The sequence below is a fragment of the Chrysemys picta genome, chromosome 2 (assembly GCF_011386835.1).
Source record: "Chrysemys picta bellii isolate R12L10 chromosome 2, ASM1138683v2, whole genome shotgun sequence".
In the NCBI taxonomy this organism is placed as follows: Eukaryota; Metazoa; Chordata; order Testudines; family Emydidae; genus Chrysemys; species Chrysemys picta.
This window is the reverse complement of record NC_088792.1, coordinates 208683986-208748079: the sequence shown is the minus strand read 5'-3', so window position 1 is coordinate 208748079 and position 64094 is coordinate 208683986. Positions and strand designations below refer to the sequence as shown.

General features: G+C 41.9%; 1 long non-coding RNA gene across 1 annotated transcript; it reads left to right on the top strand.

The window, feature by feature from the left end:
- Nucleotides 1-27606: 27606 nt before the first annotated feature.
- On the top strand, nt 27607-43557 carry LOC135981153 (uncharacterized). Its single transcript, XR_010598116.1, has 3 exons — nt 27607-27744; nt 42343-42419; nt 42899-43557. It is a non-coding gene; the product is annotated as an uncharacterized LOC135981153 (long non-coding RNA).
- The last annotated feature ends 20537 nt before the right edge of the window (nt 43558-64094 follow it).

The window sequence follows — 64094 nt, the reverse complement described above, 5'->3', positions numbered from 1 at the left end:
AAGTCTCATTTAGTGTCAAGGAATCTAACTCCACCTCTGAATTTGGCCCTGAGCTCTTGCTTCTGCTAACTACCCAGTGGAATTTGTTGTCACTGTCACATATTATTGTCACATATCTTGAAAAAAAAAATCAGATACTGGTGGAAGGTACTGGGCACACAGCAAACCCCAGATTGCTGCTGCACTTGCTCTCCACTGGTGAGGGGGTATTGACAAAGCTTGAAACTTGCATTCCCTGAGAGAACTGCTGGAAAGCCCAGCTGAGGATTGGGCTACAGGGCAATCATGCCTGTAGCGGGGTGAATGCCCGCTCCAGCCCTGAAGGGGTTGGAAATGCCCTGCAGAGGGCTGGGGCTGTGTAAAGGGGCAAAACCCTGGCTGATTGGGGAAGTGGCTGCAGCTGGGGCCATGCCCCAAACTGAGCCACTCAGCCTTATAAGAAGGCCAGGGTAGCCAGGGCCAAGCAGTCTCCCTCTGACAGGAGAGAGGGGCAGGCAGGCAGGCAGGCAGGCAGGCAGGCAGGCAGGCAGGCAGGCAGGCAGGCAGGCAGGCAGGCAGGCAGGCAGGCAGGCAGGCAGGCAGGCAGGCAGGCAGGCAGGCAGGCAGGCAGCTCGCTCGCTCGTTCATTCGTTTGCTCACTGGGGACCTAGAGTAAGGCAGGGCTGGGGAAAGGCCTTGGAGGGCTGGGAAGCCCTAGGCCAGCAACTCCTCAGGCTGCAGGGCCTGGTCCCAGGTCCATATAGGTATTGGGGTTGCAGAGGGGCAACCTGAGGGTGGGTAAAGGCAGCCAGTCCAAACCCCTTGTTGCTGGTGATGATTGGCTGATAGACTGCAGTCTGCCCAGGGTGCGGGGGCTAGATGGTTACTGACAGTAGCCATAACTGAGGTGACATTGGGATAGGAGGTGGGGGTTCCCTTGGGTGGGGAGACCCTGAGAGAGGGGTACTGCTGGGGGGGGCAGCACCTAAGCCAAGGGCACTGGGGTCTGGGAGGGACACGGGGGGCCAAAGACAGGCGGGACACCTGGCCTGCAGAGGGTGCTCTGGAGGCTGGTGAGCTAATTCCTTGGATGACCAGTAGGAGGCCTCACAGGGGTGAGTCCATGCCTGATTACAATGCCATAGAAGCCTCTTTGTGGAATGATTACTGTATTGTTAAAACTTTGGACACTGGACTTCGAGGAGCACTCTGAGTGATTTGGGAAATGCTACATGCTTTCAGTGAGACCGTGCGGATTGTATAAGCTGGTTTCAGCAAAAGAGCAGATCAAGTCCTTGTTCTGAGCACTTTTGCTTATTAAGGTCTTGGTCTTGAGCCCAGCTGTGTCTGCCATTACTCCCTTGCGTGCATCACGAGACTCTGTGTGGGGGGAGAGCAGCTGCAGTCTAAGCTGCTACTCTCTCTCCTCTGCAGGTGGGTGGGGAGGGGGTGGCATCTTGGCTCTGTCTCCCTCAAAGAGGCAGCCATCGGAGCTGAGCTGGTGCAGAGGAGGAAGTAAGCTGCACCAGAAAAAGGGCTGGCAAACCTTGCTGCCCCCATGGAGTAGAGCGAAAGCAAGGCCCGAACGGCGACTCCTGGGGCACGGCAATATGTGCTGTCCTTTACTTGGGCTGGTCATTTATAATCCGTGGTGAAACGGGGCAGAGTGGAAAAAACTGTATTACCAGCTTATAATGTCACAGATCAGTAAACAGGGAAGCCAGGGCTAGTGCAACAAATGATATGAACAATATAAAAATTGTGAAAATAGTGTTCGTTCATAACCAGCATTACAGAGGCATTCTCTGGAGATTTAGACAGAGTAAATAAGCTCCCTCAAGCAGCTTATGGCATATTCCCAACTGAGCATTTTAAAAAGGCAGCAAAATGTATTTAGCCACATGCATCAATACTCCCTAAACCTAAATATGCCTTGTTCTTTATTATTTTTATTACTCTTTGTATTTCAGTAGAGCTTAGGAATTCCCGTCAAGGGCCAGGAGCCCATCTGCTAGGCACTATACAAACACAGAACAAAAAGATGGTCCCAAAGAGTTTACACTCTGAGTAACAGAAAACCGGTGAATATAGAGGACAGATGGGGGAGCAAAAGAAACAATGAGACAATATTTATCAGCATGATAGGCAGTGATCTTACACCAGCTGCCTAATCATTGTCAAGTTTTTTTGTAGGTATCACAGCAAAGGAGAGTTTTAAGGAAAGATTTGAAGGAGGACAATCAGGGGGGTTTGTGGGTGTTTAGGGGGAGCTTCTCCCATGTGTGAGGAGCAGCCTGGGAGAATGCATAAAGTGCTGGTTTGAAAATGTCACTGGTAGGTGATGAAGGCTGGCATCGTTGACAGACGGGAAGCAGGAGAGATGAGAGATGGGGTACAATCCAGACCGGTGCGGGGCTGTCACCCCTGCCCTGTGACCCAGTGTGCCTTGCAGTGGCTTGTTGCTGTAGCTTCCAACCCAGAGTGCTCACAAATGGCCCCCAGTATGCGGGTCACTTCAACATGTTTTTGTTTAACTGCAGCCTGCCAATCACTCCCTGGCTCTCACCAGCCTTGGTTATACTGCATGGTGACCCCATCGGTGGTGGGTGAATCGCTGGCTTGGGGAGACTAGCCCCCCAACCCCATCCCTTCCGCACCTGCCGAAGCCCAGTCCCCCTCCCCACTGTGGCTGCTGGCCCTTGCCCCAGGATAGCCCCCCCTGAGCGCTGGGAGGCTGGGCAGTGCAGTCACAACCCTCCCACCCCAGCCCCAAAATGCTGGGAGGCCAGGCAGTGCAGCCTCAGCCTCCCCAGCCCCAGAGCACTGGGTGGCTGGGCAGTGTGGCCCTAGTCCCCAAGCGCCAGGAGGGCAGGCAGCATAGCCCTAGCCCAACTGGGGCCATGATGGTACAGGGGAAGAGCCGGAAGCAGGAGGAGGATGACTGGGGGCAGTGTGTGGGTGGGGCCATACCTAGTTGTTTGGGGAGGCTCAGCCTCCCCCAACCTATGATACCCACCACCCAGGGGGACACCAACACACTCCTAGTTCCAGACTTTCTCCCAGAAATGTGTGCTTTGTGCTGCCCAGCCCTCTACAGCGTATTACCTTAAATGGAGTTACCCAGACACTTAATTTAAACACTCTGGATTAGATAAAACAATCTCATTAACTACAAAGAGAGAGGTTTTAAGTGAGTGCAAATAATGAGGCATAAGAGTCAGAAACAGGTACAAGAAAAATAAAGATAAAACACTTTCTAATGCCTAACTTAACAAACTATATTCAATTTGAGTGACATTTCTCACCACATGTTTCCAGCAACATTACTGACCAAACTCTTTGGGTGAGGATGCCTCCCCCAGAATCCAACAGCTGTTTCCTTTGCCTTCTGAGGTGCAGAGAATACAATGGGCAGGGAGAGAGAGAGAGGTGTGCCTTAGGGTGTTAGTCCTTCCTTTTTATAGTTTCAATCCCCCTCTTGAAAAACATTTCCAGCTGAGATCCAGGAGACAGTCTATGTGAAAGGATGTCCCCTGCTGGTTTTTTTCACCTGATTGAGCTTCCTTTGTTTTCCCTTCCTGCATGATAACTCTGTTTACTGCTTAAATGCAAATTAAGGCAAGAACACATTCCTTTGTTTAGGACAGACTTGTTTGACAGCTTTTGTCTGGGCAAGGGATAGCGCTGTGGTTTGAGCATTGGCCTACTAAACCCAGGATTGTAAATTCAGTGTTTGAGGGGGCCATTTAGGGATCTGGGGCAAAAATCTGTCTGGGGATTGGTCCTGCTTTGAGCAGGGGGTTGGACTAGATGATCTCCTGAGGACCCGTCCAACCCTGATATTCTAAGGCAGTGGGGTTTGGAACATGTGTTAATAACATCATACAGAGGAATCTTATAATTTCACATACAGTGTTGCCACACATGTTTTATCAGGGCCATTGTGAGCAGCAAATGATGAGTTTTCAAATGATACCTTACAAGGCATACCTTGTACAAAGATGATTACAACAGTGTGTAGCAGTGTGAATACAGGGGTGTATTCTGTTACATAGGTAGAGTGGGGGTAGGACATGTAGGGCCTTAAAAGTAAAGACAAGTAGCTTATGACTGCTGTGATGGCAAATGGGAGGGATCCAAAGAGAGATATGACATGGTCTAAGTGATGAGCTAGAAAAATGATCCCTGCAGCAATGTTTTGAATGGGTATGAGTGAGCAAGACTGCATTTTACAAGGTCAAAGAAGAGGATGTTGCAGAAATTGAGATGTAAGATGATGAGATCCTAGACAAGAGTTTTAGTTGTGTGTCTGTATAGGAAAGGCCATCTCTTATAGATGTTAGGCAGGAAGACTTAGACACAGCCTGGATGTTAGGATCTAGAATGAGGGTTGTGTTGAAGATGATGTCCAGGTTATGGGCCCAAGTGTCAGGGTAGATGCAGTTGTTGTTGACAGTGGTTGAAAAAGGTGGATGATCTTTGGGGGGAAAGATTAAGAGCTCTCTTTTGGCCATGATGATCTTAAATTGATGGCTGTTCCACATTCATGAGGAACTATTAGATAGACAGGCTGAGATATTAGTTTGGACAGAAGGAAACAGGTCCAAAATAGAAAGGTAGCTTAGTGAGTCATCAGTATAGAGATGATACGTGAATGTATGTTTTGGGAAGAAGATTACCCCGAAATGAGGGCTAGAAGTAGAAGAGAAGGGGACTAAGGACAGAGAACTGTTTGGAACTCCACAGAAAGTTGGAGAGGGGATGAGGAAGGTCCACTGAAGGAGGGGTAGGAGGAGAACTAGGAAATGATTGAGTCCCAGAAGCCAATGGAGGACAAGATTTCAAGAGGCAGAGTGTGGTCAAGAGTGTCAAAGGTGGCTGTTAGGTCGAGCAGGATGAGATTGCAGTATTAGCTCTGGGCTTCAGTCGAGAAGAAGTCATTAGAGACGTTGGTGAGAGTGGAGTGCAATGGGTGGAAGCCAGACTGAAGAGGGTCAAGGATGGAACTAGAGTAGGGGAACACAAGACAGTGTTTAGATAGCAAATTCAGTAAGCTTAGCGATAAAAGGGATAAGGGAGATGAAATGTGGAGAGGCAAATGGAGTCAAGAGTGGCTTTTTTAATGAGCCATTGACGCTTGCTTGTATTGCAAGGGGGAAAGAACCAGAGGAGAATGAGAGGTTGAGGAGAAGGGTAAGATATGGGGCTCAGCAACAGATTTCAGAGTGAGAGCAGTGTTTGGTAAAGACCAAGTCAAATGAATGACCCTTTTGGTTAGTGGGAAAGTTAAACCAGGCTGCAGGTTGAGTGAGGAGCTGAAGGTGAATAGTCTGTTGGATGGACCATCAATGTGGAAGCTGAAGTCACAGAGGATGAGTGACAAGGATTGCAAGGAGAAGAGGAGAAAACGAGGAATCTAAATCTGAGAGAAAAGTTGTCCATAACTGGTAGATACAACGCAAGTGCAATGCTTGTAAATTGGCTGGAATGTTTTCTTAGTAAGGCTGTGACTTGTGATACAGCCGCTGATAATGAGGTGGCTTTTAGAATGTTTAGTATCAGTGAGTCACATTATAATGTTAAATTAATGTTGCCCATTAGTATCATAGATTTCCTTCCAAAATTCAAAATGGTCATACATAATATATTACGATGTTTTTCTATGGGCTCACGTTAATGTCCTTCTCAGAATGCAATCTTCTTAATGCAATGGCTACAATATACTTGTTTATATCTATAAGCACCTTACACTCAAAAATAATGAGGCCACTGAATGATGTACCCACTTAAGTCGTTAGTGTGTGGCTAAGAAATCAAAAGGAAGAGTTTGAGTCAGTAGATACCATGTATTAATATGTATGTCTCTTAACAGAAACCCTTAATATAATTCTTACAAATGCTATTATAACAAGGATAATGTTAAAAAACAAATAGATTTTTTTCTTCTGCCTTCATTTGTTTCTGAACTGGTTTTTATTTTTATTAGTAAAGCAAATGCAAAGGAGTCCAAAACACTCTATAAAGTTAATACATAATGGATAAATTTAGCAAGGGGACACAAATTACATTTACACTCACGTCAAGGCCCCTTCACACTGCCAGTGTTGTGTAAAGTGGCCGGTACATCTACACTGAAACTCCCCCCACACCCGCCTATGGCAGCAAATCTTGTAGCCCTGGTCAACTGACTTGGGCTTGTGGAGCTTGTAATTCGGGGCTAGAAATAGCAGTGTAGATTTTCCCTCTAGGGCTGGAGCCTGGGCTGAGACCCTCCCCCTCACCAGATTTCAGAGCCAAGGCTTCCCTCCGAACTCCCCCAAACCCAAATGTCTATACTGCTATTCCACAAGGCGCTAAATAGCTTTTCATGCTATAGGTCCTCTTTAGTATCTGTACTCCATATGGTCTCTCTTGTGCTGGGCTTAACTCACCAGGAGAAGTGGCAGAAAGTTTTCCAGTCTTACAAAAATTTTCGAGAGTAAAAAAAAATCCTGTTCAATAGCAGGATGAAATTGTAAATTTATGACCCTTTTCTTTCTTTTTTTAAAGAATAAAAAACACCAAAAGGCTGCTAGGAGTCTGGTGGTTAGGTCATTCACCTCTGGAGTGGGAGACTCCAGATCAAATTCTTGCTCTGCCTGAGTTGGAGCACCTGAGTCCCAGGTGAGTGCCCTAACTGCCTGTCTATTTGGGGGAAGGGGGGTCTCTCTCAATCTCTCCTGTTAGAGGTGGTCCACTTTGTATAAACAATTAAATATTAATTGGGCCAGAAAGCCCCAATCATCAGGGTATTGTAGGTGGGTCTGTTTCCATTGTTTAGGCCAGAAATTCCATTCTGGGCCTAATAAACCTTCCCAATGAAAGTTTAATTGAAATTGGTATGTTCCCATGAAAAGTTTCAACAAATTAGCATTCCCCTCCCGCTCATGCCAGCTCACCCAGCCCAAACATTTAGTCAAAAAATTCTCAACCAGAGGTCCAGCCCTACTCATAACTTACGCTGGCAGTTTAGCAGAGCCTGGATTTGGGGAGCTTCTGGACATAACATAAGACTTATTTCTTCATTCACACCTTTGACTGATTATAAATAATTTGAAATACTGAGGTCTGGGAGTAGTGAGGGGTTTCATTTAGTACACTAAGATTGTCTTATTTTAAAATATTTTCAACTGTTAATGCAATCAATAGCTAAATATATACAATAAATAAATGAAACAACCAATAGCTATTATGTACTGCTCAGGTGCCAAGACAATAGGGCAATTATCCATGTCTGGATACAATAGCCTGATTTACCGGCTCAAGATTTTGTGCTGTGAATGGATGAGTGCATCATGATTTGCTCTGAAACATACCAAGTAAATATATTTTGATTTGTAGAATTTGTAGTGGCTGCTTATTACACTCATCATAATTGTTTCACTGTCACCTTGTGCTCCCCCTGTCGATTTGTTGGATCCACTTGTTCGTTTTCATCACATTTAGATTGTAAACTCCTTGGTGTGGGGACCAACTTTTCATTACATGTGTATCTAGTGCCTTGGTCTTTGATTAGATTTTTCCAAGTGCTGCTTCAATACAAATTATTATGACAACGTCTAAACATTGTTGGTTGCATGTCTGCCACACACAGCCAGATTCTGTCACCTTTGTGCTTTATCACTTTATTAGTAGGCGAGCAGTTGCATTGGGTTCAGGGGTACTATCATGACGAACAGGCTCATTCATTCTAAGCTCTTTGGCTCAGGGGCAATCTCTTACTGTAGGCTGGAGTCTACCTGACCCTTACTCAGGGAGGAAGGGGTATAATGAACCTCTGCCCTTTTGTGGGGCCTGCAAAAAAGCCAGGCAAAACTGTAGCACTTGCTTTCAGATGAGCACAGGAGCTGCTCTATTCCTATTCCCCTGGGTTGTGCCATGCCACAAAGGGGGCAGGAAGGGCAGAGAAGGGGTGGCAGAGCCATGGCTCACTAAGCCATGCGCTGGCTAGCACAGCTGATCAGTTTGCAACTCATGCAAAAGTGTATTTTTTAGAGCCAAGCATTTGGTTTGGAGATGAATCATCATCCTTATTTAGATTTTACGGCTAAACCATAGAGTTCTTTTTATATATGCAATTCTGTAATAAAAGATATTAAGTAAAAAGCGTTCTTCACAATATATAGTGATAGATTACTGACATTTTCCATTTACTTTCTACCGGATGCAATTTCTAGGAGAGAAACCATGAGGTATAGTAGAGGTATACTCCTCTATTAGAGATTTACTACGGTAGTTTCTAATGAGTGAAAGTTTCTTTCACCCTTTCCATATGATATTCAGAAGCTTATTCTACCTTTTTGAACAAACCTCCTGGGGATGTTAAGGAATAGGTGAATTGACCAGAATTTTCCTCCAAAACCTAATCTATACCTTTTATTAGATTTGAAAAAAGTTCAATTTATGTTTCATTTTTTCACTTCCGGCATTCAGCGAGAAGGACTTCCTGAAAGATCAGGAGAAGGGCTGCCTTAGCAGCATTCACACAATTATTTCTATTGTTACTTTTTAGTTGTCCTTTGGTAGCCCACAACGTTAGGCACGGTTCACAATACACACAGTCCAAGGGTTTCAGAGCAGAAACAGTTATAGCATGAGAAATCCTGGCCAAGATTTTTCAGAAACATCTAGTGATTTTAGGAGCCTCAGTTCTTGGATTCCCAACAGAAGACTCTTTAAAAGGGCCTGATATTCAAAGTATAAGTGCTCAGCACTTTTTTTTTTTTTTTTTTTAAATCTGGCCCCTTAAAGGTGTGTCAAGATGGGCACTCAACGATCTAATCCCACAAAATCACATCTTGGCTCCTGATTTTTGCAAGCTTTCCAGCCAGATTTCCAGTCTTGCGTCCCTTGTGTCACTTAGATTTTAGCTGCAGTTGCATGGCGTTTTTGATGGTGACTATGAAAGAATGGGCCACACAGATACAGTGGGCCTGAGTGTAAACTCACACGGGTTTTACATCAATCTAATCCAACTCCTGCCTTCCTCCCCCAAACGAAGGTGAGGCGGGGGTGGGGGCACGCAGGATCACATGCTATTCCCGCCCCCCCCCCCCCCGATTTCTGCGGACGCCAAACTGCAGGGATTGCTCTGCTCTGCTTGTGGGTGGGGGAGGGGGCTCTGTCCTTCCCACACGTTGCCTCCCCTGCAGCAGGCCAGAGCAAGCCCTGCAGCTGGGCCGGGGCAGGAGCTCTAGGTTGCTACCTCCGCAGCTGGACGCCACCTCCTGGGTCCTAGTGCCCACCTGTTTCCTGTACAACAGTGAGTGCCCACGGGGGGCAGCCGGGCAGGACAAGGGGGTGGGGAAAGGCGGGGATAGGACAGGGGGAAGAGAAGGGGATATGGAGATGGGGGTGTGGGTGCCCGGCATGTGTGGTGTCCTCTCAGCAGCAGCAACACAGCCCCAGCAGGAAGGCGGCCACAGCAGCACAGGGAGGCACCAGAGCAGCCACATCGCGGGCGGCTACAGCAGCAGCTGGGGCTCCCCCATTAAGCTGACCCCCCCCCAGCACTGGCAGGCCAGGTACCACTCCAGGCTTGGGGAGAGAGCCGGGGAACTGGCTTCGACGTGTGCGAGTGCATGCATGCCCCCCATATTGCAGTCAAACTACACCTATGGTCTAACTCCACTTCCTGCAGTGGAATTACTCCTGCTTTGCATCTTTGTAAATAAGAGGAGAGTGAGGCCCTACAATTGGAAGTGAAGAGAAAACAAGTACAAGTGTTACTGGCTTCTCACAGTGAACACACCTTAGAAGGTGAACAGCTGCATTCTGCACTAGTGGAAGCTTTCAAGGGCTCTTCAGGGGAAGTGATCCAAGCAGAGCACTTTACAGTAGTCTATCCTAGAGGCGAAAAACAAATAGATTTGTGGATTTGGACTGTCTGCTATCCACCCATCACAAATTCATTTATCTAGTAAAACTGGGAAAAGCACATCAGAAATCCTTAAAAAGCAACAGAGGGTCCTGTGGCACCTTTAAGACTAACAGAAGTATTGGAGCATAAGCTTTCGTGGGTAAGAACCTCACTTCTTCAGATGCAACCTCACTTCTTCAGAAATCCTTGTTTGTTTGTGTCCAAGAAGATGAACCCATCGTGAAAGCCTTATCTATGGAAAGGTAAACAAGTTTTCCCCTTTGTGACACATTGTTAAATTTATTCTAGATTCATAGGAGGCTAGGAGGGAAACTCAGTCTCACCCAGACTATACCTATTATTATTTTTTCAAAGGCTGGAGAGGAAAGATTGTCTAGTGGTTAGGTGACTCACCTAGAACATAGAAGTTCTCAGTTCAAGTCCTTGATTTACCCCAAACTTTCTGTATGACTATGGGCAACTCAGTTGGCCTCTCTGTGCTTCAGTTTCTCAGCTATAAAAAGGCAATAATAGTATCTCACAGGGGCGTTGCAAGTATAAATGATTCAAAGAGCATAAGGCCCTCAGACCCCAGGGTAATGGGAACACTGAAAAATGATTTTGGTCTTATATAAACTTCTCACCAAAAGATGCCCAACCAGAGCTCTGGGCATGCTTGACAATTAAACACAAAAACATAGGACATACAAACTAAAAATTGACTAAAGAATCATTACTCTACATGCATCATTTGAGCATCAGTCATGTGACCAATACCACTTTAAAGTCCATGTTACAGTTTCTCACCAGACAAATCCTTCAGCCCTCTTGTCAAAGCCTATTTAGAGTAGTGTAAATGCTCCGATCACTTTACCTGTAATGTTAGACTTCAGTAATTATTGTAGCCTAGAATATAGGTCAGGGGTCTGCAACCTATGGCACGCATGCCAAAGGCGGCACACAAGATGATTTTGAGTGGCACTCACACTGCCCGGGTCTTGTCCGCCAGTCCTGCTCAGTCCGCTGCTGGCCCCAGGTCCCGGCCACCGGTCTGGGGGGCTCTGCTGCCATCCTGGGGTCCCAGCCGCCAACCCAGGGCTCTGCTCCTGGCCTCGGCCCGGGGTTCTGCAGCCGCTCCCCGCTGTGGCCCACTGGCCCCAGCCTGGGGCAGTGAGGGGTGCAGGCAGGGACAAGAGGGGGCGCAGCTCAGCACCCCCACCTTAAAAATTGTTCCAGCGCCACTATACTGGGATATTTTTATGTCCTGATTTGCTGCTTACATCACTGTCACGACCCGTGGAACAGCACACTGCATTTGACGTGCATGCCGTCTGTTGCGATTTTTTTCCACTGTAAGTTGAGGGGTACACTTGACAAAATGTGAGCTCCTAAGAAAGCAAAGTTAGATGTCCATTCATGTCAGCCTTCTTGGACAGACACATCTGGATTTATTCAAAAGAAGGACCGTGCTGTTTGTGCTTTCTGTTGTGAAAGTGTTATTTGTCACACATCAAGTGTTCGACGCCATTTTCAAACGAAGCACGAGAAAACCTTTCTTGATGAAGCAGACAAGACTGAATCGATCAAAAAGGCAGTAGCAGGATATGAGAAGCAAAGCAGTGTTTTTAAATGCTTAAGTGTAAGTAAAAATCAAGCCATAGAAGGAAGTTACAAGATTGCATAATGCATTGCAAAAAACGGAAAGCCGTTTACAGATGGGAAATGTATAAAAAAAGTTTTTCTCAGCAGTTCGGAGGTTTTGTTCAATGATTTGCCAAATAAAGATGCGTATCTACAATAAAAGAACTGCCTTTCTCTGCCAGAACAGTTGAGAGACGCGTAAGCGAAATGGCAGAAAACATTAACGAAAAGCAGACGACTGCATTAAAAGACACAGCAGTGTTTAGCATTGCAGTTGATGAGAGTGTGGATATAAATGACATTCCATGTTTGACAGTTGTTGCAAGATATTGTGCTTCCGATGAAATCCAAGAGGAACGTTGTTGCCTAAAACCCCTGCATGGCACAACAAAGGGGGAAGATATAGCGGAAATTTTGTAAACCATTTTGAAGAACAAGGAGTTGACATCAGAAAAATATTTTGTGTGACAACAGATGGTGCTCCTGCCATGGTCACAAAACAGAAGGGATTTGTAAAGTTACTTGAAGATCAAATTGGCCACCTGACAGTCAAATTTCACTGTATCATCCATCAAGAAAATCTGTGTGCTAAAATTTCTAATTCAGAGCTTAATAATGTGATGAATACAGTGGTGCAAATTGTGAATGTCCTTGTTGCTCGATCTGCTTTGACTCTCAGACAGTTTCAAGCACTGCTAGAAGAGATGGCATTATAATGACATTCCACTTCACAGCAACATTCAGTGGCTAAGTCGTGGCAAGGTTTTGGTGCGCTTTGTAAACTGTTTTGATGCAATCAAGGTCTTTTTGTCGGAAAAAGGACAAAACTACCCCGAACTGGATGATGACAAATGGCTGTGTAAGCTCATGTTTCTAACTGATGTCACCACTCACCTAAACGAACTCAACCTCCATCTCCAGGGTGCAGGGCAAATGGTTCTGAATCCTTATGAAACCTAGAAGGCATTTGTTGTAAAATTAGCAGTTTTTTCTCGGGATATTTGAACTTTGACTTTCTGCTACTTCCAACACATAAAAGAGCTATCGACACGTTGCACTGTTAGTGTCGATGATATCAGAATGTACATGCAAGAACTGGAATCAGAATTTTCTGACAGATTTCAAGATTTCCAGTGATTTGGCCCAATGCTTTCTTTTCTAATTAAACCTGAAAACTTCAATGAAAGCAACTTGGATTTGTCTGTATTTCAGTGGATGGGTGTTGAAGATTTCGAAATGCAGCTCATTTAGTTAAAAAGCTCAGAATTGTGGGCATCAAAGTTTGGAGATCTGCAAAGTGCACTTAAACCTACCGAGAGAGATCATGGGGCCTCTGTTCTGACCTGCTGGATGTCCCTGCCAGTGAAATTTAACTGTTTAAAGAAAATTGCGTTTGCAATGCTTTCAGCATTTGGATCCACATACCTGTGTGAACAGGTATTTTCACACATGAAATCTGTCCTCTGCCCCTCGGAGCTGGTTAACAACTGATTGCTCAGAAGCCGGTGTGCAGCTTAAAGTATCCAAATACGTGCCAGACATTGGAAAACTCAGCAAGGAAAAGCAAGAGCAAGGATCACACTAAACTGATAAGATCTGCATTTTAATTTAATATTAAATGAAGCTTCTTAAACATTTTTTAAACCTTATTTACTTTACATACAATAGTTTAATTATATATTATAGAAAAAGACCTTCTAAAAATGTTAAAATGTATGACTGGCACACGAACCTTAAATTAGAGTGAATAAATGAAGACTTGGCTCAACACTTGCTGACCCCTGATATAGGTTATACTTCAACATCATGCCCACAAATGTTCTTCTGAATGTCCTTTCTTTGAGTGACTTATTATACAATCACAAACATATAGGGCAGGAAGGGACCTCAAGGAAACCATCAATTCCAGCCCCCTGAGCAGTGGCAGGACCAAGAAAACCTACATCATCCCTGACAGGTATTCATCTTGTTCTCAAAAACCTCTAATGATGGGGATTCCACAGTCTCCTTTGGAAGCCTATTCCTGAGCTTAACTACCCTTTTAGTCAAAAGTTTTTCCTGATAACGATCCTCAATCTCTCTTGCTGCAGATTAAGCCCGTTTCTTCCTGTCCTACCTCCCTGAAGGACTTTATGTATTGATTTAACCATTTAGAATTAAATATGATCGGGATATTTAATTAAGTAGAAATTCAAGTTAATAGCTATGGGGACTGGAAATCTTCCAATTTTGTTTAAGGAGTGTTAGTGAAAGCTTTGGCTGAATTTTTTTTTAACCATCTCAGAACATAACGTAAAGATGAAAGCTTTATCCCAAGATCAACGTAGGAGCTTCTTTATCTCTCCTGAATATGTTAATTAATTAATTAGCATTTCTATGGTGCTCATCACCATTGACATGATCACTGAAATCATTAGGGAGTTTTATTTAAAAACTGATGTCGCAATATGTCAGGGCCAGGTCATGGGTGGCCAGTCTAGTAGTTAAAGCCAGAGTCAGATATCAGGAATCAGAGTTGTGGTTTGATCTGGGGTCAGGAACCAGGGGCCAGAGTCAGAAGTCTAGGCTGAGTCACAACCTGGGAGTTGGTGCCAGGAGGTAGGCCAAGGTGAGGAAGCAGAAGTCAGAAGCAGGAGACAAAGCCAAGTCTGAAACCAGGTATCGGAGCCAAGAGGTAAAGCCGAGGTCAGGAATTAGGGATTAAGAGTAGAATGAGGAAGCAGGGTCTGTAGCAGCAGTTACCTGAAGTTCCAACTAGTTGTACAGACAAACTCTCTGTAGCCTCTTCAGGCTTAAATAGTATGTCAGACTCATCAGGACTGTCCTGTCTGTCAGACCCTGTGTGGGCAGCACCTCCTGTGATGTGTGGGCCCCTGAGGCTCATACCTGCCAAGTGTTTCTGCAGCCAGAACTGTTAGGTGCAGTGTGGTTGCTGATCAGGGATTCTCTAGATACAGTTTCTTGATTCACTGCTCCTTACACAATAAGGCCTATACTATCGTTGATCATGCACCAATAGTGCACTGAGACTGTACTCATTTAGGTCTCAATTCAGGTAAGCAAATCATGAAGTCCACACCTTATTCAGGAAAAGCACTTAGGCATGTGTTTAACTTCAAGAATGTGCTTTAGTCCCACTGACTTCAATGGGATGCAAGCACATGCCTATGCACCCATCCTGAATAAGGATTGTGACGTTGTCTAATTAAAACATAATTATGCAAACCATTGTTGCTACCACTACTATATAATTGCAACAAATGTTATACAAAATATAACTCATGGCCAGAAAGGGTTAAACAGCTTGCAGGCTGAATAACCCAAAGCCGATCTTTCAAGACATGTTAGAAATGGTAATTAGGGCCATTCTATGGATAGGTAGGCTAGAACTTTGAAATGCAAACCTATATTATTAGAAGTTAGAAGTGATACTAATTGTGTGTATCTTAGATGCTACCCAGGTAAACAGACAGTTCCTGTCTGTCACTCCTGCTACTAATTCAAAGATCAGAAGGGAATATTAACATTTTGATAAATCTTGGGTGAAATAATGTCATTGTCTATGTGTCTCTTTGAAGTTTGTGATAGGGCAATTTATCTATTAAGCAGTCTATGTTAATTTGTGTAACTAATTACTGCTGGTGTTTAGAAAACAGAAGGTTACATCAAAAGCCTATTGTTTATCCAGGACTGTATGGTCAAGTGAATGCTAGAATACTGTATAAAAGAGCCTTGGGTCCTGATCCTGTTTATCTCAGATCTGCTTAAGCTTCATCAGCGGAAGTTTGAGTCGCCACACTGAGATCCCAGTTATGCTGGTACTCCCTGAAGGTGACATTGGACTATAACCTATTAACTGAATTCTAAAAGAACTCTTTGCAACTACAAAGCTCACCAGCTCTGCTATGTGTCTGAACCTCAATAATTGAACTCGTGTCTGTATGCATATAGATATTTTAACCATACTCTCTCTTCTTTTTAAATAAATTTTAGTTTAGTTAATAAGAATTGGCTGTAAACGTGTATTTGGGTAAGATTTGGAATATTCAATAATCTGGGAGGTAATGTGTCTGATCCTTTGGGATTGGTAGAACCTTTTCTTTTATATGATGAAATAAGATTTTCAGAAATCTTCATCATATTTGACTTGGGTACCTGGATGGAGGCCTGAGGCTGGGTTACTTCCAGGGAACTGTATTGTTGGCTTCTGGGCAACCAGTGAGGTAATAAAGAAGCTGTTTTGTGCTGTCTTGGTAAATCTAAGTATTGAACTATTCACCAGTTTTGAGGATTATCTGCTCCATTTTTTGCAGTTCACCCTAATTGAGTGACCTCAGCTGGCCCCCACTGGGACCCCGGTCACAGGGATACGTTCCTGAATTGGGGGTCTTAAGGCCATTTCCCCTCCCCCACAAAGAATCTCAAGAAATGCCACATTACGTATGTGTACCTGGTTAGTGAAATGTGGTCATGTAGTGTTGTTTTGGAGGCTGTCTTTACACTGTGTCCTTTAAAGTCTAATATTTTTTATTTATATTTGTGTACTTGCAAGAGTTTTCTTTAAACCCCCATATCTTTGCACTGTATTTTGGGAGTCTTTTCTCCTTTAACTAGACTCTATTAAATTCTTTGCTCTGAAATTACCGAGCACTTGCAGTGCTGCTGTTTAAAACAGGGATGTGATTTTTGTGCTTATGTTCATTAAAAGGTGATTTACATTAGTAACTGTAGTTTTCCTTTTTTAACTTGCATCCTAGGTAGAAAACAAACCTCCCATGATGTTCAGAATGGAAAGTGACATAAGGAACAATTTGTCCAGAACTGAAAGGTAATTCATACTGAACACCTCTGGCCAAACCAACTGTAATTAAAATAAAAATCCCCTTCCTTGACTGGAGCCTGATACAGCATGGCCAGAGAGCAGCAGGAGAATGATAGAGGGGAGATATGTAAGCCCCAGGATGATGACAGCTTTATTTTCTGTAGAGGGAAGAGAGGTTGCTATAGATTAATTAGAGCACCTGAAGCCAGTCACCTGATAAAACCCCCCCTGCTTCAATCAGACAGAGAGGAAAAGAGTTGGAGCAGAGTGGTTTGGTGTTGGAGCAGAGAGCAGTTTGGAGAAGTGCTGTGGTGGGCCAGAAGACCAAGACCCTAGGTAAAGGAAAACCCGGGTTGTGCAGAGCAGAGTGACTCCACAGAGACAAGGGGTTGGGAGAAACTTGGCCCAAGCGGAGAGAGGGCAGGAAGCCCCCACAAACTAGAGGGCCGGAGAGGGAAGTGACTCAGGGGAAAGAATCGCTAGTTCAAGTGGTCTGCCGCTATCCCTAGGGTCCCTGGGCTGGGACCCGGAGTAGAGGGCTGGCCCGGGTCCCTCCCTCTCCATTCCCCTTCTCTGGGACACTAGTGGGACAGTTGATACCCCAGATCAGGGGCGAGAAACGGCGCCCTGAAACCTCCCCACAAGAGGAGAAAGCGCAGGACCCATATAATAGTGCCGGCAATTTGCCGCACTTAGCAATATCAGTAAGTAGAGAAAAAAATAACAAACGGGTGAAATCAAAATTTTGAGATTTGGTCCTGGCTATAAACCAATATGCCTACTCTGTTCTTCTATGAATTTCTTATGATATGTTGGACCCAAGGCTCAGTTGGCTTATTTCTGAGTTTTGATGAGAGTAAATACTTCAAGTACTTGCAAAACCTGAGTACAGGCCTCCAGGTTTCTTTGATTCCCCTGCTACAGTTGTTGTCATCACTAAGGAAAGTAGCTCCTGCTCTGCTTCAAGTAGAGAAGCAGCAGAGAAACCTCAGGGGCCAGTATTGTGTTCTTGGCAGGGAAGAGGTTTTCAGTTCATCTTTAAAATTGGGGAAAGTTTGTATGACTGTTACCAATGAATTCAAATAATGGTCCTGGGAAATACCAAGGGTCTGGTTCTACCCTGCTTTGCATCTTGGGTAGTCATATAGGCCCTGATTTATCCAGGTACTCAAGCATTTTTCCAGTTTTAGTCTTGTGAATAGTGACTTCAATGGGGCTCTTCAAGTGTTTAAAGTTAGGCACCTGCTCAAGTATCTAGTTGAATTGGTGCCTTAATCCTGGGCAAAAAGTGAGTGATCAGTGGAGCAGTCAGAATGGTAGCATTTTACACTCCCTTGGCAACTGGGCCCAATTTTTTCTTCTTAATACTGTATCCAGGGCAGAGTAATATTTACGCTTGGACCTCTTGCAATTTCCTAAATATTGGAGATGGATCTAAGCTGCAAAGTATGGATCCAGATCTGGATAAGAACTCTGAGACAAACCAGCTGTTTCAGAAAAGTTTCACAGCATTGGGGTAAAGAGTCCTATTTTGGATCCATAAACATTACAGACACCTTGCTGAATCTAAAGCATCCTCTCATTGTGCTGTTATGGTAATGAAGAGACCCAGTGGAACCCCATCTCCATTCCTAATTAATTCTGGTGGCTGCCATTGCAGGTGACAATCTAGTTTCCTCTTATTTTAGACTTTGCTGCTGGTGGAATTACTGCAACTACTACAGCTGCTGCTGCTGGTTTGTCTATGGCCTCTGAGGTGAATCTAGGATCACAAATACATGCTCCACTGCATGAGGAAAGAAACCTAATTTTGTGCCTCAGGAAACAGAACTGCTGGTGCAGAGTGTCACCAAGTATTACAGCCTCTTTTATGGAGTGGGAGCACTGAAAGGGCAGCTTGAATGTGGAAGAGAAGTTTGACTGCTAACAATTCTCCTGGGTGGCTACTATGAAAGATATGGAAGTATTAAAACACAACAACTTGGGGAAAAAAGTATCAAAGACGACTGGTGGAGGTGGGAGGGAAAGAGAGCACGGCCATCCCTGGCAACTGTGAAAGACAACTGTCGCCACTGCTAGAAGAAATGATTTCCATTCTAGAGTTCCACTAGAAGAAATGATTGTAGGGACACAGACCAGTCAAGTCAGCTATGCTAAAGGAGAGGAGACTTACTCATTGGTTTAGTGTTAAAAAGAATATTTGCAAAAAGGAGGTGTCACCTGACTCAAATAGGCAGTGGGGTATTGATCCTTGCATCCTCAATGCACATACTGTATGTTTTTAGGAATATAGAATATGAACAGCATTATAGTAAGCTAAATATTTAAACAGAACAATAAGGAGAACAAATATTGCATACTGCAATATGACAAAGCTCACATTGCGAGTGCAAACTTAACTGTGCTGCTCTGGGGAGGCTACTTTCAGTTGAATCTCCACAGCAGGGGAAAAGGGTGTGGAAAAAATAAGTCAGCTTGAGCTCTACAGATTCAATGGGGGAATGATGCATGTCGCCCCTCCACTTCTGCCCTGCTGACTTTCCCCTTCATCCACCCATTTTACATGGGAGCAGGGGCAAGAGGTGCAAAGCAGTGGAGAATCGAGTCCTCTTTTTTTCCGATTCATGGGGATAATCTGGATCTACACCTTTCTAATTGCAGCAGGATTTGGCCTATGATTTTTATGATATTTGCCATTTATCTACACTATTGTTCAGCATCTGCTGTCACAGAATTTCAATGAACAATGCATATCATGAATGTTAGAACTGTTTTATTACTACTGCATGCTTATGTAAATTAAAATGTACAACAACCGATAGATGGCTACACAGTGGCAGAACATAACAAACACTTCGCCCAGGAATCTAATGTTTTCTTCTGTGCAAGAGAACTTTAACAGGTGAAAAGCAGACTTTTGGGCTTCATTCTACACATACAGAGTGGGATGAGTATGTCATCCACCATCTTAGTTCGCCTACATAGGCTATTCTGCCTAGAGACCTACATTGTCAGAACTTTAGCTAGTGTAAGTCAGTGTAGCTCTGTTGACTAAAATGGAGGTACATTGATTTACGCCGGCTGAGGATCTTGCTCCCTGTCTCCCTAGATTGCTGATCATTCAGTGCTTGCATTGTCCTTTCCATTAGTGCAGGATTCCATTAGACGTAAGGATCCAGTTAGATGACAACGACTCCTTAAATCATGCACAACCAACATTGACGTTTTAGGAAAATCATGACAATGGCATTCAATAGGTTGAATCAAATCTATACTGAGAGGACTAACGTGTCTGGCTCCATGTACCACTCCATGCTGTAATTCTATACATTCTTGGAGTTGTGTTGCTCTTTGGCTGCATAGATTTTGGTGGCAGGAAGAACAATACATTCCACAGCTGTTATGCAACTTTGATTGGTATAGTCAATGGAGCCTTGTAGACTATACAAGTATTCAATATAGAGTCATAGAATAGAATCATAGAAGTGTAGGACTGGAAGGAACCATGAGAGATCATCTAGTCCAGTCCCCTGCACTCAGGGCAGGACTATGTAATAACTAGACCATTCCTGACAGGTGTTTGTCTAACTTGTTCTTAAAAGCCTCCAATGATGGAGATGCTACAAACTCCCTAGGCAGTTTGTTCCAGTGCTTAACTACCCTGACAGGAAGTTTTTCCTAATGTCCAACCTGTCAATATCTTCAAATGGACAATCTGATGGTAAGAAATTTTAACTCCCTTCACTCTAAACTAATATTTTTGATTGGGAAGAATCTGGAAAGAAAAAACCGGATTACCCAATACACCCTGGAAAAGGATAGCAGTAGGCTTGGGTGAAGAAAAGGGACCTACATATCTAGTAACTAGGGCTGCCTGGAGATGCGGCTGGGGCAGTTTGCATGTGGGAGAGGGCTCAGGGCTTGGGGCAGGGGGTTGGGGTGCAGGGCGGTGCTTACCTGGGGGGATGGGCTCACCGGAAGCAGCTGCCATATCCCTACAGCTCCTAGGTAGAGGGGCCCAGTGGCTCCGCGCACTGCCTATGCTTGCAGGTGCTGCCCCTGTGGCAGTTCCCAGTCAATGGGAACTGCAGAGCCAGAGCTCGTGGCGAGGGCAGTGCAGGGAGCCCCCTAGGTCTTTCTTCCCCCTAGGAGCTGCAGGGACATGCAGAGCCGGGTAGGGAGCCTCCCAGCCCCACCAACCTCCCCCCCAGCAACAGCAGGGGTCCTGGGCTGTGCACCGTCACCCCCCCCCCCCCGCACCAGCAAGGGTCCCAGGCCACACCCCCAGCATCCGTGGCACCCCCAGACTGCCCCCCCAGAGCATCCGTGGCACCCCCGGCCCAAGTTTTAGTCAGGGGTATATAGTACAATTCATGGGCCGTAAATTTTTGTTTACTGCCCGTGACCTGTCCATGACTTTTACTAAAAATACCCGTGACTAATACTAAAACGTAGCCTTACTAATAACCATTTATTTTTTTCTGAATTTGCAGAAATTTGACTTCTCACTAGACCCACAAGCCAACAGGCCATAGAAAAGTTAAGACATCTCTTCTTTTTGCAATATGTAAGAAATAAGTCCCTCTCCATAGGCCACAGTTTGCCAACTATAAATTCCAAGATTTTGGGATACAGAGTGACTTCAAGCAGGAATTGGCTTCAAGGCAAGTATCTGGTAGAGAAAGCACTACAGATTATAACAACAAAAATATTAGCTCTGCTGAGCTATTTAAACCAGTAGCCACATCTGCCATCAGAGTTAGCCCAACTCAGCTGATTATGGGTTGACAGATCAGAAAATGCAGTTGAATGTAAAGGTAAGTCTTTTCCCTAAGTATTCGGTTTAAAGGATGTGAGATTGAGAGATGCCAAATCTAAGAGGGATTAGGCTTTCTCCTTCAACCATTGCAATGTAGTTTAACCAAATTTAATTCAGGAGATCCAGAGATGAAAAAATGGAATGAGGAAAAATATTGGACTGCCACAACTATTATCACTAGATGTAGCTAATTGCACTAGGAGATCCTACATGGTTGCGGCTCATCAAAACACTCAATGTAGATGACAAAAGTGGCATCTTCAGCTGTTTCAGAACTCAGCTGGATAGTAGTGTGGCACTAGTAGCTCTCACCCAGCCTTTGTGAAGGGAGAAAATCCTGTTGGGAAGATCCCTACACTTACTGAGCAGGAGTCTACCCCTTTGGGATTTGACAATGCAAATGAATCAACAGGTTAAAATCCTCCTCATGGCCAGAAGAGGACCAGATTTGGACTAGTGCTGAAAATGGTGACTTGTCTGGATCTATAATTTGGTTTTAAACATGAATTCTTGGTGAAGATTGTTCACGCAACAAATAAGGGGAGGAAAGATGTTACAGGCTGTGTTTCTCTGAATCTGTAGCAGGAAGCAAGGCAGCAGGTCTGGGGAAGATTCTAGGTAGAAGCTCTGCAGCTGAGACAGAGAGAGAGGGACTTCAACGATTAAAACTATTTTCCTTATTCTAATAAAGGTTCTTGTTCATTGCTGGAAGACAGTGATTCTTTACTATTGTCACATGACATAAGGGACAACAGATCTCACAATTAAGGTCTAAACTGATTGCCACAGAATTTATAAGGAAATTTCCCCCCCATGTACAGCATTACAAAATTGACTAGGGGTCTGATCTAATGCCCATTGAAACCAATGTGAGTTTTCCATTGACTTCAGGGGGCATTGGATCAATCCATTATGATGGTACTGGTGTTTTTGCCTTCTGACAAGTCCTATGTTCCTAAAAAGCTAATCTGTTGCAGTGTGCTAACCCCCCTCACTGTAAATCCTATGTTTATCAAAAGGACAAAGGATACCCCACATATAGCAAAATGTGCAATGAACTATGCAAAATATGTAAGGATGGCTTAATCTGTGGCTGAAATTGCTCAGAACCAAATCCATCTTTAAATAGGAATGAACTTGATATACTTTTCAGAAAATGAAACAACTACAGTACAGCTATTCAAAGCAAACATCTGTTCAAACATAATTTTCCTGTTTATTGAGGTTTCTACTATATTGAAGAGAAAGTCTCAAGGAGGCTGAACAAGTCAATCATTGTATACCTTGTTAGTGTGACAGTCCCCTGTGTATTGTTTAACTGGAAACAAAACACAAATACACAAAACCCCTGCAGTGTCTGCTTCATGGTGCATAAATCTACCATGTGTCATGTCACTTGGAATATGATGGCAATGTACCAAATGGCAGAAGAAAATACACACTCAGGGCTAAATTTTCAAAAAAATACAGTTGAAGGTTGTACAAGTGTTCAAAAATATATAAACAGGAGTATTTTTACTAAAGCTATTTTAATAGTACAACTGGAATTGGGGGATTTTTGTGAGCAAAAATGTTGTGCTCAGCTGAGCATTCTAATTACACAAGCATATCACTAGATTTTCAAAATATTATTTTTTAACTTTGCAACTGCAGGCTAAGCAGTACAACGTACCCTTTCTCACTACCACACCTGCCCCAACGTTCTTTATCCATGTTATGTTATGCATACCTAGGAATGGGGCCAGTGGAAGTCATGAATCCTGGATTCTGCTAGAAAGTCTGCCACTGACTTGCTGTATGATTTTCACATAGAAATATTTTCTGACTTGAGAGCCTAATGTCAGGCATCTAAATCCATATTTAAACACCTAAATAACCGGATCTTAGCTCCCAAAGATAATAAGAAAAATGGAAGCCAACAAGAAGCTTGAATGCTATTAATTGTTATTTATTAATGTTGCTGTGGTGCCTAGGGATATGTCTACACAGCAAAGAAAAACCCACAGCTGGCCCGTGCCAGGTGACTCGAGCTTACGGGGCTTGGGCTGCGGGGCTGTTTCATTGCTATGTAGACTTCTGGGCTTGAGCTGGAGCCCAACCTCTGGAATCCTACCACCCCACAGAATCTAGAGCTGGGGAATCAGCCCAAGCCCAGAAGTCTACATTGCAATGAAACAACCCCATGAGCCCAAGTCAGTTGGCACGGGCCAACCGTGGGTTTCTCTTTGCTGTGTAGACATACCCTAGGAGACTCAGTCATGGATAGGGACCCCCATTGTGTCAGATGCTGGACAAACAGAACAAAAAGACCCTGATCCTCAGAGCTTCACAATCTAAATTGATGGAGGTTTATGTGCTGGGCTAGGCAAAGTGGCAAATTAAAAAAAAATTTTTTTTTTTTTTGCCTGAATGATAACATAGATAGCATTGAGAGTACATTATTAGCCAGGACCAGATCCTGATCTCATCCAGAGTAAAGCTGGATTTACTCTGATTTATACTGTTATATCTGAAATCAGAATATGACCTTCTCCCTGTGCAAGTATAAGTAATTTGATTGAAAGATTACCTACTTAAAATTTAACATATACGAATGCTTTGCTTTTAAGATTGGCATCTAACTATATATGTTTGTTTGTCATTCCGGTCTTTTGGAAATAAAAAAATAAATACATGGAAAAATGACATTAGATTATGGTATTTAGTCTACTTGAGTGGTCATTAATGGTGCATTGCTTATGAACTGTAATCTAAAGCACAGATTAGAACAGACAAAGATGATGTTCTTGGTAATAGGAATATTAGAAACTTTCAGATCAGACTGGATCTTGTCAGATCTGGTAACATTATTCCCTGTCCTTCTATTGTCACATGCCTTCCGAGATTTCAGACATCTGTTCATGTTATTTCATTGAGCCCCTGAGGCTCACATAACTGAAATCATGCCTAACTTTGTACAGTTGCTTTTAAAAGTGAGTTCTCTGTAACTTTAGTACAGAATAAAGCGGGATGGAGAAGAGAAGGAAAAAGAAACAAACTAAATAATGTTGTTATATTTCACCATACCAATGCCATTTTCATTAAGTTCCTAAAAGTAGACAGGGACCACACAACTACAGAAACAAAAGAAATTTAAATGCTCAAAATCTGTATTAAGCCACTAGAGAATATTATGAGATGCTATGGGTTCAAATGCCAGCAATATGGTAGTGGCACATATGATGTGTCTATGTGTAGGCTATGATTTTAAAGGTGCCTGTTGGAGTTAGGTGCTCACATCCCATTGACAGTAAATGGCAGTTGGGTGCTTTCCCCCCTAAAATGCCTTTGAAAATGCACAGCCATAACTGTTGCCTGAATCAGACAATATAGTTGGCTAGTTTACCCCATGTTTGGAAAAAATAAGAATGTGGATGAACGACTTGCTCAAACTCAACCTTGGCAGACAAGAGGTGAAGCTGGTGAGAAGACAGAAGCATTTCTGAGACCTACCAGAATCCATGACTGTGCCTCAGTTGAGGAAACCTGCCCCTTAATCACCAGGAAAGAGGCCAGGAGTCAGACTCAACAGCATTCTGCAGGCAGCGGCGGCTCCAGGCACCAGCGCTCCAAGCGCGTGCCTGGAGCGATAAGTTGTGGGGGGCACCCTGCCGGTCCCTGCGAGGGCGGCAGTCACGCAGCCTTCGGCGGCATGCCTGTGGGAGGTCCGCCGGTCCCGCGGATTCGGTGGTAATTCGGCGGCGGGTACGCCAAATCCGCGGGACCGGGGACCTTCTTGCCGTGCTTGGGACAGCAAAAAAGCTAGAGCCGCCCCTGTCTGCAGGTGAACATGCAGGTGATAAGAGTGATCAAAACACTTTTTTCCCAAATGGAAACTGCATTTGCTTCTCATGAATGAAAACTTGGTCCCAGTGGCCCATGTATGTGTGACTTCAGATATAGCATTGTAACAGTCTATCTACCTATCTCTGACAAAGGAAGCTACACAGAAGCTACAGCTGGTCCATAATAGAGCAGCACACGTCCTAAATGGAATAAGTAAAGTGATCACATTATAGATATGTTCCACTGGGTTCCTACACTGGTTCCTTACTGGGTGTTGGGTTCCATTCAAAATCCTGGTCCTCATTTTCAAAAGATTCCGTGGGTTAGGACCAGACTATCTAAAGGACCTCTCTCCCTTCTCACTAGTGCCTCTCTCTGCAATACCATGATCAACAGGCAGGGTTCAGCTCTTCATCAGAACTGGTGATGAGACTTTCCTGAAGGGTTTGTGGCTGTGGAACTCGAGATCAACCTGAGCTCATGTTTTACCTGCTTCAAAGAAGAATCATCTGACATGTCAAGTCTTACCTCATTAGGTACAAGTCCTCCTTCTCTCAAATAGATCTCCCTGGGAAGAAGGGTTAAAAGAAAAGCTACTTGCAGATCACCTTGGTACATAACCTGTTGGAGGGTTGAGCAGAGAATATTGTCTGACTAAGATGATACTAGTATCAAAAGTCTGGTAGTTCAGCGCATAAATACCACGGATACTGGCCCAATTTAAATACATACATAGGACAAGGAGTAGATAAATAATGGTTTGTACATGAATGTTCTGATCACTAACCTAGTATGGAAAAAAATTGAAAGATTACCGCTTGCTATTCAACTCATTAATATTAATCTGGGGTAGGTAAAAGCAAGTTTCCTTATTATACTAAAATGTAAGTTTGCAGTTATCATTAGTAAGTTAATATTTCTCTTTTATTAATGCTCCCCACTGAGACTGCAGTTTCAGCAAAAACCTGTGATTCTGCCTTAGATTCAGATAATTTAGATTTTGGAGGCTTGATCAAATTGGACATTTGTTCTTTTTTATTTAGCCCTCAATCGCATTTATTTTAATATTGACATCTATACAATATTTAACTCGGGGACTGACATTTTTCATCTCTAAGGAGTCTGTGCTACATTAGGATATTTTGTGGAAGAGAGACTTTTTGGGGAGAAAGATGGCAATGGAGAGTTGATGTATATGAATATTATAATACCATTAGGCCTGTGTGGAATGGAACTGACACTTATAATAGCTATTCATTCCACTTGAAAGTTAAATTAACAGGAAAAAATCCTGAAGGGAGGAAAAAAACCCTTCCTTCATACAGAAGCCTCCATAGCTTTTCACACATTTCAAGCTTTCCACTTTATATCACATTGGAGTAGTGGTGGGATTTTTTTTTTCTAGAAGCATTAAATATAAATGGACACAGTAGGGAGTCTTGCTAACTCCTCTTTCTAGTCAGATGATAAATGATCTCGACTGCAGTTTGTAGTTTTTCTTAGTTTAATCCATGATCATTCTCTGAATACTTATTGTTAATAAACTTCCTCTAGTGAACATCTCTTCTTGTGCCACATACTTGTGCCACACTTCATACATCTGCCAACCATGTGAAGGCAAAGGAGCGTATCCAAGTGCGGTGTAAACCAGCATAGTTCTGTTGACTTCAGGGGAGCTTTAATGATTTACACCAGCTGATCTGGCTCATGACTACAATTTGTGATGGGCAAACCTCGAAAGGTTAGAAGTTTGATTTGGAGAAAGTCATCAAACTGTTGATACTTGTTCAGTACTTCAGATGTTTCCTTTTCCCCTTCTCCTCTCCCTTTTTTCTCCACCCGCACCCCTATCATTCCCAACAAGTGTCCCAAGAACATCAATTCCTTTCTTCACTGACCCAAAACAAGCCCTCTCCTTTTCCCCTCACCATCAGCTACTGCTTTCTGGCCCTTTGCTAGTGATATCACATGAGTGGCAACAGAGTGAGGCCTCAGGATTGTCTGCTGGACTCTGGCTCTGGCATCTTTTTTAGATTTCACCTCTTTGGAGCTTGTTCCAGTCAGACGTGCCCCAGAATTCATTGCCTGCCTCCCCCTTCTGACCATGGAACTATGAGGTTTAAGAAGAGTTAAATAGCCTGCTCTGAATTGTCTGGGCCTGTTATCAAACAAAATTGCTTCCAGTGTGAAAGTATATGAAATGTTTTGCATGGGCTTTTTCAGCCAAATTATCCTCTTGTTGAGAAAAGCTGCAAGAAAGTGTCACCTCAGGGGGCTGAAGATGGATTAAATGAAATTGAGGATAGTGTCATGAAAAAAGTCACCAAAAGTTTTGTGCAGTTTCACACAGATACAGTAGGACACTGTTCAGGTTTGGTTTGATTAGGGATTTTGGAGCTAAAATGTGGGCTAGTTCTTTTTATTTTATTCCCCCCCCGTGATACAGGAGGGCCAGAGAGCAGTAGGAAGTGGTAGAAGGGAAGTATATAAACCCTAGGTTAATTAAGGCGTGTTTCTCTGTAGACTCGGGAGGGTTGCTACAGGTTAATTGGAGCACCTGTAATCAATTAAGGCCCTGTTAGAAACCTAATAAAACCCCCTGCTTCAGGCAGTCAGGGAGAAGGAGAGAGGTTTAGAGGTGTGCTGTAAGACTTGGAGGAACAGAAAACTGGAATAAGGGAGACCCTGCCCCAGCAGGGGAGGGACAGTCCCTCCCCCAGTATTTAAGGACTGAAGGTACCCCACCCAAGGGGGAAGAGGGTAAGAACCTGCAGGGGTTGAGAGGGGCTGGGACTCAGTGAGGAGCAAACCCAGACCCCTCCCCTGCTTTCCTCCTTTACCACCTTCCTGGGCCACTAGTGGGGCTCTTGGTGCCCCAAGAGCAGGGGTAAGGGGTGGTATTTTAGCCCCCCTGCCAAGAAAAGTTCAGGACCCACCATACTATATTGACCATCTTGTCACACCCCCTAAATCATTTCATTTTAAGAAGAGAAATCTAAATGTAAAGGAGGCAAAACTGGCATATCTCTGTAAAACAACACAGCAAAATCTTACCAGACAGTTCTCCTGAAATAAGGTCCAAATTAGGTGAATGTTTTGGATTATTAGGTAGGGACTACCACTAGAAAATGATGAACTGTTTTGTATTAAATAAAAATTAGCTCAAACTTTCATTCCAAAAATCTTTAATGAAGAACATGAAAGTTTCTAAAAGATTTTCTCTATTTTTCCAGTACCTCCACACTTCCTTATTTCAGCTGGAAGTTGAAATATTTTGAGAAGGGTGTCTTTTGACTGTATTGATTCATCCTGTCTTTTCAGAAGGTGCTGGTTTATGAGAACTACATGAGGAGCATCGGTGTTGCTGATGTAGTATCCCAGTGGAAAAAATTTGAGCTTTCAGCTATTTAGTCTTGCCTCATCCTCCCTCCCCTCATTTGTGTGTTTTTTCTCCTTGTACAGTTCACAAGCAAATGAATGGGCTGAAGTCTATTTTTTGTTGTCATATACAAAATTGATGCATTTGCTCAGGTTTTATTTTAAGAAGAGATGCTACAAAGAAGTCTATTATGAACATGCATATTCTTAAAGAAAAGGTGAAAGAGATCAATATGACAGCTCTGGGAACTGAAGTCCTCTGTTTATCAAGCAGAACAAGTATGGTCTGGATGGTAGCTGTGCAAGCTTCCCTCAGATTACCCCATCAAGGTGTACCAGCCCTGTAGTCAGGGCCGATGGGCGGGGGGGAAAGCCGGTACAAATTACTGGGGCCTGGCAGTCTGGAAGGGGGGCCCTGTTTAGCTGGTCTGCCCTTGCGGGGTGGGGGGGTCCCACATTTTTTTTTCACCGGGGCCCGAACCCGCTCTCAGAGGCCCTGCCTGTAGTGGAGCAATCTCCTCCAGGATTGTCTATTTTTGCCAATTCAGTGGTTGGCCCCTCTACTGAGAATGCCAATAGAAATGATTTTGTGATCTGGAAACTTGTCCTGTAGGATATAGTCTGAGATTGCCAAGGATCAGACAACAACACAAAAAAAAAACAACAAAAAAACTTCTGGGTCAATACATAATGAACTATTTGAACTACTCACTTAGACACTGTAGGCTTTATATTTCAATGTATATCCTTGAGTCATCTTCATCAAACTCCTATAGGCCTCTCCTCCCCTTACACTGTGTGCAGGTACTCAAGCTTGATACATGGAGGACTAAGCCTTTAAAGGAATGTCTACACTGCAGCTGGGCGCAGGCCTCTCAGCCTGGAATGAGAGACTTGTGCTTGATTTGTTTGAGCTAGTGCACTAAAAATAGCAGTGTGGACTTTGTGGCAAGGGCAGCAGCTTGGGCTAGCTGCCTGAGCTCAGACCTAGGTGGTTGGGTGGCCTTGGACGTGGATGGCTAGCCTGAGCTGCTGCCTGGGCCACAACATCCTCACTGTTTTTAGCATCCTAGCTCAGGCAGAGCTGCTAAGGGCTGGTCTCCACTACAGGGAGATTGACACTGCTGTAATCAATGCAGCAGGGATCAATTTAGCAGTTGAAGACCCGCTAAATTGATGGCAGAACACTTTCCGGTCAACCCTGGTACTCCAGCTCCCCGAGAAGAGTAAGGGAAGTCGACCGGAGAGCGTCTCCCGTCAACTCAGCGCAGTGAAGACACTGGGGTAAGTTGACCTAAGCTACATCGATTATTCATGTAGCTGGAGTAGCGTAACTTAGGTCGACTTATCCCCGTAGTGAAGACCATCCTGAGTCCATCTACCCAGGCTGGGAGGCATGATCCCAGCTGCAGTTTAGAGACATACCCTCAGCGTCCCAAAGGATCAGCATTGCAGTTCATTCAGTGTGTATCATTTAAAGGATTATCAATCCATGTTATGGGACAAAGTTTGCCCAGGTACAAATCCATTGCTTTATTGGGGCAGCATAGAACAGAGAAGAATTCGACTCCATATAGTTTTGACATGCCATTTTGTTACTGTTTACAAAAACAAAATCTTTGAAATATTTAAGCAGCACAGCCCACTTCTGTTTTCTGTATATGAAATATATTATTGACTTCATTCCATGCTAATGGAAGGAAGCAAGCCATCAACACCTCTCTTCTCAAAGTAATCAGTGATAATTTGCAGTCCAGGGGAGTAATCAATACACAGGAGCTGCCTTTGTTTTGATTCAGCTAAAATCTTTGATCAGTAATGCTGTCATAGCTACTACCTTCTTGGCCTAAACTTGTCTACAGTTTCCTGCAGTAAATGGGTTGTTAAGCATGATTACCTTTATTTAGGTAAGAATAGTAATAATTAGGTGGTAAATGTGGAAACATGTCAGTTAATTGTAAAGTCCTTTACTTTTCCCCTAATCATTCATTATTCACCTACCTGAACAATGTACATATAAACTACCTCTATTATATTGTATGCTACAGATGGTACACAATACACTCAAGATAAACAATGATTCTGGAAGCTTTTACTGCATGTATTATAGGTGAAGCTGGGAGCACGCTGTATAATACAGGTCTCCTGACAGTTGCCATTATAAAACCCTGGTTTCAGTTCTGTAGAACTTTGCCAAACTTCAAGTGTTCGAGCTGAAATTTTCCATGCTGAGTGTGCTTCAGGCTGAATTTTTAAAAAAACAGTTCAGCCATTTCCAAAAACTAGATTAGGGAAAAAATACAACTGCTTAGTTGAGAAGCTCTAATAATGTCTCCATGCTTTGAAACAAGGGCTTGAAATTGGCAGGGTGCTTGCCCAGGTGTCAGGAATGTGCTGTTTGCTGTCCTCATGAAAATTTGCCCAAATCTTGCCAAGTCATAAGCCTCTGAATAACTGCAGTTTTGCACATGCTCAGTAGAGACTTCTTAAAGTTTGGCATCTAAATTTGCCAAAGATTCACATGCAGTGAGCAATCTCCAGTCCAGGGATGCAGGGACAGAGCAGGACTTTCCCTGTAATTGCTCCTCCTGACAGTCATGGGCCATGGTGGTGCCAGGCACTGGAACTGAGAGTAGGGAGACTATTTATTGATGAAATAAAGTGCAAACATGAGTAGAAAGATTTTAAAATGATAGGATGTTGGAAGACACCTCATGGAATGCAATTCTATGGCACAATCGTGGTTCCAGTCAGTGTGAGTTTTGCCATTTACTTTAGGATCTCCAAAATAAATGAATATTTCCCTTTTAAAATAGAGACTTAATGGAAGACTGAGCCCTGTCTACTGCTCTTTGCTATGTTTCACATTTTGTTAGCTGTGTACATATCACTAACTTCCTTTTCTTATAAATTTTGTTAAAGAAAAGCCAGACACCTGTGCTTTCCAGTTACACTAATGACCCAGCAAGTGAGGCCAAACTGTCAGAAATGAAAAAATAATAAACGAGTGATATAAGGTACAAGCATCTTTAGACTGGCCAGCAAACTCCTTGAGCACTCTGATGTTTGATGACTGGATTTTTCGGGACAGTCATGCTGCAGAAATTGGTATGTAAAGACTTCGCAAAAATTGATACTATCCTACATAAAATTGAATTCCAGATCTGTAAATATAAAAAGCAGAACAAAAGAAGGAAATGTTGTTCTGATGTCTGCTTTCATATCAGTGAGTAGCCAATTTGCATTTTGTCTTTTTTCTGGTGGAGAAAAGCAGATTGGGAGATTGGATGTGCAATATATGAGTAATTTCCACCATCTAGGAAAGGCTCAGGACCATAACATTTTCTAAGTAGGGATATCTTCCAATAAACAAGTATGTAAATCCCAGTGCATCTTGAGTTACACCCAAAGCAATCCCCATTGTAGACTGGAGAACATTTCATTAATTGTTTTTCTACAATGGGACAGGAACCCCTTAAAACCCTTGATCAGAGAACACTTTATAAATCCTGGTAAGATCTGAACAGAACAGGATAAAATCCTGAAGCAGGCTCTAGTATAGAGTTCTCAGAGAAACTGTAGGACAAAGTAAATTATTCTTCACTTAGTCCTCTAAATAGTACTGCCTCACACTTCTCGCAGCCTCAGATCTTCATGGCTGTTCAGCTACAGGCAGCTGGCTGTTGGTCCCACTTTGATCAGTGATAGCACAGGTGGCATTGCCCCTTATAGCTGTGGAACTTTCCAGAAATCAAGAGAGTGGATCCCAACAGCCATCTGGGAAGGCTCTGTGTATAGCCTGTGATCTTTAGGGAAAAATTAGTGACAAGCTTTTCAACCCTAGTGATCAGTTTTGCATCAATTTACATTTCCATGCAGGTCCTTTGCAATGAAAAGGGCTGAAATTTAATTTAAGAAAGCTGAGATTCCCCTTTACATTTCCATGTTCTCCCTATTATAGCAGCCTGCAACTACAAGGTTTGTAAGTTAACAAACGTGGGGACTATGAGGAACCTGCTGAAGCACTGCACTATTAGTAATCATTATGATTATAATAATGACTGTCGCTCATATGAGTATGACTACAACTGGAAATCCGTTTCCACATGTAGGGTTCAGAAGATGTGCCAGGGCAAGTTGGTGTCTGTTCCCTCCTACGATTGGCACAAGGTGGCACGACAATATTCTGTTGCTCATTCTGCTTCCTTCATAGTGGACATAGGCCAAGCTCGCCTGTCTTGGGCATATCCTCCCAGGTCATTAAATCCAGCCTGGCAGACTGTACGTGCTGCTTGAGGCAATCCTTGTAGCAGAGTTTGGGATGGCCAACCTTCCTACTCCCTTTTTCAGGTTCACAGTATAGAACTCTTAGGCAGTCGATTGTTATCCATATGTATAATGTTTGCCTCCTCTCTATTACTATTTGCATGACAATAGTGCTAGTGGTTCTAAGCAGGATTGGGAACCCATTGTTTTGGGTGCTATGCAAACATACAATAAGACATACTCTGCCCAGAGGAGCTTATAAACAAAATAAAGATATAACAAATGTGTGGGGGTGTGACAATGGCATTGGTAATAAGAACACATGGCTACATAGAGTAGTACAAGTTATTGGGAATGATGCAGAAATTGCTGAATGAAATTTTATGGCCTTATGCAGGAAGTCAGACGAGATAATCTTGATGGTCCCATCTGGCCTTAAAATGTTGTGACAAAGTCAGGCCTGACAACGATAAGGGAGTGGAAGGCAGGTATATCATCCCGAGAATTGTGAAGGCCCTTTTCGCTGTGTACCAAAAAACGGTTACCTCAGGTTACCTGAGTCCAATTAAGGGTTGCTGGTGACCTTTAAAACCCCCTCTTTTGGTAAGAGCGAGAGGCAGGAGGGATGAGAAACAAGCTGAAGCAAGGTTAGGGGGAGCAGGGAGAAAAGGCTTTTCCTAAGTAGAAGGCTGCTCTTTCTCCCTGTAGGAGACAATGAAGTTTACTTCTGTTTAAGGCACTATTGGCAACTAGAAGTTAGAGTAATAAGACAATGCCTTGGGAAAGGGGTAAGGAAATGTACTACTTTTATGTTGTGAGTTTGTTTTTTCCTGTGTACCAGAACTACTTGGGCCTACCCAGATTTACTGCAGGCCCCCACCATCAGAGGGAGAAATGCTGAGGTAAAGGAGGTGGCTTGCCACAATGTATAGTCTATGAACAGACTAATCATATACTGTGAGCCAAGAGCCCCTTAAGACTAACTGGCAAGGGTAACAAGAATGTCCTGATTCTGGTATGTACGTGCTGGGTCACCAAAGAAGGGCCTATGAGGTCCCAAATGAAAACCATCACAATGGCCATGAATATTGTTGTGAAATGTGCATACAGATACTATATAAGGAGTTATATTATATACCCTGAAAATGTTATTAGCATCTGTATCACAGCAGAGGTGAAGAAATAGGTTTTCTGTCAGACAACAGATGTTTATTCACCTATTTCTCTGTTGGGGTGTAAATTAAGCATTGTAAGCTAACGTGGTGGATACCCACTTCTATATGTTGTCAATGGAGAGATGTGAAGTCAGCTGAGATGCAGCATTCAGGAAAACGAAGCCTTGGGGAGTTATCCTGTCTTTGAGTATGGACAATGAACTTTGGGGATATAATTGGAAGTCAGAGATAACCCCCTTATTCTGAACATAGGAAGTAAATGGGCAGCACGTCTACATTCATGAAGACAGGATCCCAGCCAGCCTTGGTTGCAAAGCTGCAGAAGACAGTGGGCAAGAGAACCTCCTGTCTAAAGGAGTTTTAACCTGTTTAAATTTAATCTATAGAAAGCATTATAATTTGGTTTAATATGTAACCAATTATTTCCAATAGTCTTACTTGCTATTGCTTGAATCTTTGATGATAAAACATTTTATTGTCTTCACTGTAAATATATCTTAGTGCTGTGGTATTAAGCAATGTGCTGAGTTGAATCATATACACTGGCGTGTATACTGTCCCTTTGGGGACAGAAGATTTGTTATTTGTCAGTGTTCAGTGGATTGGGGGGGGCCTGAATACTACAGGGGAGTGCTTCAAAGGGGCTCAAGGACCGGGGTGCACTTACTACTTTGCCTTGCAGGTTAATAAGGGCTGGCATAGCCCAGAGGAGAGTGCTTGGGTGGCTAACAGGCTGGTGGTGGTAAGCAGCTAACACCCAACCAAGCATAAGCAAGACTCTCTCACACTGGAAGCAGGGGGATAACAAAGTGACTCACAGTCCTGGGTATCCTGGGAACAATTACATCTACAAAGCTTGTGGATTTCAAAACAAACTGATTAATGTTCATTTATTTAAAAAAAAATCTTTACAAGGTCACCTGCCAAGCTATGGTCACTAAGCAGTTTCCTCTGAGCATCCCAGTAGACTTGGTTCTAGAAAAACAATTTGAAGGAAGACAATAGTGTATTTTTTTTTTTAATTGACTTAGGAAGGGCGTATCATGTGGGGGCACCACAGAAGAAGTGCTAAGGCAGCTATTGGAGAATCAGACAAGCAGGTAATGGAGGCTGGCATCACTGATGGGGCAGACTGACACTATACGATGCACGAGTGGATAAAGACAACTAAGCTTCCCCCAGTAACACTAATATGCTAACTCAGACAGCGAATACAGTTAGGCCCCTCTGCCAGTGTGGAAGCCATCTAGAGCAGGGGTTCTCTACATGCTATAAAAACTCCACAGCCCACCTGTGCCCCAACAACTGTCTTTCTGCATATTCAGTAGATTAAAAGCCAGGGCTGGCGTTAGGGGGTAGCAAGCAGGGCAATTGTCCACAGCCCCACGCCACAGAGGGCCCCACAAAGCTAAGTTGCTCAGGCTTTGGCTTCAGCCCCATGCACTGGGGCTTGGGCTTTGGCTTTCTTCCCTCAGCCCCTGTGACTCTAACGCCAACCCTGGTCTTTGGTTTATTTTGGCAGACCCCCTGAAACCTGCTTATGGCCCTGCAGGGGACCTCAGACACCTGGTTGAGAGCCACTGTTCGAGAGCATTATACTTAACCACACAATCTTTCTATTTTTTCTTTTTCTTTTCCTCAAGTTGCACTGTTGTCTTAAGGGAATTTACTTCTGCCACAATGCTTAATAGGGAGGCAGGACACGTTACACTGGTTCAATAATGATATTTTATTTCAGTGCATGAATCAGAGGAGTTTACATACACTCAGGCATTCCTGAATTTTGTATCCTTTCACCTACATAGTTTCCTGTTAACTTCTAGCTGGCTCTCAGTCTTAATGAGACAATTTTTTATTATGATAACAGTATTTTAAAGCAATAGAACAGTTTCCCGACAAGCCATACTGCTAAAATCATCTTTTGGTGACTCCTAGAAATTGACTGTAGCTTTTAAGGTCTCCTGGTTTTAGCAGTGGTCCAGTGCTCCTTGGATCTCCGGAGATGTTTCATCTGGTGGTTGTACTGCAGAAGTCTCAAATCCTGGAAAATCATCTTATGTGGCTTTATGTAGGCTTTTGTGTCATGCTAGTCAAAATCTTTGTTGAGTCAGGGCCTCTGATGTAACAATAACCGTGAGATATTCTGTGAACTTTCTGGTTTAATAGGGACTTTGATTAATATTGGGCATAACATGAAAAGCATGATATAAAAGCTGTGTGAGATCAGTTAGTATTCTAATGTATTTGTACCAGAAAGTCAGGGCTTTAGGCTAAATCAATGGTGCTGTTTGTTTAGTGTAAAGCAGGGGTAGGCAACGTATGGCACGTGTGCCAAAGGTGGCACACAAGCTGATTTTTTCAGTGGCATTCACACTGCCTGGGTCCTGGCCATCAGCCCGGGGGGCTCTGTATTTTAATTTAATTTTAAATGAAGCTTCTTAAACATTTTAAAAACCTTATTTACTTTACATACAACAATAGTTTAGTTATATATTATAGACTTATAGAAAGAGACCGTATAAAAACATTAAAATGTATTACTGGCACGCGAAACCTTAAATTAGAGTGAATGAATGAAGACTCGGCACACCACTTCTGAAAGATTGCTGACCCCTGGTGTAAAGTTTGATTCTTTATAAGTCAGAGCAATTTGAAACTCCTTCCTCCTCTATTTTAGACATGCTAAGTTGCTTTTTCTCTGAATTTTTTGCACTTCTTTTCTACATTTGCTTCTCCTGCTGTGAGTATTCTGTATGAAGGAGAATGATTGATTGAAAAAGTAGATTCCTTGCTTCCTGTTCTGAATGAAAAATGTTCGTCTGGATTCTTCTATTTTACAAATGTTTTTTATCCTCAAATTGTTATCTATAACAAAATGTCATGCACACAAGCAGATAGTTTTGCCTAGTGAAAATTTTGAATCTACACTGTGAACAATGGAAATGCTATGGTCTCATCTATGAAATTTAAATACTTAGGTATCATTAAGCAAAATATAACTTGCACGCACTCTGAAAACGACGTTACTTTGTTTCAAAAGGTGCAACTATGCATGGGAAATGTTACACTGCAAGGATTCAGTCTTGAATTCAGAGAAAAGATGTCTCTGACTCTTTGTATTATTTTCAACATACCAGGAAAACAATACATCTTCTGTTATGGGACACTTGTAGCCATTAGTTTTATCTAAAACCATATTGCGTAATTCTTCCTGCACTATTTCCAGCAGTTTGGTAAGGGCTCAATTTGCCCTACAGTATTCTTGCATATCTATGCAAAACTCAGGAGCCTGGCAGATTTTTCTTGGAATTGGTCTGTAAGAAGTTGCTGCAGATTTTAAAGTTATCACTGGTGCAACATTAAGTATAACTATTGTCAATTATTAGTTGTCACCTGATCCTATTACTACTAAAATCAATGAGAACTGCTTTTAATGGGGAAAAAGAGCAAACCCCTAATCTGGACAAAATCAGGAGTTGAAAGGTGGAGAGAAAACATTAAAAAGTCTTGTGTTCATTCCTGGAAAGGAGACTCTCCAGGACTTTTCTATGCTCAGAGATTTCCTTTTCTGTTTAGGCAGAGGTACACTTTCCTGCAAGTTTACTATAGTAAAAATAAAAAGTGTCAAAGAGATTACCTCATTTATAATATACTGGGCCAAATTCATCCCTGGTGTAAGTCAATCTTTAATGGACTGGAGCTTTCTTTTCTCACATAATTCTTTAAAGTTTAAGAATATTCCAGGGTTTGTAAATTGATGTTGTCTGCCTGTGTGCAAGGAGACCATATTTATTTGACTCTCAGAGTTGGTACAGAGGAAACATGAGCTGTACTTTCTTATGAATGCTTTATTTTGCTTCTCCTTGTTTTCCTTAATCAAAAATAAAAGTCAACCAGACTAAGTGTTTCATTGCTTTTTCTGTGAGGAAGAACCAAAGTTTCCCAACTGAGTAAGAACTTGCAGCAGTTACAATGAGAAGGCCTTTTTGTTGCACTGAGAATTCCCGTTATGGTATCCCCCACTTTCCAACTACTTAGAATGATGCATCAACTTCCATGGAAAGCCTGTTATGCTTAACTTTCTTGCTGATATATGGGGTGGAATGTATCCAGAAGTCTGATATGGAGTCATTTAAAAAAAAAGTTTGGCCCTCCTGTGTAGCTTTAAACAACATTTTCTTTTTAGGATTCAGTTGCATGGGAACCATTTTCCTGTGTTTTCCAAAAATACCATGTCTGTCTTAGGTCCTGGACATAGCACCAGGAAACTACAAATCATCTATTGCAGTCTTTTGTCAACACGTGTGTATCAGCCACTGGTCGCTTTCACACTAAAGAGTTTCCTGGCTTCTTTTCAGCCTGCTGTGGATTCTGTTTGTCAAATGGCTCATTAATGGCAAGATGTTGACATTGTCATTTTTCATAAAGTTATAAGTGAGACAAAAGCAGATAAAATACAAATTAACTTGGTGGTGATGATCAGATTCAAGAAAACAAACTATGCAACATATAATACTTCTGCCTTTAGAAATAACTTCCTTTCTGTGCACCGACATAGACAGGATTTAATCAGTGTGTTCAGAAAGTACTAATTTACTACTCAAGTTACTTGACATATCAGTTTCAAGTGTGGTTTCATAACATGCCTATAATGTTGTGTTTTAAGATGAATGCTTGTCATCTGAAATCTCAACTTTGCATAAATAATAGTTTAGCATGTTCGCTTAATGCTTGTCTATTGTATTGATCAATTTCAGTGCAGTAGGAGTAGCGTGGGCTTTCTCAATCTGCCAGCTAGAGGGGTTCTCAACCTTGCCAAGAAAACTGCTGTTGCTTGCACTTAGGTTGCAGTCTTGCAAGCTGTTCCATGCGGGTGGATCTGGGTGCGTGCACAGAGCCCTGTTTTGATTGTCTGCAGCAAAATGGAGAATGCACTGGCAAAAGGCTGGAATCTGTGACTTGGAAAAATACCAAATTCTGTGGCGATGGAGTCCAAGGGGCCTTGATTAAGATGAATGGGACAGTCCACACCTCTCAAAACTATTGTTTCAGCCTGTCTGCATACTAAGGCAGGCATCATTACATTCAATACACTTGGTTCACGCTTTCAAGGTCATCTCTGCAAAAATCTAATTTAAAAAAAATGAAAGATGAGATTCAGAAGCACAATTCCATGATAGAGGATGGATTTCGTGGCAAATTGTGCAGCCCTGCAATTGTGGAATACATGGGTCCTGCTCATGTGAGGAGAGCTTGGTTTGCAAGCAGAGCTGGAGGAGTACAACTACTTTTCCCTATCAAGTTCCTGATCATAATATATGATTAATACTATTTATTTTCGGTGTTGCTATAGTGCCTAGAAGATCCTGTCATGGACCAGGACCTCATTGTGCTGCTAGACGCTGAACAAACACCTAAATACAAATTAATAAAAGACTCCTTCGCAGTTGGCTGGCTAACCTTAAAAGCATAATTTGTACCCTCATTTATACCCATGCAACACCACTGAAGGTCTGAATGGCCAGCTGTAATTGAAAGGATAATGTAGCTCAAAATAGTCTGAATATTAAGTTTTTTATCATCAGCTTGTTAATGGACTATGTCCACAAGCTATATCTTTTACACCTCTAATTGTATTTCAAGGTCAAGAACTATGAACAACAAACAAAAAAAGCTTGCAATGTATCTTGCTTCAGTTGGATTTCTTTCAGTTCTAAAATAAATTCCACAATTACATTTTGTATTTATTTATTTAGGGGGGAGGGATAGGTCAGTGGTTTGAGCATTGGCCTGCTAAACCCAAGGTTGTGAGTTCAATCCTTGAGGGGGCCCTTGGGGATCTGGGGCAAAATCAGTACTTGGTCCTCTAGTGAAGGCAGGGGGCTGGAATCAATGACCTTTCAAGGTCCCTTCCAGTTCTAGGAGATAGGATATTTCCATTAATTATTATTATTATTATTATTACTACTAGCCTGGGAATTGCATTGGTGTACTGCATAAACAGCAAAAGGAAAGTGAACAGTCCAATTGGGTCCTAAATTGATATTTTCTAAAGATAAGATTTAAGAAAATGTAGGAATAGAAATATTTCCTTGATTTAAAAAAATAATGGAAAGCAATTCTTTCGAAACCAAATATTCCTCTGCAATATTTGCCACCCAACCATTACAAGTGAAAAAGTAAAAGTAAATTCAGTAGACATGTACTATAAATAGTGAAACTGACCAGTTTTTTTTTCTCAATCATAATCTGAAAAATTTGAATTAAAATATTGGTTGTCTGCTTATGATAGCTCTAAAACAAACAATTCACTTCAATTTGTTTTATATCCTGATAATTTCCCATTTGTATTAATCACATTTAATAATTTAGAACTAGTTTTAAGTTCTATTAATATGAATCTACTGTCTTTTACACCGTAAATTAAATCTTTATTTTACATTTTTATATGCCTTCTTTCCTAGTTTAATGCCAAGGATTTCTCTCTTGTCTAATGGCCATAACCAAAGCTTTTTTTATTGCTAAATTAAAATAAAAGGAGATAATGGGCACATTGTGCCTCGTTCCAGTTGAAATGAAAATTATGTGCATCAATTTGCAATGACCATTGCTCTGGGACCTTTGTAGATGTTTTACCATAGCCGGAGCACAATATAACACCTATAGTTAAGTGTGCCTAATGCCTAATACTTCCCATTGTAAACCTGCTTTCAATTGCTTATTACTTTGCCACACTTTAACCATTCAGGTGGAAATTTTTCCCTACTGGTTGTTTGCTTCAGGTTGATTTTCTTTTTCTTTAAAGTTTCAGCAAAAAGGTTCAAAACAGGTAGTTTTGAATGTTAAAAATGTCTTCCAACTGCTTGTTTGGGCAGCTTCTTTCGTACATTGGACCAGGAACTTGACATTTGTCAGGAGAATAATCCTATGGTAGGAGAGTTGCCTTTTTCTGTTCCCGTACAAATCCATTGAGATGTGGCCAATTTATAATCCCTGAAACGTCATAACGCATACACATAAGAGGGTTGAATTAGGGCTTCATATTTCAAGGTAAAATTGTTTTGCAGGGGCAGTCTTAATTTCCTAGGAGTTGAGTTCTTAACTTAGCAAACTTTATGTTCTTTCAATGTCGCTCTTTTGTAACTAAATACACTTTACAAATTTTTACAGTAATTTGAAATAAATAGAGGAGCATATGCTGCTATCTTGCCATTGGCTTCAGTGGGGACTGGATTGGGCCCATCAATTCTGAACAAATTTTTGAAGGGCAATCAAAATGTGCCCACCAATCTGACAGGAATACCTGTTTGCCATGTTAAATCTTGCACTTGTACAATGATGTGCATTACTGTAAGCACAATATGCAGAAGTACCTAATTTGTAATGCAGAAATACCTGTGGGCATGCAGAAACATGGGGTTTTGTGTGCATGTATAGGGGTGTCCACAAATACTTTAGATGTACTTTCAAAAGCCTTTGAAAATTGGGCACGGAATGTTTGAAGCCCTGAAGATTTGGATATTTCATGGTAAAATTAACAAGGAGTCTGGTGGCACCTTACAGACTAACAGATTTATTTGGGCATAAGCTTTCGTGAGTAAAAACCTCACTACTTCGGATGCACCCAAAAACCAAGTGAGGTTTTTACTCACGAAAGCTTATGCCCAAATAAATCTGTTAGTCTTTAAGGTGCCACCAGACTCCTTGTTGTTTTTGTAGATACAGACTAACACGGCTATCCCCTGATACTTGACATGGTAAAATTGTTTTCTGATGGAATAGGCATGGAAGCCCCTTCAGGCTATGCATTTAATTCAGACACCTACTATGAACTCTTATACAATCGGGGGTGCCCAATGTCATGCATTTTGAGTGATACTCGCAATTCCATATCTCAGTTTGATTCTCATGCATTTGGCCACTGCCTCTCTCCTTGCTGGATTGGGGACAGCAATGAGCCACTGGGAGGCAGTGGTAACTGCAGGAGACAGAGATTGAGGCAACAGCTCAAGGTGAGGAACCCAAAACTGGTTCCAGGATCCCTCTCACCCTGCAGCTGGTTGTGCCAAGCTCCCCTTCCAACATAAACTCCAACACCAGAAGACCCAGCAGCCATGTATTTCTACTTCAGCGCCAGCACCTCCTACTTCCCCTGCAGCTCCAGCTTCCTCTACCTCCCAGGAGCCACCTGCTCAGCTATCCACCTTCCATGCCCTTGAGTACCCACCTTTCCCAGCCAGAGCAGCCAAGTTTGTACAGCTCAATGTCCTGCCCTTGCCCTTGCTTGGGACAGGCTGTATTGGCCAGAAGCTTCAATTTATGATTATATACAAATTATTTGCAAATACACAAATAATCTCATTAAGTAATTCATACAAATGTGGGCAATTATCCTTGTACATTAGAGTTCGTTATGGAGTAGAACTTTAGAATCTCTAGAACAATGGGAAAGCAATATTGATGGGTTGTGGCTGAATTTATGGGGATAGATAAAACTTCATGTAAACTTGTAATCTGCTGTTATTTTTTTCATCTTTAGGCAGATGTGATTAAATCTTACAATGAATTTCTGCTCATCTGCACAGATGTTTATTAACGTCACTGGCTACAGCCTAGGTAAAAAGAGATTCTGGTTCAACCATCTAAATAAAATGATCGATTCAGTAAATAACACCTCTGAGATGATACTGAGTTCACCAAGGCAGCTATATGATTTATTAATTTCAAATAATTTATCTGACCAATTTGGCATTTTTCTTTGACTAAATTAAACATGAATAATTTAGTCATTATTCGACCAGCTGAGTAGTGGGCTGAATAGTGAATAATGTATTAGACAGTTGTATATCCATCAATCGACTAATAAATTATTCACAAACATTTTTGCATTATTCAGCCAGGTCTATTAGCAAACAAGTTGAGGACTGGTGGAGTCACAGGACAAAGCGGTTTAAATGATGATAATTTGCTTACTTTGCCATATTGAGGTGGTTTTATATTTTTGGGGGAAAACATGTCCTTAGACACTTTGCATTGCATTTATTTTATTATACTTTCCATTCTTGATTTATCTGATTTATTCTTCTGCTTTGCAGTTCATGTGAAAGCAGAAGCACTTGGCACCAGTTAAAAAAGGGTGAAACAATCAATGATGTTTTCAAGATGTGCTTTACATTTCCTTTTCTCAGTTGCAAGACAAGGCTCCTTGGGTTTTCACACTGGAAGGAAATCAACTGTTAATTAAAACCTGAAATGAGATGACTCTACCATCAAGCAAATTAAATCTGCTAAATGCCTAGGGATGGCCCTCTGACTTATCCTGGATATTGGATTTGCTTGTGACTATCGTTGTGAAGCGATAGGTTAGAGGAAGAAAGTGACAGCTAAGTCAGCATTAGGATAAGATTGCACTGTTCTTCTGTGACAATTTGAGCTATAGAGTTGGAGTTGGGAAAAATTCAGTTTATGTGCAGAAGGCAAGACTGAGATTTCACATTTTGCCTGTAAAACTGGGAGCTAGCAGCTGTTTCAGGAGTGGCCTGGCAAGAGTCACAATTAGAGCTGGGTGAAATTTTTCATCAGCATTTTTCCTTGGGGGGGAAAAAAGTCAGATTTGGTGACACTGAAACATTTTGCAACTTTGTGTTAGATTTGACAAATTGTTTTGTATTGGAAACAAAAAAAAACCATTGCCCCCGAGTTGAAATGTTTTGTTTTTTCATTTTTTTAAAAATGAAACATTCAGATTTTTCTATTCAGAATGACTTTTGTTTTGAAATTTTATTTTATTTTTAAATTAAAGACTTGAAAAAAGCCCCTTGAAATCTAAATTCATTTTTTTGGGGGTTGTAACAACCGCCTTTGGTGGGACACTACTCAGAGTATCAATTCAGGACAAATTGCCTAGAGCAGGGCAGTCACAGCCCAAAGCTAGGGGTGGGTCCTTTACTACTAAGACACGCCAAACAGAGAGGACTTTGGTTTCACTCCACTGGCTAACCAGAAGTCAGACAAGCAATTCCCTCAGACACTCCAGTATTCCAGTATCACCACCAGCACCACTCCTTATGGGGATGAATGGTTATGAAAACCAATGCCCCAGTAAAAGAAAAACGGTTCTCCCAATCCCAAAGGACCAAGCCCCAGACCCAGGTTAATATACCAGTTAGATCTTACCCATAAATCATGCTGTTGCCAATCCTTTAGAATCTAAAATATAAAGATTTATTCATTAAAAAGAGAGAAATATAGATGACAGTTAAAATTGGTTAAATGGAAATAATTACATACAGTAATGGTAAAGTTCTTGGTTCAGGCTTGTAGCAGTGATGGAATAAACTGCTGGCTTAAGTTAAGTCTCTGGAGTATATCCACAGCTTGGATGGGTCATTCAGTCCATTGTTCAGAGCTTCAGTTTGTATCAAAGTTCCTCCAGAGGTAAGAAACAGGATTGAAGACAAAATGGAGGTGTTTCCAGGGCCTTTTATACTCTTACCATGTTTCAAACACAAGCTGCCCAGCACATGGCTTGGAAGCCTTAGAGTTCTCTCCATAGGCATGTCCCTGCATGCCTTGCTGAGTCATAAGGTGTATCTGTATTCTCTCAATGAGTCAATTGTATAGTTGATGGGCCATCAAGCAGGCTAGGCAGTGCTGATGCCAAACTGTCTGGGGTGTCACCCAGAAGCATAGCACAAGTTTTGAAATATAGACATACATTCATATCTATAACTCATAATATAAAGGTGATACAAACATATAAGCAAGATTATCATATGTGGAAAATTATAACATCTTTGCAGATATCTTACATGGCATATCTGGCTGATTACTTTGTGGTTGTTACCCCAGGAGCCAACATTTGAAACAGGTATAGAGCCAATAATTATAACTTTAAATACAAAAATGATACATGCATACAGATAGCATAATCATAACCAGCAAATCATAACCTTTTCATAGACACCTTACTTGACCTCCTTCATACAAGATTTGGTGCAACTATAGGACCTTGGTTGCAACAATGATCTATACGGTCACAGTTCATGTCAATAACATCAAAGGGGTCAAATGAAGTGTTTTGTTTAACTTGAAACAACGTGTTTATTTTTGTTTGTTTTTTTACATTTTGGTATCCCAGCCCAGGTAGGTGTGGGTGCATAGGGCAAATTACAATCTTGCTCTATATTTGTGGGCATATATCGCTTATCTGATGGTGAAATCCATGTGTCCATCTCCATGAGAAGAACTCTGGCATGGTGCGGTATACTTCTATGTATCAAAGAAAATATACTCATCACACTCACATAGAGAAATAGTTTGTTTATTGCTGGGCCTGCAAACACCACAGTATTCAATGTTTTCTTAACTTTGATACCCTGGGTAGGCTTCTCAGGCAAGTCAGATAATTAAAATTGATGATTTTTGACAAGATTAAAGGCAAATTTGTAATTTATCCTCTGTGCCTGTACAGCAAAGTAAGGGGATGAAATGCCCCACCAATATTGCCCTGTGCAGCTTAAGTGGATTGTTGCTCTGTCCATTGGGTGGTGGTGAAGGAACAAGTTAGTTCTGCAGGATCACAACTTCCCCACCTATAGCAGAAAAGATGTAGAAGAACGGGGACTTGAGAACCCTGGTTCAGTCTTCCCCAACATGATGTGGAGTGCAACTGAGTGCCAGAGTGGGAAAGAGGGGAGTAATCTGCATGTGGTAAAGGTTTGGTGAAGATTATTTCTCCACCGGAACAAGGCAAGAAGCAGGGAAGGAATCATGAATAAGTAAATTCATTCCTGAAAATCTCTGGGGGCAGCAAAACTATACATTACCCCTCATGCAGGATCAAACATAACATTTCCATCTCTTTCTAATACAGTACAATATGTTGGTTTTTCACACCCCCTAATGGAAATGTTCAGTAAAATTTAATATAAAATGCTAACTTTTCTATAGGCTTTTTTTTTTTACTGCAATATACATTTTAATAGAAAATTCTATCCCTGCTGTAGAAGTCTTTATGTTGGTTTAAATTTGTATAGAGGGATTACTGTTCTCTATTCATTTCTATTGGACTCTTCCATAAGACATTAAATAAATATTAACTTCAGTCATTATTCAAGATACAGCTCAAAACAAAGGGTTTGAAAAAAGGTGGTAAACTTAAAAATAATCCACATGCCTCCACAGTTCCTAGCTGAAGCTGGAAACATTAAGAAAAGCTATTCTCAAGGTTGAAAATTAGATGGGCCTCTTGATGAGGCCTGTTTTCACAAGCTTTCCAGACCCAAGTGTTTAGATAAATTTCAGATGACCATCTGATTTGAACATCTTCAGGTGTTCCCATAATTACCCATCTGCTTGTAGTGGGGTTATGGCTTTGTTTTGAGTAACTGTTAAGTAGGCTAGCAAATGGCATTCACTCAAGTTTACAATTAACTCTAGTTGTCTCTGCCAATGTAAGAGCTCAATCCTCAAATGTAATATCTTTTCAAGCTGCTCTAAATAGGAACTCAAACTGGGCCAACACTGCTGTGTGGGACTTCTATTCTCCAAATCTGCTGCCATCTTGTGGAATTGTTTGCTATCTCACAGCTATATAAGTAAGATGACATGAGGGCTTTTTGACTGCTCATGAACCTTTTGGCCCTTTCTCAGTTAGAAATAGTGACTTTAATTTTGCAAGGAAAACTGAATAGGAGCAGTATAATTTTCTTTACTCAAATGATGTTGACAATGACCAAGTAGTAAATAACTTGGTCACTACTTCTGGCACATGTTTTGGGATTTCAGACACTGCATTCCAGTTGGCCAGTTTATTTACAAAGGTTATTAAAATCAATGCCATTCCACACTGGGCTATAATGCTATCAAATATCCCAGGCTCAGGATGCATTGGTGCTTGGATTGTCCTCTTATTAGCCACAGTAGGTATGGATAAATTGAATAATTGGCACCTGAAAGGCTTCTGTTAGCTCCATTAGGGATGGAAAAATGGAATAATAGGCCTCCTCTGTACCCCAAATATCAGTGAGACACACGAGAAAAAGCAGAAGATCCTAGGCCAGGGATCGGCAACCTTTGGCACGTGGCCCATCAGACCAGGCCAAGCAGGCTAGGATGGTTTGTTTACCTGCAGCGTCAGCAGGTTCAGCCAATCGCAGCTTCCAATGGCCACGGTTCACCGTTCCAGGCCAATGGGGGCTGCGGGAAGCGGCGCGGGACGAGGGATGTGCTGGTTGCCACTTCCTGCAGCCCCCATTGGCCCAGAACAGCAAACTGCAGCCAGTGGGAGCTGTGATCGGCCGAACCTCTGGACACTGCAAGTAAACAAACCGCCCCAGCCTGTCAGTGGATTTCCCTGACAGGCCGCATGCCAAAGGTTGCCAATCCCTGCCCTAGGCTGTCAGGCATATCTGGAGTGCTGTGTGATACTACGCCCCATATTCTTCATAGAGATATTGTTATGATATGAATATGGCATAACTAAGATGTGTTATATGCAAGATGGGTCATGTTAGATATCATTGGAAAGGTGAAAATCATTATCCTTTTTGTATGCATGTATTATTTTTGTATCTGAAGTTAGGAATATTGACTATGTATCAATTTCAAAAGTATTTGCACCTACGGAACACCCACCAGACAGAATGTAATCAGCCTTGATGGGCCAGTAGGGAGAACAATAGGACTTTGAAGATGCTGATCTCCCACCTCCCTGGGAAGCTTTCTGGGATGCTTCAAATGGCCTTTTACTCATGGCTGTTTTGACACTGCAGGGTCATGTGATCATGTCACCTGGTACTGGATTCCATCTTGGACTACTAGTATTTTTCCACTGAGGGTGAGGGGGCGGGGGAGGAGGGGGCGGGATCACACTGAGAGACAAAGGATTCCCGCAATATGTAAATCCTATTTAAGGCAGGGAAGTGAGGTAATCAGAGTTCATTCTTCACTGAATCCCTGCCCAGGATGACTGCAAAAAAACAAGGACTGAGGCAGGGGAGAAGAGCTGAGCCCGGGCTGGAAAAGGTGTCTGGCCTGTGAAAGAAATGCCTAAAACAACATTTAGTGTGCGAAATTACTACTTGTAATCAGTTTCTTTAATGTATTGAGCTTAGTTTGTGTTTTTGTTTTATTTGCTCAGTAATCTGCTTTGATCTTTTTGCTAACCCTTTTAATCACTTAAATCTATCCTTTGTAGTTAATAAAAACTTATTTTGTTTTCCTTTAAACCAGTTAGTGCAGTTCATAACTGGGGAGGCAAAAAGCAGCAGTTCTGCAGAAAAGGACCTGGGGATTACAGTGGACGAGAAACTGGATATGAGTCAACAGTGTGCCCTTGTTGCCAAGAAGGCTAACAGCATATTGGGCTGCATTAGTAGGAGCATTGCCAGCAGATCGATGGAAGTGATTATTCCCCTCTATTTGGCACTGGTGAGGCCACATGTGGAGTATTGCAACCAATTTTAGGCCTCCCAGTACAGAAAGGATGTGGACAAATTGGAGCGAGTCCAGCGGAGGGCAACGAATGATGAGGGGGCTGGGGCACATGACTTACGAGGAGAGGCTGAGGGAACTGGGGTTATTTAGTCTGCAGAAGAGAAGAGTGAGGGGGGATTTGATAGCAGCCTTCAACTACCTGAAGGGGGGTTCCAAAGAGGATGGAGCTCGGCTGTTCTCAGTGGTGGTTGATGACGGAACAAGGAGCAATGGTCTCAAGTTGCAGTGCGGGAGGTCTAGGTTGGATATTAGGAAAAACTATTTCACTAGAAGGGTGGTGAAGCACTGGAATGGGTTACCAGGTGGGAGGTGGTGGAATCTCCATCCTTAGAGGTTTTTAAAGCCCAGCTTGACAAAGCCCTGGCTGGGATGATTTATTGGGGATTGGTCCTGCTTTGAGCAGGAGCTTGGACTAGATGACCTCCTGAGGTCTCTTCCAACCCTAATCTTCTATGATTCTATCTACACATTGAGGGAGGGGCAATTTTCATGAGCTTATGCTATACAGATTTCTGTGCAGCAGAAGACAATACAATTTGGGCTTACACTGCAGAGGGGGTGTGCACTTGGGTGCTGGGCAATTCCCAAGCTGAGTCTTCCCACGCAGAGCTGATCTCAGTGTCCGTATCTTTCTGCAGCTGGGTGTGGCCCTATTGGCGTGTGTGCTGGAGGAGGCGTGAGGGCCTGGTTCAGCAGGGCAGTGTAAAGGAACCCAGACTGGTGGAACCAGCGGGCTCAGTAGTACCTGAATATATCAGGTGACACTCTGGAAAGAGGGGGCAACCCATCACATGCAGAGCAGTTCCTCTCTCTCTATCATAGTAATTTATATGGCCCCCCATTACCATAGTACCTGAGCACCTCATGATGTTGTTCACGCATTTATTCTCACAGCACCCTGATGCAGGGAAGTACTATTATCCCCATTGAACAGATGGAGAACTGAGGCAGAGGGACACTTAAGAGTCTTGCTTAAGGTCAGTCAGGAAGTCTGTGGCAAAGAACTAATCCCAAGTCTCCCAAATCCCAGGCTTTTCACCCTAACCCTAGATCACCCTCTTTCCTCATTGTTGCTGTTCCTGTTGGCAGTTCTAAAAGACATCTCTCCCTCCCCCGACCTCCAACCTTGTGAGGCATGGTAGAAAGAAAACAAAGCACCCACACTTTCCTCTCTACTGGTTCAGTGGGGCGGAAAAATGAAGATTCAATGGACAGTAGGCAAGTGAGATGGAAGAAGATAGCAATCCCCATAGCCTGCGACAGACATCCTGAGGCCAGAGGTGTGGGAGAGGGGAAAGAGGAGCACCAGGAGAAGTATATTTAGATTCAGGGAGGGTGCTTGACCAGATCAATTAGTAGTAAAATAACTGGATTTTGTGGAGTCCAATATTGGGCTAATTTCCCATACACTTGGCCTCTCACACATTCCTAACCCCCACTATTCCTGGGCAAACTCCCATCTGGGTGTTACATTGTGTCTTCCTAAATTCCTTTTTGTGTAGGAGGATACAGTAGTCAAATAGCTTAAACTCACCCAGGAAGCCCTGAATTCTAATTCCTACTTTGCTACTGATTCACTGCATGGCTTTGGTTAAGTCACCATCTCTTTTCCAGCTATACAGTGGAGATCGTAATGCTTTCTTACTGCCCAAGGAGATGATGAGAATTAGTTGATATTTGTACAGAACTCTGAACGTGCTAAATGTTAAGAATGATTTTTAATTGGATAGGCTTCCTGTCATATTGTGTTGCCATGCACTGTTAAGTGGCAGTTGGAGTCTATCCCAGGGGTGGCTAAGTGGCGCACTTCACTGTTGGGCAAAGTAATTACTGTATATGAAGGAACAAATCCTGACCCACTGGCACAAGGGAGCAAGCGGCACATTAGTCCATTATTTCTATATATGCCAGCTCTGCACTGGCCTGTTTGATTCTGAGGATGGTAAACTGGTGCAAACAGAGGGTGGAGCTTATGGAAATGGTCTGACTGTTCCCAGCCCCCACCATCTGCCACATATGTTGGTCTTTCTCCCTCTATATGCTTGACTGGTGAGAGTTTAGTGATGCTCTGGAGCTGCTGTAATCTACATAAAGCTGCAAAGAAGAGGTGATAATAAGGACCTTTGGGGGTAGACGTGACTGGAGGAGGGATTTTTACTCGGTCTGTCCCAGCCTGAAAGGTCTGATTTGACCAGCTCGGCACTAGAAAAGCTCATTGGTGTAAGGATTAGTCCCAGAGATCTGGAATACTTGAGGATGAATTTGATAGCTAAATGTAAGGCACTGTTCTTGGAAAACAGAGATAAGAATTTAAGGGGAGGAATAATTATTTATTAATAACATTATTGTGTATAATTTTGGGTGAAGCTACAAGCTGTGATGGCAACTCCACGGAAAGCTCCTTTCTGATTTTATTGCTGACCACATTAGACAGGTAATGCTACGATTCATATATGTAAGGCCGTGTATACCTGTTTGTAAGATGCAGTTCAGCACTTAAACTGATGAAAGGGTTAATAGAGCTCAATTTTAAAATATTTTAAAAATAAAATTCACTTAATTTTCCTTAGGATGACATAATTACTTTGTGCTCAGACTGGATACTAATTGAGTTACGTATTTAAATGGCGAAATGGCTTCTTAATAACTCCTCTTTAATTATTTAGCTGTTCAACAGAGCTAGCTCTTCTAATCATGAAGATACTGACAGTGAAACTGTTAGCCTGAGAAGCTTAATGTCAACTAGGTCCTGACTGTGAGGGGATGTTCACTCCACACTAGCTTAGAAGGGGTTAATGAGCCTGAGATGGTCCCAATTAACCAGCTATGTCACAGCTGAGGGGAATTAGGTGGCCTATGTAACTCCTGAATAATGATGGAGCCCAGCTGAGAAGGAACAGGCAGGATTTGTGTAAAGCCAGGCAGCTGGCAGTATAAGAGGACTGCAGTCAGGGAAGCTGGAACTATTCTGTGAGCATTAGAGAAGGAAGGAGAAAACCCAGGGGAGAGTAGAAACTGAGGAGATCCAGGCCATCATGGAAGGGTTTACCCATAAGGGTGATGAGAGGCAGAGGAAGGGTGAGAGAGGCAGAGTAGGAAAAGGCTCAGAGAAATGGTAGTAAGTTTATAGACCTTGTTGACCTGAATTTGATGGGTTAGTTTTTATGACTAGCCACTGATTGCATCCGACCAGATTTATAGGTTCTTGTCCAATTCAGAATACAGAGTTCAAGAACTCAGAGAGTTCTATATCAGGAGAGGACTCTCGGGGTGCTTGGCAAGAACGTGTACACTGAGGACAATGCCAAATTGATAAAATCTTTATTGACATTAATATAAAAATAAGAAATGCAATGAAACTTATAACTGCAAAACAGTAAAAGAATTCCAAAACTCCTGGTGGTAACATTTCTATTATAAGTACCTTAACCTAACATACTCACACCCTTCCTTGAGGACCCCGTAATAGGAGATGAAGGACCAGCCTCACTCCCGGCATGCCTGATTACACGATGGTGCTGGCTTCCCCAGTGGTTAGAAATGTTGAGTAGTTATACTATACTGCACAAGATGAGCTGATAGCATGATAGAGGATAGAATAGATAGATAGATGAAAAGATCTAAGAAGTAGAACTTAGTTTGAGAGCTTTAAGAGCTTTAGACCCTAAGAAGTTAAGAAGAAGAAACCTAAGAAGCTCCCCAAAGAACTCTCTTACAAGGTATTTTATAGGATCCTGACCTATGTAATTCAGGCCCAACCTACTATACCAAATCTTATTTCCGTACCCTAAGACATTTATGGGTACCCTTCTCCTATAAATTAGTGGATTATGACACTTACTTTCTAAATATATTAATAAGGATTATCTCTCTCCAAAACTGCCAACTTAGGCTCTCTTGATGACCTCAAGTTGTGGTGTACCCTGCGGTTACTAACCAGTTGTAGAAGCCAGATAAACCTGTGATGTGATGTGGATAGTTCCTTCCTTTGGTTCCCCAAAGTTCAGGGATCATTCTTATCTGTGCCAAAGGTTGCCAGTTTTTATTCTGACATATTTATAACTAATTCTACTTTTTGCTATATAGCAGATCTTACTGGATCTTACAGGCCTGTAGGCTTCTTGCATTTCAGCAAAATTTATTATTAGGAAACACATGCCTCAACACATCCTAAATTCCAAGGAATTAATACTAATAAAATATAAGAATAAAATGGATTAATTTCAGAAAAAGAAATATATTAATTAATACTACTGGCTGGATTAGTAGGATATAATAGCTAGCAAAATAATCCTATGGGCTACAACCTTGGCTACTGATTAGGGGGTCTCTGAGCTGGAACCCAGAGTAGAGAGTGGGTCTGGGTTCCCCTACCAGCCATGGGGGAAGGACATCATCTGGGCATTGAGGGAGAAGACTGCCATTTTTGGATGGAGAGACCTGGATAACCCCCCAGAAGGGGAAAACATAGGGACCTGGTGGGAGGGACCCTGGTGGGAAGAGACCCTGAGCTGCAGAGAGAGACAGAGAGGTGACACAAGTTACAGAGTTGGTAGTGGACCTGAAAAAAGCTAATCCCCAGACCAGCAAGGAGGAGGAACCCTTGCAATGAATAGACCCTGTGACACTGATATTATTTCTTGTTAAGGCTCATGGGGGAGGGGGATCCACAAAGGTACTTAGGTGTTGGAATGCAGAGCATCACGATGCCTAACTTTTAGGCGCTTAGAAAAATCACAGGGATAACTTTAAATCTACAAAGCCTGTGTTAGGTGCCAAGGCTCCCTTACAATGAATAGGGACAGAGGGGCACCTAAGCAAACGATCCACAAAAGCCAGCATGCTAGGTGGGGAGCTCCCTATCCTAGTCGATGGGAGATGCTGCCCAGAGAGGTGTGTCCTAAGCTCCTCCCCCCTCTGAGTTAGACACCTAAGTCTGGGCTGCAGGGAGGCACCTATCTCTACTAGAGATCCACAAGTAGGAACCCAGTGCCTCCAGTCAGGTGGTTTAGGCACTCAAGGTGTTTTTTTTTGATGAAATGATTTTGGCACCTGCCTCACTCCATGCAAAAACAACTGAAGAAGGAAGTGGTGCCCACATAACTTTTAGCCCAGTGGTTAGAACTGTCACATAGGAGACCCAAGTTCAATTCTCCCTTCTGTTTGAGGGAGAGAAAGGACTGGAACAGGGGCCTCTTACTTCTCAGGTATATGCCTTAACTCCTGAGCTATGGGATAGCCTGACGTGGGATTTCCTCAACTTCTCCTGTTGAATCAGTTCCATTGTGGCTAAATAATGACAGAGTGATTGGAGTAAGGGGGACTGGACCTGGTGTCTCCTATCTCCCACATGGATTCCCTAAACACTGGACTACTCTCTCTGTATTTATCCACAATGGAACTGCTTCAACAGGAGAGAGTGAGGAAATCCCACCTCAAACTATCCCATAGCTCAGGGGTTAGGGCACTCTCCTGACAGGAGGGTGTCATTTCTCCCCCTCAGGGGGAGTGAGGGGGGCGTGAACCTGAGTCTCGCACATCCCAGGTGAGTGCTCTAACCACTGGGTTAAAAGTTATAAGGTGGGCATCTCCACCTTGTCCTCCTTGGGAATGGATTTTGAAAGTGACCAGAGCAGCGTGGCATTGTCAGAGGCCACTTACTGGATTGAGCCTGGCCTGTGATTTAGGAGGAAAAAAGCCTATCTTCCCCCAGTTCATGAATGGCTCTGCAGCTTGGGTGCCTGGGCAGCTAGAGAGAGCCAGCAATGTACATGCCCCACTGTCTAAAATTTAGGCTCCTAGGGATATTTCACAGGGGAAAGTTGGGTGCTGAGTCAGTTCAGATGCCTACAGAGTAAGGCAGCAACCAAGCAGGAGTTTCATGGATCACAGTGGTGCTGTGCTTAGGGTTTTAGGTGCCTAACTCTGGGGTTTAGGCACCTAAATTGCTTTGTGGATCACACCCATAATCCAGAAATGTCCAGCCATTTGAGTTCACATATTTAACTGCTCTCCTTTCCATTTGTTATCTCAGTTCCACACTCAGTGACCACACCTTTAACCACATCAGTGCTGATTTGACCAGATCTCATTAATTCTGCATTGGGCAAATCTGGCACCAGCACTACATAGATTAATGGCTTCTGACTAAATTGCATTTTGTTTGCCCTCAAAGGGAAGCATCCTTTTGTATGAGCTACTATAACGTTGTCACTTTTATTATAGATCATTAATGGATGAGCATGGGGTTAGTTGAGCTTTAAATGTTACCCTTGTGATTATGTATTCATTTATAAATTATCAGTAGCATACAATTAGACTCTGTTAGGATCTAACTAAACAAGCTCCAGGCCGCACTGAAATCCCCCAGCTGAATTTACATTGGTGTAACATGGAAGAATTTGAACTTACAACTCATAATTTCTTCCTGATTGTTATTGGGGTTAAGTGACCAGAAATGTGTTAATTTGGAAATGTCAAAAGAGTGTGTTTGGAATTCTGAATTATTTACTAGGACTTATTTTTGTTAAAGAGTAAATTTATAATAGAAATATATTTAAATACCTGAGCTCTTGGAAATTGCTTTGAAGCCTAAAACGAGGAGCTATCAGGGCTTTCAAATGAGTCAAACGCACTTAGAGATGCTTTTGCTACTGGGAAATGCAAGAAAAATGCAGAGATTATCTGAGCACCTGCTACAACCAAGAAAAATGTTTATTGTCTCAAGTGAAAAGAGGGAGCAAGGGTGAAACTGTAGGAGGAAAAAAACTATACCTGCCTGAAATGGCTTCATATTTTAAGATATATTCACAAATAAATGACCCAGATAGGAAATAATGATTAGAGGACAGCTCTGTATTGCTGCTATTGTAAAGAGTGACTCATGCTGCCCATTATAAACACCAGTTCCTAGAAATGTATATATTTCTGTCATATGTTTTCTCTGGGCTGACTCTTGGCAAAGTTTGCAGCTCAGGAGGAAAGTTTGTAGTAAAGTATGTCATTTTTTAAATAAAAGGTAAGTTTGGAGGAGCAATTAAATGTATTTCTACAACTTAACTATATTGGAGCTAATCTTCTGACTGTCCGGCCTGTTACTCACTTGGGCAGTAGGCCGGAAGGAGCCATTCTCCAGGGTTCAGATTAACAGTTCCATAGCTGTAACACATTCATCTGCAAATAGTAGATACAATTCTAGAGAGTTTTCTCTCTTGCACACAACCAGAACAGATCCTTCAGCTACAAAACCACAGACCTTTACCACTTGACCTAAAAGAAGTGTTAGCTGCTACTACACCTCATTCTCTATGGGCTAACTCCAGAGCACTAGCACACATTACTTAACTTCTGTGGCAGTTCTGCCACCCCTTTTCTATGGGAGAGGCAGTGGGAGGGGAATTGATGGATCTGCAAATTGTCAGTCCTCATCCAAAGCTACTCTCAGACCCTCACTGCACAAGCAGCTCTCATGGAACTGGGCTCTGATGTGTAAGGAATAAAAACCCTGTGTCCCCCCCTTAGTATTAGAACTGCATCATGTCCACAGCAAGGACACACTGCAGCTATTAAGGTGGAAGATAAGGATTTAATTCACACTGTATATTTTATTTGAAATAAATACTGTAAAACAAAACATTTCACACTCCCAAAATGTGTCTGTACCAGTAGCCACACACTAGGAGCACCACTCATACTTAACTTTTTGCGAACTGTCTTCTTCCATGTAAGTCAATATCAAAATGTCCCATTAATTTGAATGGGAGCAGGATATGACACTATGGGTCAGATTGTCAGAGGTATTTAGGTGTTGCAAGGTAGGCACCTGGTGCGATTTTCATAAAACCTAAACAGGTTAGGTGCCTAACTGTCATTAATTTATTGTCCATATTCACAGAAAATATTGTAGATTTTACTCCAATCCCCTCATAATTCCATGGTCAAAACTTTCATTGACTTCAATGAGAGCTTCACTTATGGATTGATGCTTGTTTCATGCCATTGAGGATAGTCAGGCTCAAAGATAGTTCACATAAGACATTAGTTGCTTCATAGATGAACTACTGCACCTGTGTAAAGAAACATCTTGGTGTACAAGAACTTGAGTTTTTTGCTGGTCTGTTGGAGATGCAATTATTGACTTTTTTCCACTTTGGATTAGTTTTACAGAAGGCCCATTAAGCTTATGAAATACAAAGACTCTGTGGGAGTGACCCTTGACTCTGATGTTTTGACCAGCTGTATTTCTATTATTTTGGAGTGATATCTATCTTGAGATCAGATTGTAATGCTCTTTCAAAAACTCTCATACAACTATTTGGAGTTACTCCTGATTTGCAATGGAGTCAGATCAGACTCAGGCTTAGTTGTAAAATAATTGTTAATTCAACTACCTACTGTAATGGAGGTACAGTGGTTATCATTCAAAATAATTTACCAGCAGGTGCTACAGTGGCATAGTAGATACAATGGTGTTTCCTTATATTTAGGACAGGAAATAATTTCTGTTTCTTGGATACCAGTATCAGAAATGTGATAACTTTGTTATGACACTTCAGTGGCAACCCCCGCAGAAGGCACTTGAAATGCTAGACTGAATAATCTGGTTCCTAAGGTTTTCCAAAGATTATATTTATATTCAGAACAGATTTTAAGGTCTGAGTGAGCAAGAAATGCTCTCTGGGACTGATTCAAAAGTTTCCATTAACTGTAATGGGTTTTAGATCAAGGTGTATCACCATATATTCCAAGGTATTTAGGGACCTACTTTGAAGATCCCACTAAATGCCTATCTGGCTTTTTTTTTAGGTACCTAAATACCTTTTAAAATCTGCCCCTCCCCTGTTTTCCCTTTCATTTCAGCTAAAGGAGACCACGCTGCACCTGTTGCCAGTCTCACTCAATTACTTTATAACCCTCATTTTATTTGCAGGAAACAAACCTATAAATCTAAAACAGATTAGTGTGAATTTGTAATTATCCTATTTGTCCATAAAGACATCGGCAAAATAATAGCCCATAATTTATATTTAACTCCTGCCTTAGCAGCTCTAATGGATAGAGTTTGGTTGCTCAAAATCAATAGTATCTCCTCCGCCTCATATCACCAAATCACTACATAGAATAACAATCAGAATAGTTTAATCTAAATGGATACAATTAGCACTGGAGATGAAGCCATTAAATAAAGTCCATTGATTGTTTATCAGGCACCAAGGTGAGAAAATTAAAGTATACTCACTACTAAGAGTGATAGATAAATTGCCAGCATATTAGCATGCAGCCAGCACATTTAGTGTTAATGATTAATTTATTTTATTTTTTAAACTTTAATGACAAAGGGAAAGAAAACCCCTTATGATTAGAAATGCTTAATTCAAAATTAACTCAAGGAAAATGCAGCAGTTTGATTATTAGACATAGGATAAAACTAAGATCTCAAGTATTCATTCTTTTGAAAGCTATGGATTGTTTATGGAAACAGTATACTCAATTTGAGGAATTTATAAAAAGAATGGCTTCACTGAATGTCACTATATGAAAGAATATTTCACATGTGTGTTAATATTTTATGTCTAAAAATACAGACTTTCTTCCCTTGGCAAAGATTTGTTTTATTTGAGCTTTGCTTGTTCACTAAAAACCAGCAATAAAACTTTAATTTAAAACTAATGCATATTGAAATTCTTTCAAGAATAAACCCAAGAACATTTTCAGTATGGACTAACCTATGAAAATATAGAGGGATAGCTTAGATTCAATATAAATTATTTTTAATAGAGCTGTGGAAATCTTTCCCTCTTTTCATGATGGTAGCTTCTTCTCCCATAAGCAGTTCCATGAACTACAATATATTTAAAGGCTAAAGGCTACTCATATGAATAAAAGTTTGTGAAACTATGCCCTTGGCTGCCATGTTTTTGGCCAGAATTTGGCCTGAAGTTTGAAAATATTTGTGTACAACCCAGTTTTCACTTCTATTCTCAGAGGAGAAAGCTTGGCGCAAATGCTTTGTTAAGATTTGATTCTACTTCCATTCAAGTCCAGAGGAAAACTTCCATTAACTAGAGGAGTCTTGCAGAATCAAGCCCCCCCAAGGAACAGTCATCGGAGCCAGTTGTATTCACCTCTGGACTCCAGCCCTAACTCACATAATGGGGAACTGGGAAATAAAGTTGCAGTTTCTAACCACCACTCCTGTGTGACAGACATTGATTGAATGAATGTCTGAGATTCTTGATGAAGACAAATTTTTAATTGGGAATTATTTGCTCACTTCTAGTCACCCCAAAACACTTATCTTAAATCCATGTCTCCAAGGGGTTTATAAAGATGAACAATGTGACAGGATGACAAAAAAATAAGCAATTTAAAGAGAGAAATACTAATCACTTTTTTTTGCACCAAACGTCTGTAGAATTATTGTAGAAATGTCTTTTCTTTGATTTCTGTGTTTTTAACCAATTGTAACTCAATGGTTTTTCAGTCCTGTCCCCCCCTTCCCTCCCTTGTTCATTCTTCACTGGAAATTTTGATATTTTTGTTGAGTTTTTATTGGTTAAAAAATCTGACTTCTTTTGAAAGAAATTCAGAAAATGAAATTATGGACACTTTTCATGAAACATATTTCCCATTTTTAACCAGCTCCACCTAACCATGAAGAAACAGTTAAACTAAAAAAAAAAAAAAAAAAAAAAAATCACACACATGTTAAGGTAATATCCTTTCAGTGTGTCACTTTCTTTACTGCTGTTTTGTTTGCTAAATAAAGAAAAAGCAAACACAAATGGAGCCACATGCTCACAATGCATAATTTTTGGAGAAGCAGCAGCAATTTTAAAAGTAAACTTCACACTAGCTCTGAGACTTATGTCAGGTGCTGCTGGCTTGCTCCAGTTCATGAAAGCCCTTTATATTCAAAATGTAAAAATAACTTGGTGCTGGCACATTCCATTAATAAATTAGGAACAGAATTTTATGTTTTCAAAGGGTATGGAGAGAGAGAAATAGACATGCTAAAAAAAGATTGAAAGTGTGTTAGATCACTTTTCTTTCACCTGTTTTCATTTCAAGCTCTTATTCTACCATTCTCTGCTTCCCCATTTCCAGCTGAGGGCCTAACCCTGCAACCCTTACTAATATAAGCAACTTCTTGAAGTCAGCGTGACTACTTGTATGAGTAAGGATTTGCAAAATTGGGCCTTAGAGTTAGAGAGCAATACTAAGGTTCATGTTGTTCAGTCATGAAGGGTGGCATATAGGTTTCATGACTGCACAAGGGGATTTATTGGGAATCTCATGAGACCTAACTTCTGGTTCTGCTAGTGTTCTCCCATACTCCAATTCAAAGGGCATGATTTTCCAGTCACATACACCAGTGTAACTCCATTGACTTCAGTGCATTTCTTTCAGGTTTAACTTATATAAGTGTGAGGACAATCACATACAAAGCCTTCCCATGTGACCAGTTAAGAGACATTTGCACATATCCACATGAAATTAGCAAACTTGCAAAAAGCAGAATAAGACATAACAGGGCCAAGGCATGTTTGAACCTCCTTGGCATAACTGCATTACAGCCCCAAGGTTGCACACACTGGTGCTTGCCAAGGATAATGCCAGCTGAACCTTTACCAGTCTAAGGGCATAATTTAGAACAGGTGTGAGTCAGCAGACAGGTGAAAGTTGGTCCAAAAGTAGAAAAGTGGCAATGTGCTGTAATTTGCAGCGATTTGGCATTCCGTGTATTTGTGCAGAGTGAATGTAACTTACATTCAGAGCACGTGGGTGGCAAGAGAGGTAAGGAGAAGGGTCAGTAATTGAAGCAGAAGCAGTGGAAGTAGCCTTCAAAAATGGAGAAAATCCCCCATGGCAAGAGTCTTAGGAAAAAACAAGAGGGAATGAGCTCAAGCAGCGACTCCTCTATTAATGCTTCCATGATAGCAGATATCTCCAACAATTTCAGAGCTCTGTTTTACACCTTCTTGGAATCTAAGTGCAAGAGTGCTGTAAATCTGGAATAATTCCAGTGAGGTCAATGGAGTTATTCGGCATCTAGATCTGTTTTCCAGAGATTGCCATCTGGCCCTACGAGTGTAATTGCTCTATGGCTTGCAGACTTAGATGCGGGATCAGCTAACCCCAGGCTTCACATATTTGAAAACATTGTGGAAGTTTGGTGTCCCTGATGGGTAAGTTCAGCACTGCTCTGTGCTCTTGATTTGCAATTTAAATTGTGTTATGTTGGGATTCCCAATGTTATAATGCTTTTTCATCAGCATTAAGTTGTATAAATTCATATTCCAGCAAATGGTCCAAAATGGACCAGAATTTTCCTTTAAAAGTCAATTATTTTTTTTAAAACTGCCCCTCCCTTCTTTCTCCCATCTCATCTCTTGCAAAACCTTAGGTAGAAGTTCAAAGGAAAAAAACTTTCCACCATACTGATTAGATAGTCTTTTTGGTATTATAGATCCTTAAACTATTGCTAGACTACTCAGAATTGTTTCAGCCAGCCCACAGAAGAGATACTTGCTATACTTTTTTTACATGGATACTTTACTTTTGTTCTTTCTTGTTTTCCTAATTGAAAATAAATTAAGAATGAAAGTACATGGTTGCTCTTTGTGTGTGTGTGTGTGTGTGTGTGTGTGTGTGGAGAGAGCACAGGAAGAGGGGCTCCCAACTAAGGTGTCTGGTGCTAGTGTAACACATGATTTATAAATAGTGGCTATGCCTCAAATTGGTGTTTAGCAATATAGCATGCAGCAAGACCAGAAATCACTTAGTCACATTCATGAATGGAAATCTGCTTTTTGGAAAAGGCTTGTAGTGGTAACAATGCTTATTTTAGGTACCAAACCATGAGCAAAAACCCCTATTTCCCTCTGCCCTTCTTCCCCCCCCCCCCCCCCCGCCAAAGAACTTTAAGCTACTGTTCTGCAACTGACATGAAGTCCAGAAGAGCATAGGCTTATTTAGTGGGTATGTTTCTTTCATGGAAAGACTTGACAGTAATAAATTGTAGCAGCTCCTTATGATGGAGCCCCATTAGGAAACTCTATGGGGGAGTGAGGAAGAAATTTTCTGCTGAATCATGAAAGGGTCAACATTGCTTTCATGCCTTGTGGCAGCTGCTAGCTCCCTCCCTCTAGCTTTCCCCAGGCACCTTCCATAGTCTGCATTTAATTAACATTAGCAAAGTTAATACTCCTGACATTTCCTGAAGATGGCTAATCCCAGTGTTTTCTAGTGGAATTATACTCTGAGTGTGGCTACAGGTTCATTTCCTAGCTCACCTCACTCCCAAGGAATGGGGTCCACTGACCAATGGGCAGGCTGCATAAGGGGCTGTAGTGAATAAAATTAGTATTTAACTGTCTTTTCCTGACAAGAAGAGAAAAGTAGCTCTCCCCCTTCAACAAGAAATACATAACCCTCTAAATAGTCCTTTCACTCAACTGTAATAGTTTATGCAGGTTGCATCTGAAGGGTTCAAAAGCCAGCTTTTATTGATCACCACTGGGTTTTCAGTAATTGTAAAGCTGCAACATTTGTAAGAAGTCAGGCTACTTATTTGAATCTGAGTATGTGTATAAACTCTTACGATATAGGTATACATTCTATTTATAGTGTGCAGATTTTTCCCTGTGGTGAAAAATGATCTCTACAGAGCAAGACATTAAAACTAGAATTGGCTCACATGGGATACTTGAACGTATCGATTTGTCCATCTAAACACTTAACTGGCCCCCATTGTTGTGGTATCTGACTGAGTGCCCATTTTCAGAGGATGGCAATGAAAAGCATGCTCTGATGTGTTTGGGGTCCAATATTCACATAGAGTTGAGTCCAATAGGTCACAGGTTTAAGAATCTTAACCCTCACCCCTTATTTTGGGTTGAGAGTGGATTCTAGCTGATCTGTTTATACAGCACTAGTTTTGCTGATATAATTTGCTAGCTTTTATATGCCACTGGATCTCTCACTGCAATATGTACCAAGTAGCTAATCAGTCATTCTAGCAATGTCTCTGCTTAAATTTAGCTTTGAACTCTTACGTCCTCAAATGCAGATTTTATCCCAGAGGCTTGGTGTCTGGCTTTTGTTACTGCATTTTGTGCTATAAACAGCTTTATTTTACTGTGCGTGATGTCAGAAAGAGAGTCAGAGTATGAGAGGAAGGTAATAACTGCCTCTAGTGGTTTTGGGTGCACTGTTTGTCCTATATAAAAATGAGAAAACTGACCAGATCACATCTCCCAGGTTTTGTGCACTCAGAATTATTGTCTGAGCAATGTTACCAAATAGGTAATTTTCAGTAATGCTGTACTTGTATGAATGTATATGTTAGTGCCCTTTCAAACAAGGAAAATGGACGAGAGGGGACTTTCCAGTTTTCCCTGTAGATATAATCATGTGCAGGGGCAAAAATCACGTTCTTCCTGTAAAATGATAGTGAAAATCAGGGCATATTCAGATTACAAACTCAAAATGAGTCAGTAAAAATAGCCTCAAGATTAAATATAGTGGTGGATTAAAAAATATATATAAGGGGCAGAGGGATTTGACTCCTTCCCCCCCAGTGGTCAAATAGGGAATAACTTTGTTGTCATGCCCTCATGTCATTGCTGCCAGATCAGCAAAAAAGAAAATAAGGGACTAAGAGGGGGGAAAACCCCTAAGAACCAGGTGGAATGTATGATTGCTTTTCAGGGCCATGCCATCAAACTTTGCAGAGAGAAGACAGGGGGAAAAGAGCACCTTCACTCCTAAGTATGTAGGATGAGTCATCATTACTGCGTCCGATTCCAGCACTGACGTGAAGCAATTCAAGCTCTGATGCAGAAGAAAGTTAACTTTAATTTACCTTTACTTAACAATAACACTCAGAGCCATGTAGACTCTTCATTTTATACACAAATGAAGTAAATAAAACAGGCACATGGGTTTGCTTTCCATAAACAAAACACACAGAATGTTTGCTAAATGGAAAAGTGTCAATAGGTAAGGATATTTCCCCCCCCCAAAATATTAGTTAAAAAGCATGAAAACAATTTCTTGACTGTGTCTTACAAGGAAATACACAATATTGTGTAAATAGGTTGGAAACTCAATAGTATGGATGTATACACCCTCCCCCAAATTAGGGGTAATATGCTACTCACACCCCTCCCACCTCTCTCTGCTGCAGGACTTCCTCTTATGAGAATTTTTTTTTTCAGAGCATGTGTAACCTTTGGGTGGGCTAGGGTTTACTTCTCAGTACCTAAAAACAACTCAGAAAGGAGGAGGATTTTCAGCAAGGATTGCACAGGGTCAACCTCCCCAAAAAGCAATGAACTTCATTCTTAGATACCAACTTTATAAAATGTTACGATAAACACTAACTTAATTTCTACACCATAACTTCGTTAATTTATGATTCACATACATTATCTTCAGTTGTGCATAAAGAAAAGTTAAATCTAAACAGGTCAGTCCCCACAGAAACAGTGAGAAAAAAGAGTTCCCAAAAGCTTAGGCTGCTTTCACTTGAGTCTCAGTTACAATCTTTGATCACCAAAAATCCATACAGTTTGCTGAGTTCAAAGCACTGCAGCAATATCTTCTCTCTTGCTTGTAGAAACTTCCAACTGGAATCCATGTACAGTCTCCCTCTCCCTCTGTTGAAATCACAGTTAGCTAACCAACCAACCACTCAGTTTAAATATAGATTAAAAACCCTGCTGCAAAATGCTTTCCAGTTAGAAGAAAGCAGACTTTCTGCTCCTGGGACTCACCTTCTCCCAACTC